Source organism: Salvia miltiorrhiza, chromosome 4, assembly GCF_028751815.1.
Source record: "Salvia miltiorrhiza cultivar Shanhuang (shh) chromosome 4, IMPLAD_Smil_shh, whole genome shotgun sequence".
In the NCBI taxonomy this organism is placed as follows: Eukaryota; Viridiplantae; Streptophyta; class Magnoliopsida; order Lamiales; family Lamiaceae; genus Salvia; species Salvia miltiorrhiza.
Window position 1 is genome coordinate 32,743,688 of NC_080390.1, and position 71,581 is coordinate 32,815,268.

The 71,581-nt window shown below is 37.4% G+C and overlaps 6 protein-coding genes across 10 annotated transcripts; 2 read left to right on the forward strand and 4 right to left on the reverse strand.

The window, feature by feature from the left end:
• Positions 1–737: 737 nt before the first annotated feature.
• LOC131021188 (uncharacterized) lies at positions 738–2,872 on the reverse strand. 3 transcript variants are annotated; one of them, XM_057950282.1, is made up of 4 exons: positions 2,427–2,872; positions 1,487–1,567; positions 1,158–1,297; positions 738–1,067 (listed from the first exon to the last, which is right to left on the reverse strand). In XM_057950282.1, the coding sequence occupies exons 1-4, from the start codon at positions 2,739–2,741 to the stop codon at positions 821–823; spliced, it is 783 nt and encodes a 260-aa protein (XP_057806265.1). In that variant the 5' UTR covers positions 2,742–2,872; the 3' UTR covers positions 738–820. The 3 variants fall into 3 exon arrangements, with proteins under 3 accessions (XP_057806265.1, XP_057806266.1, XP_057806267.1); XM_057950283.1 differs by having other exon boundaries at positions 1,147–1,297; XM_057950284.1 differs by having other exon boundaries at positions 1,177–1,297; positions 2,427–2,868.
• Positions 2,873–17,987: 15,115 nt separating this feature from the next.
• Positions 17,988–20,994, reverse strand: LOC131021189 (pyruvate decarboxylase 1-like). 2 transcript variants are annotated; one of them, XM_057950286.1, is made up of 5 exons: positions 20,489–20,994; positions 20,241–20,404; positions 19,056–19,706; positions 18,557–18,674; positions 17,988–18,481 (listed from the first exon to the last, which is right to left on the reverse strand). In XM_057950286.1, exons 1-5 carry the CDS (start codon positions 20,960–20,962, stop codon positions 18,122–18,124), a joined length of 1,767 nt encoding a protein of 588 aa, XP_057806269.1. In that variant the 5' UTR covers positions 20,963–20,994; the 3' UTR covers positions 17,988–18,121. The 2 variants fall into 2 exon arrangements, with proteins under 2 accessions (XP_057806269.1, XP_057806268.1); XM_057950285.1 differs by having other exon boundaries at positions 18,557–18,686.
• Positions 20,995–28,352: 7,358 nt separating this feature from the next.
• Positions 28,353–29,674, forward strand: LOC131021190 (protein NUCLEAR FUSION DEFECTIVE 2). The gene is made up of 3 exons (XM_057950288.1): positions 28,353–28,619; positions 28,798–28,892; positions 29,111–29,674. The coding sequence occupies exons 1-3, from the start codon at positions 28,554–28,556 to the stop codon at positions 29,511–29,513; spliced, it is 564 nt and encodes a 187-aa protein (XP_057806271.1). The 5' UTR covers positions 28,353–28,553; the 3' UTR covers positions 29,514–29,674.
• Positions 29,675–32,787: 3,113 nt separating this feature from the next.
• Positions 32,788–34,012, forward strand: LOC131021191 (uncharacterized). 2 transcript variants are annotated; one of them, XM_057950290.1, is made up of 2 exons: positions 32,788–33,703; positions 33,788–34,012. In XM_057950290.1, the coding sequence occupies exon 1, from the start codon at positions 33,167–33,169 to the stop codon at positions 33,641–33,643; it is 477 nt and encodes a 158-aa protein (XP_057806273.1). In that variant the 5' UTR covers positions 32,788–33,166; the 3' UTR covers positions 33,644–33,703; positions 33,788–34,012. The 2 variants fall into 2 exon arrangements, with proteins under 2 accessions (XP_057806273.1, XP_057806272.1); XM_057950289.1 differs by having other exon boundaries at positions 32,788–33,699.
• A 2,705-nt stretch (positions 34,013–36,717) lies between these two features.
• LOC131021192 (RNA-dependent RNA polymerase 2) lies at positions 36,718–42,328 on the reverse strand. The gene is made up of 4 exons (XM_057950291.1): positions 41,650–42,328; positions 38,139–40,039; positions 37,908–38,058; positions 36,718–37,822 (listed from the first exon to the last, which is right to left on the reverse strand). The coding sequence occupies exons 1-4, from the start codon at positions 42,214–42,216 to the stop codon at positions 36,983–36,985; spliced, it is 3,459 nt and encodes a 1,152-aa protein (XP_057806274.1). The 5' UTR covers positions 42,217–42,328; the 3' UTR covers positions 36,718–36,982.
• A 19,663-nt stretch (positions 42,329–61,991) lies between these two features.
• Positions 61,992–63,748, reverse strand: LOC131021193 (RING-H2 finger protein ATL47-like). The gene has a single exon (XM_057950292.1). The coding sequence runs from the start codon at positions 63,154–63,156 to the stop codon at positions 62,206–62,208; it is 951 nt and encodes a 316-aa protein (XP_057806275.1). The 5' UTR covers positions 63,157–63,748; the 3' UTR covers positions 61,992–62,205.
• Between the last annotated feature and the right edge of the window lie 7,833 nt (positions 63,749–71,581).

A 71,581-nucleotide genomic window follows, 5' to 3' on the forward strand; every position in this document is an offset into this window, starting at 1 on the left:
TTGGCAATTTTTGCTGCCACATTGGTAATTTAACTTCCACCTCAGATTTAATTTGGACAAAATTATAAATAATGGGATAATTACAAATAAAGTATAAATTCATGTATTTTTTGGCCAAAAAAAAAAGTGATGATATAAATCAGAAAATTTACAAACTTCATGTATTTTATGGCAATAACCCCTTCTATTTATTATCAATGTTTACTTCGATTAGTTGTTGCGATCTAATTATTGTAACAAACTATATTTAAAAAATTATTCAAACAAATTCAAGTAATTAACAAATATTGCTATACATGTTAGAGATTGGAACTAGTAATAAGATCACTTTTTAATTGTGTTTGAGACGGGTATATTTTAGATGAGTTTGAATAGTTGGATTGTACTACCCTTATCATTTTGATTCATCATCTTATCTGATCACTATACGAGTATGAAGTTATTTCTATAGCTTCTAAGTTCTAACTATAAATTACTACAAAGCAAAATGATCTTTCGTCGAAATTCGACGATCTAAAAAAGAAACTAGTTATATTTAATTTTTAAATTACATGTATTGTAATGTGGAGTAGCCTGAAATTGAGAGTAGAGATAATTTCATCCTTTCTCCTTATCTAAACAAAATTGAAGATGTCACGTCATTTGCTATTATAGTGTTTATGTCTATTGTGTTTACACTTAGTTCTGTTAATTATTGTTTCTTTTTCTAATCAATTTTTAATATTGGGGGCTTTAGATTGGTTGAAAATATTGGCTAATGTACATTTGTAATTTAAAGATGAAGTGTGCAACCAAGAAAAACAGAGCTTTCTGTAGAGTTTCAAAGAGGGAGTTCAACCATCTCCCTGGCGTTCATGGACAGTATGCATAGGCAGTGAGGGAAGAAGAAGAAGATGCCCAGGAACACGAGAACTCCCAAGTCGGCCTCCTCGCCAACAGCTGCACGACGAGGCCTCACCAAATAAATCTGAGTCGCGCACCACAAGCAGTATGCAACCGCGACCACCAAGGTCAACCTCAACGACTTGTGATATTGCCTTCTCACCGGTGACTTCAAGGGCTTCACTCTGCAACGACAGGGCGGAAACATGAGAATAGCTATTGCTACATCTACACAATGCTAAAGAATTTACTCACAAACAACACCTCCATGAAACCTGTAGATATATATAAAACCTCCAATCAAGGCTGCACACAGAAGGCCGATAACAACAACAGCATCAGGATTCACTGGTGCTCGGGTTTTCCACCACCCCGTGCTCAATATCCAAGTATACATGGAAGAATGCCCGTTCTCCTGTAAATACATGAAATTAAACTTCAAAGCACGGCTCATAGCAACGAGCACTTGCTCCAGAGTAAGAGAACCAAACCTCTAAAGCTTCACTAGCATAGCAATGTTCATAGATAGAGATAAACTAGTCATAATCAAACATCGAGCAGCCTTTAATTCTAACCTCAGTTTAGTAAAAGAACGCAGCATTACCTCAAACAGATGATCTAAGAAAAAATGTGACAAAGATCCCGCAAAGATCAACAAGAAGCACTGCCTCACGTTTAGGGGCGCCTGATCCAGAAAACTCAGTGAGCAGCCTCAAACTATAACAAAATTATCCTTAATAAAGAACTAAAGTTAGAGCTGGATAAAGAGATTCAAATACACATGCATCCTATATCTTTCACCACTGCAAACTGAGATAAGAATACATAAAACAGTTTGAATTTGAACTTCATAATCTTTTGCAATTCTCTAAAGACAGCCCAAGTGAAGAATGATCCAATACTATTTCCACTCGAGCATTCCTTAATTGATTGTTTTCATACAATTAGGCTAGTCTGGTTCCTATATTTCCTTTCTTATTACACAAATATAACCTTAAAATTAAGCCGGACCAAAATTCAAGATAGCTTGTAAACACATAACCGCATACAAGATATAGGTGTATCACCAACCAACCCCTGTTCATTGTAAATTATTTCCATTTGTTGGAGCAAAAGTATTAACAGAATTTTCATCAAACTCAAAATTTCAATTGCTTTTAGGGTTAGCTACCTAAAAGACCACAAATTTAGGATCAATTTTAATTTACAACGCATTAAAATTTTTTCAATGTCATTCACATTCCTTGTGATTCTTTCCCTTGGAAATTCGCTTGCACAGAATTCAAAGAGTATGATTGTGAGTTGTTGATAGCTAAAAAATTTCTAACATATTCCAACCCAATGGTTAAACATATCAAGTTAGTATTACTACTTATGCAAAAAAAAGTTAAATGTGTCAAATATTGCGTGACAACCACCAAAACACCCTTCTCCTCGAATTCCATGTAAGGAAATTCCTAATGAGAAATCTCCCAATATTTGAAAGAAAAGATAAAAACTTTGAGAAAAAAATCATCATAATTGAGTGTTGCTTTCATACTGACCCCAGAAAAAGAATCAAGAAGGCCCCTTTGCAGAAGAAAGCGGGAAAGGCAGGTGTAGAGAAGTGAAAGAGGGAATCCCAGAATCAAAGCGTAGTAGAAGGGGTCGTGGATCCATTGCTCGACGGAGGAGCCCAAGAGTCGGCCCGAACCCATAATTGAGCTCAACCACTCGCAGAAGGACCCTATATCCGGCCCGAAGAAGGCGTTGATGGCGTACGTAACGCAGTGGTGAGGGCCGAATCTCCCGTTCGAAACATGCATCAGCCCTTGGCCCGACCCGATGGCGTAAATCATGTGCGGGCCCGGGCCCGGCATGCTGCGGTGTGAAGCTTTTGGCAGAATTTGCTGTTGGCTGAATTTTGGTCTGTGGAAAACGTAAAGAAAAGTCTACCCGACTTTTATTTCTTGGAGTTGGAGACTAGTAAAGTAGTAATGAACTGAATTTAATTCCTGTATTAGTAGGTATGCCAATTATTTATATTTAGAAATTCATTTATTTGGCACTTGTGTGATTTTTTTTTTAGTAAATACTACTCCATTAATTCCTGTGTGACTTTTATTTGTGTGATAAAAAAAATACTATTTTCTAATCTTTTTTATCCATCTTTTACTAATAAATTTTTTGAAATCAAAGTAAACGCACCATTATTCTACCAACTACCAAGTAATGGCTCATTTTTTAATTCACAATAAAATTAATTGTATTAATTATAATTATTAACATTAACATTAACATTTGAGAATATATAAAAACACAATTTTAAAGACTACTTTTATCGTTAAATTTTTTATTAAAAAAATAAATTGCAAGGTTCAATCCTGCTCACATTCCATTTTCTTTCTTTTCTCTCAAACAATGCTTATTTTTCCTCCTAATCATGGTGTTTTTCTTTCAAAAAATCGTATAGTTTCACTAATAACAAAAGGTTCAATAGATATATTAAATTAAATAATTTCTTAGAATGATAAGAACTTTAATTTAATACTACTATAATATATTAAAAATATATTTAACATTAAAAAAAGTTAATTACCTTTAAATTCATAAACTTTGGTCAAGTTATATTTTTTTTCCGATAATCTTTGAACTTGCGATTTAAAATCATGAACTATCAATTGAGTCGCATTTCCGGCAAAAATAGATGCCGGAATTTTTAGATGTGGTATAAATAACTTAAAACATGGCATCAACGCGTATTTCAACACCAGTCGTCCCTACCTTTTCGGTGAAGAGCGCCGCCGCCAACACTCCTCACCTTTTCTCTACTTCTCTCCCTAAAACACAGAATACGCACACACCGGCAACTGCCACCGCTCGTAGTTCAAACGGCAGTGCTGCCTCCTTTGCCCCAAACCCTAGATCCCCAATTGGCCACCCTTCTGCTCTCTCTCTCTCTCTCTCTCTCTCTCTCTCTCTCGTGTCTGATCGACCATAATGAGGTCGTCATTAACCCTCTTCTCTCTAAACTCCGGTGACAAGCAAAGCCTTCAGGCGGGTGCCAACCTTCGTCTCCCTCTTGGCAGGACAGTAGAGCTAAGGTCGTCGCCTTCACGTTGCCGTTTGCCTGACTCGATGGTCTGAGGAGATGAACGCTAAAATTCGCCGTCTTCCCGTCGTCGTCCGCCTGACTCAAGGGTTTGGGGAAAATACGCACAAGAAACGGCGTTGTTTCTATTAATATACTACTACGTTGTTTTAGTTATTTCCGGCGAGTCCACGTCGGCAAAATTCGGTGCCACGTGTGTCCTATTTTTGCCAAAAAAACGACTAATGAGAAATTTCAGAAAAATTGATAGTTCATGGTTTTAAATCACAAGTTCAAAGATTGTAAAGAAAAACGAAATTTGACCAAAGTTTATGAATTTAGAGATAATTAACTCTAAAAAAAATGATAGGATTCAGAAGTCTCAATCAAACTTTTTTTCTTTGTCTCATGCTTTTCACTTATTACTTTTATCTTTGGTTGAAAATTTAAAATGTTCATATGAACTAAGTCTATATGAAAAATATTCAAATTAACTATTTATAAATATATGTAGTATTATATATCCAAATTAATTAAATTACCCCTAATATCTCAATCATTATTAATTATGCTTAGGTGACAACACCTTACATATTATTAAAAAGTGAACGGTTTGGTAGCACTAAGCAAAAATCTATTTGTCCGTGGCTAAATCATCATTTCCTACATATATCTGACACGACCGTACTTGTGTAAGACTTTTCACTAAAACAAAACAAATTCATCCACATCTATGGCCTTGGCAATAGAGTGATTGTATTTATAAAAATGAGCATTTTTTTATACACACTGAACAAAAATGAGATTTTTTTTTTTTGCTTATTAACATTTTATCTTTTGATTTTCTTTTATTTTGTTATTATATTTTCTATATTTATTTTTATATTTTAGTTTTATTTAATTTTCTTTTCTTTATAAAAATCTAACATCATTCTATATCTAATCTATATAATACTTCATCCGTAAACAAAAAATAGTTCATTTTTGTCATTTTGGGATGTCCGCAAAAATTAGTCCATTTCTATTTTTGAAAACTATCTATCACATGGTGGGCCATATTCTTCACCCACAATACAATTAATTATTATTATAGTAGGACCATTTCTCCACTCACAATACAATAACCACTTTTATTAAAACTCGTACCGTCCCTAACTAAGAATATTTTTTTGTGGACTGAAAGAGTATATAAAAATACAACTATTGTTACAATAATTTTTTAAAAATTTTAGTTTTTCATACTTTAGGATGCTTATTTTTCTTCCACAATTCACGGCCCATCCTACAATTTTTAATTCTTTTATCTATTTTTTTTTCTTCTCATTTTTTTTCTTTCTTTCTTTTCAAAGATAATGTAATTCAACTAATGGTTAAATATCCAATCTAAATATTAAATTAAAAATTATGACAAGAGGTTTAATTCAATATATATTATGTGAAAATTAAATTTAAAACTAAGAAGTTACAAGTTTTTTTTTAATTGTCTTTTCTCTCTCTTATTCTTTTCCCATTTTATCTTGGGTGAATATCAGTTTTTGGCCCATCGTTTGGGCGTTTTCTCAAATATATCCCACCTTAAACATAATTATAAAACAATACCCATCGTTTCATTTTTTTTCTTGTTTATGCCCGCAAAAATATTTCGATCATCGGTAAATAACGTGTTCCGACAAAGTGCCATGTTAGTGGTACACTTGGAATTAGAAAATAAAAAATATATAAATATAAGAAACAAGTCATTAATTAAATCCTAACTTCTTCCTTCAATCTTTCAACAATAGATCATGAAGAGAGACTTCACTTGGGTCCAATCCATCGACCTTCTCTTCTGTGATCACCGCTTTTTCATCGACGCACAAAAAACCGCCGCATCGTCGATCGCTTCTTCCTCTCCTTCGACGGCGAGTCCATCGACCTCTCCGCCGCCCAAGGCGCCACCTGGCAATCGGCGACAACCACCATCAAAAGAGCAGCGACACTAACAACATCATCGTCCAAGTCAAGGGGCTCTTCAAGATCTCAGCTAAGGTCGTTCCCATTACTCACCACGAATCCAGAATCCACAACTACGGAATCACAGAAGACAACTGTTTTTCTCATCGCGACCTGGGGTTCAAATTCTCTTTGTTGGACGCCAACTTGAACGGAGTGTTGGGGCAGACATGCAGAGAGAATTACGTGAGCAGAGTGAAGATGGGAGTGGCGATGCCGGTGCTCGGAGGGGAGAGACAGTTCTCGTCTCCAACATCTTCGCCACCGAGCAGATTATAGGGATGGAACTAGATTACCATATTTTACTGTAAATATACTACAGAGCAATGTTGTTGTCTCAAACCTAAGTTCTATGTCCTCTTATGCTCATATGCTTCTAGATTTTGTATCCAAAAAACAATTTAGAAGAAAAGTTGAGATTCTGCCATTTTAATGTTGTAATGTTGTCCTTCTCATTGACAATGGTGCTATTTTTGTCTTTTATGTTTGTTTGTGATACCTCTTAGAGCTCGGTAACCATGATCAACAGTAGAGTGGAGTGTAATGTTTTGCATTCAGATTTTCCATCTTAGTACTTCTTGTAGGTATCACCCCTGGACATAGTGAAATATGTTTAGGAAAGAATTTCATAGCGTGCTCTAGTTACTAAGTTCTACACAAAAACACATAACTCCAATTAATTTCGCACCAGATATACTCTGCTCAGCACATTCCTCAGCCAACAACTTTTGTCAATCCAGATTTCTACAAACTGACTAAAGAGACACATATAGAGACCTTTACACTTAGCATGCCAGCATTTTACCATCAGAAGTCCAAACATAAGTAAATAGATTTAGTATACAAGTTAGACGGAGGCACAAGAGCGGATTACTAATGCTTGACTAGTTTGAAAAAACTTTCAGAGATTATTAAATCAGAAGATGAATTCCAGGATTACTCACTTGTCTCTGCCGGCAGGGAGTGACAGCGAGGGATTTGTCGGCGGAGATATGGCAGGGAGAGACAGACCAAGTTTGGTCTTCAAGCTGAGAGTGACAAACGTGATTCTGGTGGCAGAGAGTAACAGACGTGATTCAAGCATGGCGAGAGATATTGCGGCAGACGGATTATTCAACGGAGGAGATGGCAAGGGATGAAGTGATCGACGGTGGAGGTATTGCGGAAGAGGAGGAGTCGACGGTGGATACCGTGTTGATCGGAGGTAGGGTTGAAGCTGGTGAAGAATTTCGCGCGATGGAAGGAAGACGTTCTTTTGAAAATTGAAGATGAACGGTTAATGCATATAGTGACTTGTTTCATATAAATTTTTTTTTATACCGTGGCAGTAAAGTATGTGACTCCGAATCAGTTCAGGTTTATTAGTGGGATATCTATGCATGACTGCATCATGCTTGGGTCCGAAGGGTTTAATTGCATGAGACGTACATCGTATGGTCAGAATATGGCCTGTAAGATTGACATTAAGAAGGCTTTTGACACACTTAAATGGGAGTTTCTCTTGGCGGTTTTGAAGGTCAGTGGCTTTGCTTCCCAATTTATTCTTTGGATTGACATCTTATTGCACTCGGCCAGGCTCTCGATAAGATACAACAGAGCTACTCATGGTTACTTTGCATGTTCTCGTGGGGTTCGTTAGGGTGACCCTCTTTCGCCTATCCTTTTTGGCATTACAGAGGATGTGCTTAGCACTCTTTTTACTAAATGTGTAGCATCATGGCATCTTTCTCTTATGAAGATAATTAGGGGCATGCACTTTTCCACTCACTTGTTATATGCCGATGACATTTTAGTGTTTTGTAGAGCTTCGATGGAGAATGATAATACCATTAAGAAGCATCTGGATTTTTATGGTGAAATCTCAGGGCAAATCTACAGCCCAGAGAAATCTAATATCTTCTTTACTGACAAAATGTCGGGTTCTCTACGCAGGGCTATTGAAAGTGTGAACTTTAGAAGGGGTTTGCTGGCTTTCTCTTATCTTGGTGTCCCATTTTTTGTTGGACGTGTTCGGGCCTCGTACTTCAGATCGATTCATGATAGAATCATTCAAAAGTTTTCCAGGTGGCGAGGGCGGCACCTCTCAACGGATGGTAGAGTCTGCCTGGTGACCTCCGTTATTCAAAGTTCTCTCACCCACTCTATGATGGTTTACAGGTGGCCGAAATCTCTTTTGAAATAGTTGGATTCAAAGTGTATGAATTTTATATGGACAGGGGACGCTGATAAAAAGACCTCTTGCAATGTAGCGTGGGCTAGGATGTGCGCAATTAAGGAGCAAGGTGGTCTGGGAATTCGTTCTTTCTCTACGATGAATCGTAGTTTACTTGTGAAAAGAGCTTGGGGTGTTATCAAGGGGCTGGACTTCGGCTTTGACATCATGCGGGAGAGATACCTTAAACGTTTTGGCTTGCCTAAAGTCGTGGTTGCTCCTTCCTCAGTTTGGTTAGGGCTTTGTGGTGAGATTGCACCTTTATTGAATGATTCTTAATACTGCTATATTGGTAAGGGTGATCTTGTCAATTTCTGGACGGATGATTGGTTGGGCTACAAAATTGCATATAAATGCGAAGTGCCGAATTATATTCAGGATTTCTTGACTAACTCTGTGGCTAATTATTATTTTGATGGGCTTTGGCACTTCACTTAGTCATTTTTTGAGAATTTTCCAAAGGTGGTTTGTGATATTCTTCTCATTCCCATTGGTGAAGGGGTTGATACTAGATTTTCGAAGCCTTCGCTGCAAGGAAATGTCACGGCTTCTTTGGCGTTCTCTCATCATTGTTATCGTTTTCCTCGTATGAGCTGGGGCAAATGGATATGAGAGAAGTATATCCTTATTCGTCGTTCTCTGATTTGTTGGAGAATTCTTCCTGATAGAATGCCGACATTTGATAGACTCATCAAACACGGCCTCATCATGCCTAATCATTGTATTTTCTGTCTGGCTGATAATGAGACTATGGACCATTTATTTTGGTCTTGCACAAAAATTCGACCTGTTTGGTAGAAATTCCTGGGTTGGTTCGAGCAGGCTGCAGATATGGAAGCTCCCGCGATATCCATAGCTTTTTGGTTTTCGCATGGACGCATAAGTTTAGTACTCAAGTGGCCTATTTTTGGAAAGCTGGTATCATCACTTTGCTTTGGACTATTTGGACGCAGCGTAATAGTTGCATTTTTTTAGGACGATTTGTTCAATCCCAAGCGTCTTCTCGCCTTCATCAAAGCTTCTTTCATGGAAATTGAGAGAAATTTTAAAAAGTTGGATACTATGGATAATACTATCCCGGACTTGTTGATTCTTCGTAATATTGGTACTAAAACTCGCGTGGCTTCTCCACCGGAGTTTGTGAATGTTTATTGGTGGCCTTCGGCTAATCATTGGATGAAAGTTAACACGGATGGGTTTGCTTTGGGCGCGCTGGGTCAAATTTCTTTGGGAGGAGTTTTCCGTGATAGCAGTAGTGTTGTCAGAGGTTGTTTTCATGTGAAGGGAGGGTTTGGCTTTGCATTTGAAGGAGAACTTCTTGTTGTGATTACAACCATTCAAATCTCTCATGCTAGAGGATTAAATTTCTTATGGATTGAGTCGGACTCAACTTACACGGTTAGTCTTCTGCATTTGCGTTGACATATCAAGGCGATTCTGTGGTGCTTCACGGCGTTATGGACTAGAGTCTTGGGGATTTTGAAACACTTCCACGTGCACGTCACTCATATTTATAGGGAGGGTAACACGGTGGCGAATATTTTGGCTAACAATGCGATGCAGGAAGGGTGGTGGCTATTTGAAGTTGATGCTATCAAAGACGCGGTACGCCTTGATATGTCAACGCATAGCTATCTTAGGAGGGTTTGAGATGGCTTGCTTTTCTGGTTGGGGCTTTAGGTCGGGCAATTGGCGTGCGAGTTTCTTGCAGCTGGTTTGCATGGTGTTTTGGGGCGCCTCTCCGATCCTTTTACATCATTTAGGTGCGCTCGGGGTTGGGAATGGAGAGTGTGGCCTTGTTTGGTGGCTTCGCGGCGAGTTTTGGTTGTTGATGTGCTGTGTCTCGCCCACTTATGGGCATTGGGCCTGCTATTTCTGCTGGTATTTTTTTCACAAACACTTGGTGGGGCGTCCTCTATGCAACTGTGCTGCATGGCTTTCAGTTGGATTTTTATCAAACATCTTGAGGGTGGACTTCAGGCTGCTTGGTTGCGAGAGGTGTGAGAGATGTGGGTTCGGTTCTTCGGCTACTTTTTAGTCCTTTTTCAGCCCTTGGGTGAGCTCGGGGTTGGGACTGGAGAAGATGGCCTCGTTTGGTGGCTCCGCAGTAGGGTCCCCCTATTGGCGTCGAGAGTTTGGGACCGACGAGTTGTGGTCGTTGATACGCCGGGTCTTGTCCGTTTATGGACATTGCGGTTGGGTCAGCTTCGGCATGTCTGTTGGCATTCGGCCGAATGAGAGCTTAGGCTTTAGTGGGATTTTACTTTCGAGAACTTTTGGGATGCATCGCTGGTTTTCGTTTTTAGCTTTCTGTTTAAGGTTGGCTTCCTCTCGGTTGAATGGGGATCATTTTGTTGTTGTTTCCTTCTTTCGGTCTTTTTTCTCCTCGTGTGATGGTGAGCTGGGGTTGCCTAGGGACGATGGTTAGGCTGGAGTTCCTCAGGCAGCCTCATTCCACTCTCTCACATCTTATATTTCATTTATAGACGAGTACTCTTTTTCCTCATTCTAAGGTTTTAACAAGGTTCGACCCTTAGTCTGCTTTTCTGTGCTTTCAAGGGTTTTAGATTTTTCTTTCTTTTAATAAAATTTTATTTTAATAATAATTTATTTTTTATTTTTCAATTCCAAGTGTACTGCTGACATGGCACTTGGCCGGAACACGTCATTTACCGATGGGCGGAATATTTTTGCGAGCCATAAACGAGAAAAAAATGAAACGAAGGGTATTGTTTTGTAATTATGCATAGGATGGGATATATTTGAGAAAACGCCCAAACGAGGGGTCAAAAAATGATATTTGCCCTTTTATCTTTAATCTTTTGATTTGATTTGTGATGAGGAGTAAAATATGCATCAACGATGTGCACTACATAACGAGAACTTTCTATTTATGCTTATGATTATTATTATTATTATTATTATTATTATTAAATAAAGCTAACTAGTGCAGGTTTAATTGAAGACTTGAGATGATAAAAGAAATAACAGAGCTTTCAGCGCAGTCAAGCCAACATAGGCGACTCAGACCAAGGTCAATGTATGAAAAGGGCTTAAGCCCAATTATCTTAAAACTAAGGCGTATTTCCATGCTTATAAATAGAAGCTTAGAAGTGAGTTAGGGGCTATCTTATTCATTCCTCACTTGCAAAATGTAACTCTCTCAAAGTATAGTAAAAACGACGAAGAACCTCCCGTGGATGTAGGTCTTAATGACCGAACCACGTAAATTCGTGCCTCGTTTATTGTTTTATTCTTGGGTGTTATTTCCTGCTTCATCAATTTGCTTTTTCATCATTTATTTGATATTTATATTTCAAACAAATGTGTATTATATATTACCACACTAATAATGACGACGAGTAATAAAAATATTTGAATTTATTGTGAATTTCTTATCGCAAAAGAGTACAGACGCATGCTCTCTCTCTCGTGAGTCAAAGTGGGTGGCCGCCCACCAGCTTTGATATTTCCGTTTCGCGCCGCTGACCGGCGCTGCACACCCGCGCGCAGTCGGATCCCGGCCACCAGACCTTGACGCCTCTCTTCACGGTCTGCCGCCACCGAAGGAAGATCCGGCGCGACTTGCAGATCGGCAGCAGCGGCGAACGGCAGAACGAGCAGCAGCGGCGACCGGCAGCGCGGCGACTTGCAGATCCAGCAGCAGCGGCGACCGGCGATCCAGCAGCAGCAGCGACTTGCAGAGCGGCGACCAGCAGTCCAGCCGCAGCGGCGACTTGCAGCGCGGCGACAGGCAGATCCAGCAGCAGCGGCGACTTGCAGAGCGGCGACCGGTGCAGAGCAGCAGCGCGGCGACCGGTGCTCCAGCAGCAGCAGCGCGGCGAAGGCCCGGCGTTGACTACGCCACCACCCCGACGCTGCTCGCCGCACGCCGGAACCGGTCTCTCCAAATCAGCTCCGCCTCCGGAAGGCCTTCTGCGTCGGAGATCAGCCATGGTTCTTTCGCCGACGCCGCTCTCCGGCGCCGCTAAGAGAACTGCTTCCTCTCTGTCGCCGACTGCTTCAGGAGCCCGTGGTTTTCCTGAGAAACCTGATAGCCTTCGCCTGCCACAAATCTCAAACAACTTTTATCAACAGCCGAGGGATTTGGAGCATGGGAATTTGAAACTTGTTGAGGTTTGTTTATCGGATAATCCATCAGGATCTGGAACTACCTCTACAATTCCGTCTAAAGGAACAGCTTCGGTGCCTAACTTCACAAAACAGCCGCCACCAGAGGGTAGGGTTGCACATAAATTCTCAGCTCTTAAGGCTGAGAAACTCGCCGATGGGTTCTCTCTCACCATTCCGAAACAGATGTATCAAAAACGTATTGCTGAATTCGAATTCTCTGTTATTGGAAGGGTATTACTACGGAAAGGAAGCAAGCCACAGGCGACACATCAGTTGAAGCTTGAACTCAACAATTTGTGGGGTATCCAATCAGAGTGGAAGCTTCTCACTCTGGGTAAGGGTTTTTCACCATGAAATTCTCTAATCTTGAAGATAAAAAACTTGCGAAAGCTAAAATTGTTTGGGATTTGGCTGCGGGTTCCATTCGCCTCCGCGATTGGGTTCCATGTTTCAATCCCTACAAGGAAGTCTCTTCTATTTGTCAAGTTTGGGTTCGGATTTATTACCTTCCGAATGAGTTTTGGGATCCTGAGGTAATAACAGCAATTGCTAGAATTATTGGTTTTCCAATAAAAATTGATGGTGTATCAGCTCATGGAGAGGTCGGCCATTTCATTCGTGTGCTAATTGAAGTGGATCTCGCTCAGCCATTGCAGGAATCGATGCTTATAGATTGTGAACATCCTTTCTATGTCGAGTTTAGCTATGAACAATTGCCTTTCTTTTGCTCGAATTGCCGCATCACTGGACATCAGGTGGAAAAGTGTACAAAGCTTAAGCGGAAGGACATCCAGGACAGTAAAGAAGCTTTGATCGAGTCTGCTACTGATTATGAAAACAAGAGCAAGAAGGTTAAGCCTAAAGCTCAACTAGCTGATAAACCTGCTGCGGCTTGGTCAAAGGTTACCGAACAGGCGGTAAAAAAACAGATTGTTGTTCAGGTTCTTGAGAAAGAGGCTGTTGAGACGCGGAACGCATTTCAGGCTCTTGACTTGGAGAATAATGCGGAGACTGTTTTGGATATGGGCGTTGATCCTATTTCTGGAACGTCTTTCGGGGTTCATTTATCTGGCCCGGATTTGTTGGATAAAATCCTGGTTCCGGTTCAGGGGGTTAAAGATGTGATTATTAAAGATAGTGACTTAGTCATTAACGAGGAGGACTCGGATGTGGAGGAAACTTTGGAGATGGAGGCTCCGAATGGCGCGGGTTTGAACAGCCCGATTATGGACGACACAGTTGTTGATCTCGAACGTGACCCAACTTTGGATAAAAGAGGGGTGTTTCGCATGAAGGTAACAAGGATTTGTCCGCTCTTGGCCCGGACAATATTGCTAGTCGCATTAGTCGGTTAGAAGAGCAGGTTAATCAGGGGATGCAAATGCTCTCGGACAAGACGACCAAGCGGGGACGTGGCCGCCCAAAGGGCACAGGAAAGGGCATGGGAAAGGAGCCGATGCAAGCGGTTCCGGAAGGTAGCATAAAAGGTGATCTCAGGAATGCGGGTGAAATGAGCTACAAGCCGAGGGACTTTGTAGTTGATTGTAGCAATAGTGATAGCATGAGGGCAATGAATAATATAGTAAATAGACGTTGGTCAGATGAGATGGACGACTATCCTGAGTTATGGGATTGCTAGTGTCTTCAGGATTCTCAGCTTAACGATCTCTTTTCGAGTTTCGTGCCCTTAGTCTGCGTTTTGTGCTCTCAAGGGTTTTTTTTCTTTTTCTTTTATAATAAACCTCAATTTAATAATTACCACACTAATAATATTGAATTAATGTAACAACAAATATTTCAAAATTTAATAAAATTATATACATGACGATTTCTATTATATATCTATGACAGGTAAATGTAATGAAACATACCTTAAATTTTAAATTTTTGCATTTTTGATTATTTTATTTTAGTATAAGAAAGAACTTCAAAATGATTCATAAATATTTTGTCTCAATATTTTTGCGTTCGTTAATGTACTAAATAAAGGTAAGATGACAAATTATGAAGAAACAAAAAAAGAAAAATAATTACGTTGTAACTTGGTCAGGTTGCCAGCTTTCTAATAGAATTAAAAAAGTATTAAATATACTTACAACATATTCATGCATCAATAAATAATTATTAATATATGCAATAAAGTAATACTCCTTCCGTCCATGATATCATTTTCACTTTGTGAACGACACGGATTTTAAGAAAGTGATGTAAAATAGTTGATAGTAGTGGGTATTGTTGTGAGTGAAGTTTGATCAATTTCACTATTCTTGTGAGAGTGGAGTTTGTGGACTCTATTGCTATACATGGATTTGAAAATAATATTGTGCATGAATCGAAATAACAAAAATGAAAACGATATTATGGATGGGGGTATATATTTTTTAGATACATTAGATGTATTGTCTTGCTTGATTAATTACTAATATTTGATGAAAGAAGACCTTGTTTATTTCATTATGAGATTTTAATTTATGATCCTTGACCTGCATTTAAATATTTCAGTGCATTATATTGCTTCTTGTGATAATATTTTATAATTTAAACTTAAATACAAAATAACTTTATTAAAAGAAAATGAATGAAAAAAGTTGATATTCATAGAGAGATTTTGAATATTAAATAAATAAATAGTTAGTGGTTCTACGAAATTCGTGAATTTAAAAAAATGAAAGTTACAAAGATCGAATTAAAAAAATAAAAAATCGATATTTTTCTATATGACACGTGCAACGCACACACCTTATATAAAATCCTTCGAATTGGGTTCTAACCTTCGATCCGTCTATCGAGCCATCGAGCTCAATAGCGGGGCAGAGCTTGGCCCCCCTCGATCGAGCCTTGTTGTAAAAACAGAAGAATTTAATTATATGAGTGGCTAGGTTTGTAAATTATTTGATATACGATCCTAAGTATCACCTGAAAGGAAATTAATCAGAAAACCAAGTTTTTTAGTCCGATAAAGATCACACTTCCTCCGTCTCTTAAAAACCTGCGGCGGAGTGAGCGATACAAGTTTTAATAAATGTTAGATGAGAGTATATTGTGGGTGAAAAATGAGTCTCATTTTATAAAGGGCAAATTGCAAAATACCTCACTTTATACCAAAATTTGGTTTTTTGACAATCTTTTCAATTGTAGCAAAAATTTGAACTACCTTTCAATTTGTTGCAATTGACTTCCGGAGTAATTTTCCGGCCAACTTAATGCTGATGTGGATTCCCGTAAAGTTGATGTGGCATGCCTCGCCGGACGACAAATTGCATGAAAATACCCCCACTTTATACCAAAATCTGGTTTTTTGACAATCTTTTTAATTGTAGCAAAAATTTGAACTACCTTTCAATTTGTTGCAATTGACTTCTAGAGTAATTTTCCGGCCAACTTAATGCTGATGTGGATTCCCGTAAAGTTGATGTGGCACGCCTCGCCGGCTAATCAAACGACAACGTCTCTAATTACCTTAAACGATGTCGTTTTCCACGATTTTAGGCAAATTACAATTTCTAGTTTTATATATTTGTCGATTAGGGCTTCAAATGTCCTCATTTCGTCTCCCAAATTTTCTCATCTCAGTTGAAATTATTTTTCCATAAATTCTCATTTGCAGCAAAAATCTTTGAATTGATGGATTCTTCTTCTCAAACGGGACGACTGAGCTCATACAATTTCCCCTTACCTCCAAAATTCTGCAGATGCGAAGAACTAGAGCCGTGCATCTTGCAGGCTTCAAATAGTGTGACTAATCCGGAGAGGCGTTACTTCTCATCATGTACAAAAATACCCACATCAAGTATCTTGTACTCTTTAAAATATACTTTTATTTAAGAGTAAAATTTTGAAGTAGCCAAAATGAAGCATAAAACACAATTTATGGCCACACATTGAAAAAACACAAAATAAGTGCCATAAGTGCCAACGGAAATCCAAAATAAAACCAAGTAAAATGGTCATTTTGGCACTTATGGCACTAATAGTGCCATAAGTGCCATACGTGCAGCACAAATACAGACACAACAACTTATGAAACAGGCGGAGAGGAGAATTGGCCGGATGAAAGTTCACGTCGCAGGAGAGATAGAGAGAGAGAGAGGATGAAAGCTGAATCATGTGTATGTGTTGCTGCATGGGTTAATCCCTAAATCTGGATCCGGGTCAAAGGAAGCTGTTGGATCTGTTGGATTAAAGGGTAGATTAGGTAGAGCACATAAAAGATGGCCAAATATTGATATTTCAAATTTTGTGGACAAAATTTAAGTTTCAATCACCAATAGGGCCATCCGACCCTATTGTTTCTTTATTTAATTCATATGTTTTTTTTTTCTTTAGAAAATTTATGGAACGAGAATTTCAACTGAGATGAGAAAATTTGGGAGAAGAAATGAGGACATTTGAAGCCCTAATCGACAAATATATAAAACTAGAAATTGTAATTTGCTTAAAATCGTGGAAAACGACATCGTTTAAGGTAATTAGAGACGTTGTCGTTTGATTAGCCGGCGAGGCATGCCACATCAACTTTACGGGAATCCACATCAGCATTAAGTTGGCCGAAAAATTACTCTGGAAGTCAATTGCAACAAATTGAAAGGTAGTTCAAATTTTTGCTACAATTGAAAAGATTGTCAAAAAACCAGATTTTGGTATAAAGTGGGGTATTTTCATGCAATTTGTCGTTTGATTAGCCGGCGAGGCGTGCCACATCAACTTTACGGGAATCCACATCAGCATTAAGTTGGCCGGAAAATTACTCCGGAAGTCAATTGCAACAAATTGAAAGGTAGTTCAAATTTTTGCTACAATTGAAAAGATTGTCAAAAAACCAGATTTTGGTATAAAGTGGGGTATTTTCATGCAATTTGCCCTTTTATAAATTAGATGAGAGTGTATTATGGCGGGCCATGATAATTTTTTTGTGAATAAGTCTGAAAAAAGGATTAAAATATGAAGGGATTGTGGTGTGATAGTGTGCAAAAATTAAAAAAAATACATATTTTCATGAGATAATTCAAAATGACAAAAGGTATATGTTTTTTAAGAGACGTAGGGAGTATTATTTATAAAGCATATACAATATGACAATATCTACTAGGGCTGGCAAATCGTGCGTGTCAGGTCGTTATCAGATCGACACAATAACGACACGACATGATAAGGTCAAACATAAACTCGATCTGTTAAGAAATTGCTCTACACGAACACAAACATGATCCGATCTACACAAACACGATTTGAATCGTGTTGACACGATAACGATATGAAAATGACACGATCTAGTAAAAACCTAATTAAAGACGACCCGATAAAAATAAGAATTAAAATAAATAAGGAATGACTTGAATTTTATGTTACTTGGCGGCATAACAAAGGATGGAATTGGAAAGAAAAAAAAATCAAAAAGTCAAAACTCTTAACTTTAAAATTAAAATTAAAATTTAATAAAACATAATAACATTATTTCTAATGGGTTACACGAATCCGACATGAAATTATCGTGTCATTATCAAGTCGACACGATAAGGATACGAACTTGATAAGGCTAGACACTAATCTTTTAATTTCCGTCCTTATTAGGTCGACACGAACCCAATAATACTTAGTACTAATCTTTTAATTTCGTGCAATTTCATATCGCACTTTCGTGTCGTGTTCAAATTTGTAAGTTCTAATATAAGTAATTGCGTCTCGAGAAATTCAGAGTTTCAAATAACTTGAGACCTTTATTTTCGATGGTTGAACTTAAAAAGTGTGGGTTATTCATAAATAATCTTCCTGAAAGAATGTTAGCATCGAAATGGAATAAGTAATTAAATTATTATTCTGTGACTAGGAAGCTATTGCGGGTTGGGAAGGCGGCTGTTGGCGGCGGAGACCCTGGATCCCCACTCCAGCAGCTCCTTGCTCGTATCATCCTTGTGGCAAATCACTTCAATAAAGCACAGGCAATCCTTCTTCTCCCCCATCGCCGTCTCAATCGCCGCAACCAGCTCCTCCTCACACTGCACCTTAGTAGTCCAGCAGTTGCCCTCGCCGTTCCAGATCGCATCAACCAATCCCGTGTAGTTCCAGTTCTTAATCACGTTGTACGGCCCGTCGTGGATCTCTACCTCGATTGTGTAACCGCCGTTGTTGATTAGGAAAATGATGCTCTTCTGCGCGCATCTTATCATCGTCGATACGTCCTGACACGTCACCTGCAAAAACATAAAAATCTCAGCCACAATCTGCAAAATTCTGGATTCGCTGGAAAATAAATTCTCTGAATTAACCTGAAAACTCCCGTCGCCGATGCAGGAGATCACGCGCTTCTTCGGCACCGACTGCGCGTACCCTAAGGTAGCCCCCACCGACCACCCGATTGATCCATACTGCATCTGGAATTCATACCTAGAATACCAACTTTTCCCCTTCCAATTATATATTGTAAATCATAAAAGTTTAATTGAATTTAAATTTACATAAAATTACATCAAATTCTAATCTTTAACAAAAATACATACAACAATTTTCTTGATCAGAAAAATGCATGATTTTTTTTTTTTTTTTTTAATTTAGTTCAAATCAGAATTTCGGCTACACGATTAATTTCTTCCAGCTTTCATATAGGTTAAAAGTCTGGCAGGAATTCTAAATTTCTTCATGTATTTTTTAACCAAAAAATATGTTAGTTAAAAATAGAAATTTGGGTATAAATTAGTGTATCTATAAATAGTGAACCAAAAAAGAAATTAAAATTATATTCACAATTTGAAAGATGATCGAAATTACCCGCATCCTTCCGGCAATTTGAGTTTCTGGCAGTTGAACCAGGAGTCGCCGGTCTCGGCGATGACGGCGGTATCCGCCGTGAGCATCTTCTGCACGTGCTGGAAGAGCACATTGACCCTCAAGGGCTCCTTGGGCTCGCTTTTCGGGGGGTGGCCCTCCGGCACGTAGATCCTCTTGTAGTTGTCGAAGGCGGTGGTGTTTTTGGTGACTTTCTTGGCCAGCTCCTGCAGGAAATCCTTCATCAGCACGCAGCCGAAGGCGGGGCCGCTGCCGATGACCACGCGGTCGGGCTGCACGATGATGGCCTTCTCCTTCTTCAGGAGGAGGGAGTATCCCACCGAGCTGTAGTCGTTGAAGATGGGGCCCGCGAAGAGGTAGGCGTCGGCGGACTCCACAATCTCGCCGCAGAAGGGCGTCCCCACCGCCCCCCAGTAGGTCCCGATGAAGCGGGGGTGGTGCTCCGGCACCAGCCCCTTGGCCGACGGCATCACCCCCACCGCATAGCCGCAGGCGTCCGCCAGCTCCACGAACGCCCGCCCGGCCTTGGCCAGCCGGAGCTTCGGCCCCCCGATCATCACCGGCTTCACCGCCTTGTTTAGGAACTCTGCCGCCGCGTTCACCGCAGCCTCTAGCCCGAGCTTGTTGCTTGATCTGTAATTTCGGGATGTATTTAGTAGTATTAAAATATTTCTTTTGTCTACTAAATGTGTGGTGTCTCCAATTTTTATACACTCCTTTATATTTTAAACTTCAAATATTTACCAAAATCAACCCTTAATTGTCCAATACAATGTCCGTAATGAGACTATCTCCACTCAAAATACATTTTTGAATCATTTATTAAAACTCGTATTCCTTAACTCACACTATAATTTTTGTGAAGGAAGAAAGTATTATTAATAAAGAATCACAAGTATTGTATTCTTCTCTATGAGAACAAGAGACCACCATATATAGGTGGAGCTACTAAGGGTTAAGCCCCCAAAAAAATAATTTTTATAGGATTAATTATCTATAAATATACAAAATATGCCCAATATTGAATATTCTTGCTTTCTAACCAAAATTACTATTTTCTTGATCGAAAAATACTTGAATTTTTTTAACTTTTTGAAATATGACGGAATTAGAATTTGGACGACACTTAGAATTAGATATATGATGAAGAAAAAAGAAGAGATTTACCTTGGTGAGAGAGCGAAAGGGATAGGGTCTCTAGCAAATGTAGGATGAGGCAAACCAGGCAAATTGCAGCTGATGCTAATGTAGACTGGTTTGCTCTCCATAAGAGCGATGGAGATGGCTCTATCAATTTGTTCGTGTGCATCATCCAAGTTATTCACAACAGCCTAAATAAGGAAAAAATGGAATCAAATTTAAATTTAATCAAGATCTAGACATGCATGCATGCAATAATTAGTTTAAAACATTACCTGATAGCACGTGACTGGTTTGAAACATTTAAGCTCCTGGCTGAAATCGGGCAAGCCGATGGTGTGATGGAGGATCCGATTAGTGCCGTAGTCGTTGGTGTTGGGGCCTCCGACGATGCAGATCACGGGGAGATTCTCGCTGTAGGCGCCGGCGATGGCGTTGATGACGCTGAGGCCGCCGACGGTGAAGGTGACGACGCAGGCGCCGACGCCGCGGGCACGGGCGTAGCCGTCGGCCGCGTAGCCGGCGTTGAGCTCGTTGCAACAGCCGACGTTGGTGAGGCCGGGCTCGGCGATGAGGTGGTCGAGGAGGGTGAGGTTGAAGTCGCCCGGGACGGTGAAGACGTCCTCCACGCCGATCTGGACGAGGCGGCGGGCCACGTGGCGGCCGAGGGTGGCGTCGGGGGCCGCAGGGGGGCCGTGGTGGGACCCCCCCGGTTTGCATGAGTCGATGGAGCTTAGGGTAGTGTCCATGGCGATAGGGAAGAATGTGGTTGTGGTTGTGGTTGTGGTTGTGGTTGTGGAGGAGAATGGGTAAAATGGAGGTGTTGTATTTAATATTTATAGTGGCTTGGATCTCGGGAAATTAGGACTTTCAAAACTTCTAATTGCTAGGAATTTGGTGTAATAATTTGGTTTTCTTGCGGAAGGAGATTATCTGTTTTGCCATTAATTAATATGTTTATTACTCGAAATTAATGTATATCATTATACCTTAAAAATATGAAAGGTGTTATTGCTCAAGAAAAATAAAATAAAAGGGGGTGATACGAATAGTTTCTTGGTGCCGAAGAATGGCGGACGAAATCTTGCAACAAAAGGATACGAAATTATCAAAATAAGAAGTTCAATTTTATTTCTAAAGAGCCAAATACTATTTTTTTTTTCAAACACAAAATGTTATAATATGAATATAATCAATTATGCAATTCGAACGGGATTGAACTCAAGACCTCGAGTCAGGGGATGTTTTAGGACATTAACTTAGATTGATTTGAAAATTAGGACAATAACTTTCGGACTTGTAAAAATAGGACACTAATTATTTTTTAGAGTAAAATAGGACACTAATTAATAAGCGTCGTAAAAATAGGACATTTCTCAGCCGATAATTGGCTAAAAAATGTCTTGCGGATGCAACACTTATTAATTAGTGTCCTGTTTTACTCTAAAAAAAAATTAGTGTCCTATTTTTACAAGTTCGAAAGTTATTGTCCTAATTTCCAAATCAATCTAAGTTACTGTCCTAAAAAACCCTCGAACTCCAAGACCTCTCACAAATGAGAGCTTTTAAGTGTCTCAACTTTGCCACAAAACGTCAAATAATAATTAATAAAAGGATAAGAGATATAGAGATAACAAAATGTGTTATACTAGGTTCAGTATATAGTACTCCCTCCGTCCGCCAAAAGTATTCCACTTTGACCGGGCACGGAGTTTAATAAAATGTGTGATGATGTTGATGTAGTGGAGAAAGGGCCCCACCACTTTATGAGATGTGTGGTTGAGATTGAATTTGTGGTGGATTTTTTGTAAATAAAGAGTGTTTGTAAGGATAAAATATAAAGGTGGAGGGTGGGACCATGGCTTAAAAAGGAAAATGGAATACTTTTTGCGGATGCCAAATATAGTAATTATGAAATACTTTTGGCGGACGGAGGGAGTATTTCTCATGTGGGCAGCATTATATATGGAATTTCCCAACTTCCACATTCATTTCAGAGAATGTACCCTCATTTTGTGGAGATGGGATGCTATAACACAATTTATTGTGTTCCGTTATTAATTTTAGTATTTTATTATTAAAATAAAAATATTATTATATCATGAAATAAAAAGTTATATAGATAACTTAACTTTTGATTAATTAATCCTAACATTTCACTATTAATTTAACAATTAAGAAATAAATATTAAAAAATAACTATAAGTCCTAATTAAATTAGTTAGTTTTAATTAATTATGTTAAACTTAATAAATTAAAATTAAAAATATACCATGTGATTATAAAAATATCTTAAAAATTGACAATAACACGGAGTAAGACAAAGGATCTCACGTGATTTACAACATCCATAATGGGGCTCCAGCTCCAAAGCACTGCCAACCCAGGCTCAATTGCCAACTCAAAGAAACGAGCCCGGCTCGTTGGCAAAAAAAGTGATCGTGTGCAAGAACGCGTGTATTTAATTTAAAAGAAATTAAAATAGGGCTAAAATAAATAAATAAATAAATTTGTTTGCAGAGAATAAAATGGTGGAAATTTGCAGTGAAGAAGAAGAAGAAGGGGATGTGGGACAGTGGGAGGGGCGGGTGAGGACCGTGGGTTGTTTTTTTTTCCAGATCATTATAAATACATTAAAAGTTTTATTTTTTTGTAAATATAATATGAAATGATACTTTACTAATAATAAATCCTATTTTTATCAACAATAAATAGGAATATAATAGTAAATGAGTAAAAAAAATATTACTTTTTTTTTATATAGAAATAAGCCTATATAAATGGGATATCCGAATATATGGGATGAAGGGAGTAGGGGTGAGCATTCGAATTTTGGATCGGATTTTTGCCTAATTTAATCTGATCTGAAAATTTGAAATTTTCTTAAAACTCAATCCAATCTGAATCATATTATCTGAGAATTCGAATCCGGAAATTCAAAAAATTCCGGATAAAATCCGAATCATATCGAACCGAAAAATCCAAAATGTTAAAAAGAATATTCAAAAACCAAAAAAAAATCAAAAAATCTGAAATACATATCAACCTAACCAAATACTCCCTCCGTCCACGAAAAAAACTCCTACTTGCCCTTAAATTTCTATCCACCAAATAAACTCCTATTCTGCTTTTTAGACATTTATACTCTCCCTTCTTTTTAAGTTTTACTACCCTTTACTATTAAATTTGTTAATCTAAAATAATTAACCTATTTAACACCTTAATTAAATAATCCTACCCAACCCACTAAATAACCTATATCAGCCCATTTGTAACCTAGGGTTTCTATCTCATTTCTTTTCCTTTTTGGGAAAACATATTGGTGGACGTCGTTTTCCACCAAATAATTCCTGCAGAATTATCAAGAACTAATTAGTATAATGACAAGCAGGGTCGATCCCACAGAGAGCAGGTAAAATCATTAAGTTCCCTAAAATCTATATTTTTGGTGATGCCACCACGCCTAAATTTTGAGAAAATTAATTATAACTAAGAAAGCAATAAATCAAATAAAATAACTCTAGAAAATAATTAATAAAAGGTAACTCGGCTCGAATAAATCCACACTAATTCAAAGCTCTGATCATCGACGCAAAGATTAATTAATCTCTATCAACCAACTAGTTATAGGATACCGTGATACGCACTGACATACCCCAATTCCTACTTACTGTGTCGATAGACGGCATCCGCCGCCTTCTATTCACCATCCATGCAATTTCTGCGCTAAAATACCAACAAACTTGGGTAATATCGAATATAATCCATGGAAAACAACACAAATACAAATAACTAAAACACACCCATGACATATCCTCTGCCGATCTTGTTCATCTCCGTCGATCTTCTTCTTCTCATCTTCTTCTTCTCCGTTCAACTATGTCTGAATCACAGATATCTGATAATTTTCTCTGGGCTTCACCATCGTTGGAGAACGATTTGGGATCCACCGACCTCCCGTCTATGGAATCGGTGGCAAAATCCTATGTCGTCTTCCTTGGGCTTGAGGTGCCGAAAACTGAGTCCATGGTGCTGGAAACCAATTTATTCGGCATGCCGTGGCGAGCTACTGAATCTAGCGTTCCGCCGTCTCGATCTAAGATCCATTTGCTCCTGGCGACTAGATCTACTATCGATCGAGTCCCGGCGACGCGAACTCTTGAAGCTAGGGTTCCGGAACCCGGATCTCTGGAAGAGGCAGAGTTCTACAACTTCGCCCAATATGAGGATGAAAAATGGACGAAATGGGTGGGCATCTCTGAGGCGGTGGATGAACCTTCGCCGCCGCTGCCCTCCGTGCGAAAAGAGTCGGATGCCTCTGTTCGTGCTTGGAGGTTGCAAACCCTAGAAATTTATTTTTCGGGTCACCTACATCTCCTCTAATCAGGTGAAATCATTCTTTGATGATTTGTGTATATTTTACTGCTTTTGGGGGCTGGTGATGCCTTGGTGATGTTGTTGAACTGATTTCTTTTTCTTATTTGTGTCGCTTTACTGCTTTTGGGGGCTGGTGATGCCTTGGTGATGTTCTTGAACTGATTTATGTTCCTACTACTATGTTTGTGGGTCGTTTATGCCATTTGTTGGTTATTGAACTGATTTTGAATGGATGATACTACATTGATCCATGCTTGATTCGATGATGAAACTTTTCTGAGGATTTGTGTATGTTTTACTGCTTTTGGGGGCCTGTGATGCCTCGGTGATGTTCTTGAACTATTCTTGCCTGTTGCTAATATGTGATGAATTTTTCTGAGAATTTTCCTTATTAAACTGATAATAGAACTTTGATACTTGCACCAAACATGAATAAAACCCCCTATGATGAACCTTTTCTGAGGGGTGCTGTTATACTCTAAATGAGCCACCACTAGGCTGTCATCCTAATATTGGGGGTACATAAAGAGGATAATTGCTAAGACTTTGAATAACTGTAAGAAAATAAACATGATTTACATTCCAAACAATTCAAAACAGAGCTTCACATTTGTTTGGGTTTGTAAACCTTTACAAAAAGTTAATACTCCTACACTCCTAACTGATTACCACCTGTTGGAGTCTGAGCTCTAACTGATCTATGCTGTGTTGTCCTTGCTCTTGAATTCCTTGCATGTTTATGAACTGAATTGTGTCATGGAACAGCTAGTACATCTGGTAGTATCTGCAACCTGCTCAATCTTTCCTTATTCATGTGGGGGATCTTATAGTTGTTGCCCCCTTGTCTTTGATGATTTCCTAGTAGCAACTTTGTAGTGTGAGGAATACATGATTAAGCTTCTCTAGAGGGTACTCTTCATAAGCATCTTGCACATTCTTGAGTTGTTCTTCCACATTTTTTGTTGGTTTCTGGTCTTTCAGTGTCTGAATTGCCCTAAAAAAACTGAGGTCATTCACGTTGGTGTCTGGGGAATCAGCAGGTTGGCAGACAAGTTGGATATTAAATTCATATTGTCTTGCAACTGCTACAAACTCCGGGTCATCTGGCTTTATGTGTGGCTTTACATTGTCTTGTTGGTTGAATATGTCCTTGCTTGCAAATTCAGGCCATTTGGCCTTAAAATGTGGAACCATCTGTCAATATGTGAAACATAAGCTATATGATGAGTTCGTAATTAGAAATCTGTTAGCAAAAGATAAACAAACGAACCTTTGCGATAACTCTTTCTTCATCTTATCTTTGTGTGCTAACCCTTCATCTTATTCAACTGAATAGGTAACCCGAGGGTGTATTGGGAGTTGGCAGATTTCCAGATCGTCCAAACGGTCCTCAAGTTGACGTGGAACTTCTCGGCAGCCTGCTTCTTTGCACCATAATGGAGCTTACCTTGTGTGCTGTGTTGGAGCAGCCATTGAGCCAAAGAATTTCTATCCTCATTAGTTAACCTACGCCTAGCTCTTAAATCTGCCTTTTTCTCTTTTGTAATGAATGCTAGGGAGAACAGATAGTAAATGCCCCTATTTATTGTTGTTTTGAAGTTTAGGTGATGTCTTCTAAAATTCCCTCCAAAAAAATTTCGGTCCATGTAATCTGTCCAATTTTTCAAGTGATTAATGAAGTTGGCGCCAGTTTTCAATGTTCATTAAAAGCAGATTTTTAATGCATTTTCCAGTCCTTGTAATCTGCCCAAGTTGATTCGGTCATTTAAACATCAAGCTTATTGGGCAATTCAAGCCGCAAATCTCGACCTAGCCTCCGTGGTGAAGCAAAGATCCTTGCATATGGAAGAATTGGATGAGTTTCACAACGAGGTGTAAGAAAACTCACAAATTTACAAGGACAAAGTTTAAATGTTACCTTATCAAGGCATTGTGCACAAGGAATAAGTGCATTTTTCAATGTTCATTAAATAAATAAATAAATAAATAAGGAGTCTGTGCATTTTTCAGTTTTCAATGTTCATTAAATAAGGAATAAATAAAGTTAATTTAATGAAGTTAATTTAAATTCCAATTTATTAAATGCAGAATCTGTAAAATAAATAAGGAATAAAAAGAATGAAAACAATTTAAGTAAATCAAAAAGAAAAAGAATGAAAAGGGTGCAAATACCTTTATGCTAATCAAAGATTAAGAAAACTAATCAAAAGTCATTAACACTACCCTTTTACCCCACTCACAACACCTTTATCAGCTTTCTTAGTCTCCGTGCTGAACCCCAACTGGGAGTTTTTTTGGTGGACGGAGGGAGTATATATTTATAATCAAATTAAAGTTTTAATTAACAAATCATTAATTATAATCAACCAAGATTAGAGTATAGAGTTAGAATTTAGAAATATTTAACTATTTAAGAACTAATCTATATATATTTATATATAATATTATTTATATTATAAATATAATTCGAATTTCAATTTTTTTGAATTGTAAAAGTACCAATCCGATCCGATCCGATCCGAAAATCCAAAATTTGCTTAAAATTCAATTCGATCCGAAAATCTCAAAAATCAGAACTAAATTTTAAATTTTGATTTGAATCGGATTAAATATGCAGTTTTTGGATATTTTGCTCACTCTTGAAAGGGAGTAATAATTTTAATATATGTAAATAATATTTATTAGTATAGTACGTAAATCGAGTCGGACAAATTTTTGATAGGATCTGTCCGCACCAAAAGAGTCCGTATGGTGCGGACGGAAGCACACAAATATTTTCTTGTATGTAAACTCCGCCTCAAATTGCATTTGAATGTTTCTCAAAAAAAAGGGTGATTTTAAACATAGCCCCCATTTTACTTACCATAGCCTCCTATTTAAAAAATAATAATAAAAATAATTATAAATTTATTATTTTATACTAAATTTCATAGCCATCTAAATTAAGAGAAATTATTTTCATAATTAAATTAAAATTTTCAAACTTTGCCATAGCCCCCAAACCCCACCCACGCAACTCAAATCCAATTAATCATCTTTCTTTTTCGCTGCATGATCTCTTTCAAAAAAGATGATATTTTGTGTATTAATTTGCTTATTTCCAAGTGGTTTCTGTTTGTAAGAAATTGAGTGCAAAATAATTCCTTCTCTTCAATTTTTCTTCCTAAGCTTCGCCTGCAACAAGATTTCATCTTTTTTTAAAAAAAAAATTCCTTCTCAAGTAATGTATAATGAATGATTTTACTAGTTTGTCCTGTACAAATTATTCGATTTTGCATCATTCATTATACATTACTTGAGAAGGGATTTTTTTTTTTTTTTTTTAATTTGAAAAGATGGAATCTTGTTGCAGGCGAAGGGGGTGGAAAGCTTGGGAAGAACAATTGAAAAGAAGGAATCATTTTGCATTGAATTTTTTATAAACAAAAACTCTGGCACTTGATCTGGAGACGAGTGAAGGAGAAATGAGATGAAGATGATTAATTGGATTTGAGTTGCGTGGGTGGTGTTTGGGGGCTATGGCAAAGTTTGAAAATTTTAATTTGATTATGAAAATAATTTCTCTTAATTTAGAGGGCTATGAAATTTTGGATAAAACAGTAAATTCATAATTATTTTTAATATTTTGTTAAATAGGGGGTTATGGTGAGTAAAATAGGGGCTATGAATAAAATTACCCAAAAAAAATTGCATTTGAATGATAAATGATGGTCCATTTACTTTGGGCCTGTAAATGTTAGCCCACTTCTTAACATGATCGGTGAAGCCCAACAATCACTAGTACTCCATCAGTTAGCACTGCCAACAGTGAAAAGGAAAAGTAGAATCTTCTAAACAAATTAAGAAGTTGAATTTGCAGAAGAGGTAAAGGTAAAGGTAAACATCGTCACTCCCACTATTACAGTTCACCTCTCAAAATCACTGAATTTCCCATCGTCGTAGCAACGACTACGGAGCCCGAACATGGGTTTTAGGGTTTCTATTGTGCTCCTCTCTCTCTTGGTTGCCCTCCTTTCCCCCTCTGCGCAGGTAATTTCTTTCCCTCTCCCCAAATAAATAAATAAAATGTGGTTCGTGAAGTTGCAGAAGCACGATCATTGGAAAACCATGCTGCTATTCAGTCATCTAACTGTTTATATGTATTCATTTGTGTGCGTGCTTGTGTTATCTTTCCCCCTTTTTTTTAAGTTTTCTTTTCTGGCGATAGGCATTTTCAGATGAAGAATCATCTTTGCCGGAGCTCTCGTTAAGAGTTTCAACGCCTTTCTCGAACGCACTCGCCAATCTGCAAAATCAGATCAAGTAATCTACGCACTTCTGCTATTATCTTAGTGTGTATTCACACACACACACACACGCACACGCACGCACACCATTTATGTGTATTTTATTCTTATGCAGTTTTGTGAGATTCCTCTGCATATAAGAGTTGAAATTTCGCGTGGTAACGCTACCAAGTTTATAAAATACTTAGGCAACGAGCTTTTGCTTTTCTTGAATCATCTCTCATTCTATGTTAGCTATACGTTTAAGCGAGTTGGATTGCTGCGGCGTGCAATGACACACTCCTCCTACTCAGAGGAGAATAACAAGGCTCTGAGTGTTTTGGGCGAAAGTGTAATTGAGACCTCTGTCGCGCTGCAATCACTAAGGAAAGATGTGGATATTTCTGCCAAGGATTTGAACCTTGCGATTACTGAGGCGTCTAAGGTGGAGGGTTCCTGTAATGCTGATGGGATCCGGCTTGGTTTGCAGAATGTTGTGAGAGTCGCCAGCAAGACCAATGCCACAGCTCCTGCTGTGGTCTGTGGGGCGTTTCGAGCACTTTTTGGGGCGATCGCAATTGATGCTGGGAGTTCAGATGAGGCTGGGGATGTCTATGGGAAAACCCGTAGTGGAGTTAGGAGTGCTGTGACAATGTAGGTAAAGGTTGTTAATATTAGTATGCGCGTTTGGAACTGTTTAATATCGTTGGTGTGTGCACTTGATGGTTCTGAGAATTATGATCTGTGTTTAAATGTCATGTATTTGAATTTGGTATGTTGAATGTTATGTGCATATTACTTGACTGCGTGTTTTGAGTATTTTCATGGTGAAATTGGTGGCTGTAGCTTTGTTTGGCGAGCTAATTTATTTGTATAAATGACTCTAAGTCGAGTTCTTGACCTTATGAAAGATAATAGGATATTGTAAGAGAAAGGTCTGGTTCAGTATTCACATATATTTATTTTACTAAGAGAAGTTCATTTGTAGGCAAACATCCATGACTCGTTTAGTTGTCTTCGACTTTTGTCTTCTGTTTTCTTTCTTTGGGCGGGGTTAGTTCTCTTTGAATTCTCCATTCCAAATTCTGTTAAATCTTAATATCTTGTTGCGTCTCATCTTACTGATGCAAGCCTAGGATAATTTATCAATAACAGCATGTACATTTAAGAAATATCTAAGTTTTAATACTTTTGGGGCGTTTACTTTGGAGGATTAGCCTTGATAGATAAAAATAATAAGCATAGTCCCTTGTTTACTTAGATGGATTGAAACTTTGTGATATCCCAAGGCCCTTGATAACTTCTATCATTTGACCTAGTTTTGCTTGATTCATATCCCAATGAAAGGATGGGATTGAAACAATCCTAGTATGAAGGATAAAAATACTCAATCATGCATCTTGTCAATCATGCAAAGTAAACGCCCCCTTAGAGTATATGTATGATGAGAAATAATGAAAGACTTACCAACTTTAAGAGCTGAAATGCACATCAGATTGTGATTTGTTCATGCAAATTTGATATCTCTTGTTGGGAACATACATAAATTCAGACAATAGGCTGACCTTGTGGAAGGTAGACCAAAAAAGAGTGGTATCCATTAGCAAAGATCATCTTCTAGCTAGAAAAACTGCATACATACATATATATATATATATATATATATATATATTAGGGATGAGTTATACTAAGAATACTATCTTTCGTGAGAAATGAGAATGATTGAATAAGCTAGTATATAGTGTTGCATAAGCTGCTTGTAATGATTGAATAACATTTTTACCTGGGTTCGAATCCTGGAGGGAGCGAAAATTATATCTAATTAATTAAATTTCGTTATTCAGTCATTATAAGCAGCTTATTCAACACTATATACTGGCTTATTCAATCATTCTCATTTCTCACGAAAGATAGCATTCTTAGTATAACTTTTTCCTATATATATATATATATATGAGGGATTTAGTTAGGATAGAAATTATATTGGAAAAGTTCTAAGGCATCATGCATTCTAAATGCAATGAATCTTTTATTATTTGATTTGTGACAATGTTTTTTGTTTGACTAGTTGTGACCTAACCTAGCTACTCAAGTCAGAATGAATAATCTACTCTCTAATATGCTTTGATTATACCGCCTAAATGTCCCTGCAACCTTTCTATTGGTTGGGATATATCACATCTACTTGTTTCTAGTCAGCTCTTTAATGTGTATCTTCGTGTTGGTTTTCTGTGAGAATGACTCATCTATAATCGTATAAACTTGTTGGATACGATAGGTTTCTCACTCGGATATTCTATTTGATCTGTCGATTGTCATGAATGTGATACTACATGAACATGGTGAAGAGGTTAGTTAATGAAAACAAAAGTGTGTCTCAACAAATATTTGATGGTATATTAGGTGCATATCCTTATCATATGTATTGGCCCCCTTTAGTAGAAATTGGCAATTTCTGCAGATTTTTGTGTTTGGGAGATTAATATGATGTAACATGTTGATATGCACATTCTCTGTTATTGACTCCCAGTCTACATTTCCATTTTATGTTCCTATTTATTGTAAGTTTTTGTCTTTCAGATTTTTTTCTTCTTTGGGTGAATATTCTACTATCTAATGTCCATCCCACAGACACCCACACCCACACATATGGTTTATATGTGTATGTTTGTCTTCAAAAAAAGTTGTGTGCGTGTGTGTATATATGTATTGCAAATTGAGAACATAATAAACTTATGAACAAACATCTGGTACAGCTACTGTAGAGGCTGAGGCTCAAGTTAGTTTAGTTTTTGTCATCAAGCTTCTTAAAATATTCTGAATTTGGTTAAATAATCCTATTTTAGCATATCTTGGGCTTTAGTTAAAGGCGACTGTTGTCTTTTACAAATATTATTTTCTGGCAAGGTTGGTGGCTGTCTTCCAACAGTCATCTGTTTATTTATTTTTAGAGGGCTCCAACTATAATGATATATAGCCAGTTAAATCATTTTCGGTTACATGCTAAATCCGACTCTGATTTGGAGTATTTCTGTGAAACTCTTTTTGCAGTCTAGTTGTTGGTCTAATGTCTATTCTAGTTAAACATAGTTTAAATCAGGGTTAGGCCTTGGTTTTTCCTAATCTTAACTACTAATTATTTTTATTAAAAAACTAGTATCAAACTGTTGCACGATGAGATGGATGAAGATTTGAATTTAAATCTACTCAATTACTATATTTTAGGGGTAATTATACAAAAATACATAATTTTTCATCAAAATTTTTGCACATCAATTGTTCTCATTTTCAAACAGCGGTTATTATTATTATTATTATTATTATTATTATTATTATTATTATTATTATTATTATTATTATTATTGTTATTATTATTTTTTTTTTTTACTTTTTTTGTAATTAATATCATGGTGACTAGCTTAATTTGACAAGTTAATGTTATCACAATTAGTTTAAATGGAGTAGATAGTCAACTATGTTGTTTAGTATATTGATTGTTTAAGCTATGTCGATATTTTAGACATATGTTTAGTATATTGATTGTTTATTTATTGAAATGCAATTACCTCTCAAGTCAAAAGGGCAATTACCCCTATCTTTCATCCAAACTAATGTTACAAAACAACTTACACAAATTTTGTTTGCGAAGAAAACTAGGTATGACGAATAAGTTTTTAATCTTAATAGTAAAATTTATAGACAAATCAAATACTTTTTCTATCTCTCTCAAACGGGTATTCATATCCTTTTAAACGAGTATTCATTTTTCCTTTTTAATAAATGAGATCCTTATTCTACTATATATTTAATTAATTTCTTAAAATTCATGTTATTTTTAAATGAGTATTAGAAGAGGAAAATGATATAATTAAGTATGTTTAAATGTTTTAGTCTATTGATAAAATGGTTAATACTTAAATGTTAAAAAAATTCAATTTGAATCTACCGCTAATGATGTTTTAAATTTATTCAGAGAAAAAATGTGATTAAAAACCATAAATTTGAATTATAATAATAATTGGTGCGAAGAAGTGTGTAGTGAACTCTCAACCTTATCTCTTGACACGTAACTAGATAGTCCGAGCCCGGTTCGACCCAAATCCGGTCCCACTTTGTTCGGTCCAATTACCTTTTTACCCACCAAACTCCCCCCTTACGATACCAATAATTATCCAGCCGTTATTTGCAGCAAAACCAGAGCTCACAAACACATACATATCGAGATTAGGGAGAGAGAGAGAGTGGAGTGAGAGAATCATAACACTCTCCACCTCACATATATTAGATACAAGTATATATGATACGGAATACATGGAGTCTCGTGAATCTCCGATCCAAACCACGGAAGCAGTCGACGAATCCTCCGAAACGCTCTTCCGCGGGCGGCGCCGCGGCTGCTTCAGCCTGCCGTGCTTCGAGCGGCAGCAGAGCACCTCCACCGGGCTGACATGGTGGCAGAGGATACGCCCCGCCGAGACCTCCTCCCTCTGGTCGCGGGGCGTGGGCGCGGTGATGAAGATCCGCGAGTGGTCGGAGCTGGTCGCCGGCCCCCGCTGGAAGACGTTCATCCGCCGCTTCAATCGGAACCGGAGCGTCGGCAAGCACGCCAATTTCCAATACGACCCCTTGAGCTACGCCATGAATTTCGACGAGGGGCCGGGGCACTCTGGGGATTTCACACCGGAAGGGGATGACGTGGACGGCTACTACTACGCATCGCGCAATTTCTCGTCCAGATACGCCAAGGGCTCGATGGACCTCGGCAACGACGGGCCCACCTTCGTCTAGCTCTACACGCCTCACTTGCTCTTAATTTTATCTGTGCCACAATTTTCAATTATTTTGTAAGTATTTTATACATTTGTGACTGTTTGTGAATTACATACTGTATTTTAATTTTTATCTAAAATGCAAATGATTTTGTGGGTGAAGGAAGGATGGATGTTGCTGGGTAGGCGCGCACTACGCTATTATGATTAACTTACAGCTCATCGATGTAGGACTCATTTTCTTTTTGGCTTTAAAGTATTTGTGTATATACATATATATGTATGCGTGCAAGCTTTAGGGATTTAATGTTTTGTTTTATGTGATTCCTGGATTTAATTATTGTTGTTTCGTGTTGGCGGTATAAAGTTTTGATGTGGATTAGTCAAATTGGAAATGATGCTTTCTTTTTTGTCAATAATTTTTAGCATTATCTCATTTAGTGAGGTATATTCGAAGATGATGGGTGCTGCTTCTTTATTATTCTTCATGACCTAAAATGACCTATTTTCTTAATGCTCAAAATTTGAAGCCAATAACTATAGAGAATAATAAATCAAAAATTTGATATTTTTTTAACTAAAGATGATTAATAATGATTTTTCATTTTTTCACGATGATACAAATTTTCTACCTATTGATTAAAGGGTAAATGTCTTACCAATTGAAATGCACTTCGTTGGTAAATTAAAAATCAATGTTCTTGTGTGCGTGTGTTGGTCAAGCGGTAAGGGGTTAATGCCTAAGGCCAAAGGTCTTGGGTTCGAGTCCCAAAAAAATCAATACATTGTCCCAAAAAAATCAATACATTCCGTCTGCGTGCCATGTAGTTTTTTTTTTCCACTTTTGTGTGGGTAGTGGTCCTTTCCACCTTTATAGTGATCTAGTGTGCGAGTTGCTTATTTAATTATATTTAAATGTCTTTTTTAATTCTAATTGAAAAAAAAAATCATTTTATAATTATATCATCTTGTCCATTTAAAACAAAAAATCGGTAATTTTTAGGTCAAATATCTTATGCTCAGATCTTATTAACGTGCTTGAGCCCGTCACAATTAATTTTTCAATTTTAGTTCACATATCTTGTATAGTTTGCACTACGCACCAAAAGTAGTGACCGTCCGTGGCATGTGCAGTGGCAGAGCCATGAATTAATTTGGGAGGGGGCTGAACTTACACGGGGTTCGGGGACGGTAGCCCCCGAGAATTTTTTTTTGGACATTCCGTATATTTAAGACATTATTTTATTAAAAGACAAGCATAATAGTAAATAATAAAGAACAACATTTTCGTAGATTATATAATTTAAATATATAACAAATTAGTTTCAATACATTATAATTTTTTTTGGGACATTCTGTATTTGTAAGCATTTTTTATTAAAAGACGAGCATAATAGTAATTATAAAGAACAACATTTTCATATACTATATAGTTTCAATATATTACAAATTAATTTCAATACATTACAAACTTTTTTTTTGTCATTTCGTACATTTTAGGCATTTTTTATTAATAGACAAGCATAATAGCAATAATAATGAACAATATTTTCAATAAATTACAAACTAGAATCAATAATAATAAAAGACAAGCATAATAGTGATAATAATGTATAATATTTTTATAGATTATATAGTTTTAAATAACACAATTATCCTTAAATTAATTATAAATGGAAGAATATAACAAGCTAGTCAACTTTTCTAAAACAAATTTCTTTTATAATATAAACATATATATATATATATATATATATATATATATAGGAAGAGGTTCTAATAAAAACCTCTGTTAAAATGAGAACTAGGAACCTAATCTTGACCTTTTAAATATTAGATCTAATGGTTAGGATTTAGTCAACAAAAGAAACTGTGCATCTATTATATTTTACTGTGCAATTAAAAAATATGCAATTTATGCAATTGAAACCAACAATGCAAAATACTCAAGCAAATCGAAATTGTGCATCTATGCAATTGAAACTGTGCATCTATGCAATCGAAATTGTGCATCTGTAGTTTAATCTCAGCCCTCTATTTTATTTAAATCAATGGTTTTAAATTGGTTCCTAGTTTTCATCTTAAGAGGGGTTTTTATATTAACCCTACCCTATATATATATATGTATATATATAGGGAGAGGTTCAAATAAGAACCACTAATAAAATAAGAACGGAGAACCATTTTAAGCCATTCGATCATCAAGATCTACGGTGGATGCATCATCTTGGTGGATGGATGCAGGTGTTGGGTTCGAATCCTGAAGGGAGCAAAAAAATTATTTTTTTCGGATGCATTAAATTTAATAACGGATGCATTAATTTGTATAGCAGATGCATTAATTTTATTGGTTCTTATGTTCTCACGATAATTGTGGTTCTCACTATAACCGCACATATATATATATATATATATATATATATATATATATATATATTATAAAAAAAAACTCAAAATTTGGGAGGGGACTTCAGCCCCCCAGGCTACGCCGCCGCATGTGGATTCCATAAACTCAAAATTAATTAAATAAAAATATTTACTACGGGTGCGGTTATAGTGAGAACCACACTTATCGTGAGAACATAAGAACCATTAAAATCAATGCATCTACTATATAAATTAATGCATTCGCTATTAAATTTAATGCATCCGAAAATAATAAATTTTTTGCTCCCTTCAGGATTCGAACCCATGATCTACATTCATCCACCAAGATGATGCATCTACCGTAGATCTTGATGATCGAATGGTTTAAAATGGTTCTCTGTTCTAATTTTATTTAGTGGTTCTTATTTGAACCTCTCCCTATGTACTCCATATCATCTTCATTAGTTGTCGTGAAGCAATGATAGTGAGTACAAAAAATCGATTTACGAAGGTCGTGGAAATAAGGATGGTATATTTCCACAATAATCCATCCGTATAATTGAACTCAAGTTTCCTATCAATGATGTTATTGTTTCTGATTTCAACATTACATAAGTGTATAGTGTTTATCACTAACATAGAATTCAATAATTCAAGAACTTGTAACATTTAAATTATTTTGTAATCATAGAATGGTTGTGTGATTGGTTCAATTATAACACCATATTTAATTATTGTGAAACCACATGCCCATTTTATTCCCCGGCTAGATTGGAGATTAAAGACAGTGCTTGAGCAATATTGTTGTGAGATTAAGGCAATTATTTACACATGTTGTAATTGCAGAATAGCTAAAAGTCTTGATTTTTAAGGCAAGATCCAACGAGCACCTGCTCGCTGCCAATCCCATACACTCGTAAGTAGATGCTACACCGAATGAAATATATACACATACATAAACAGCATCATCCCAAAGCGTTTCCCGCCCATGTCATGCAACAGGGTACTCAATCAGCATCTTATTTTTAGCTTCCTTTATGTCCATCAAAACATCACCCACACTCCATGGAAACCCTAGGCAGTTCCGGCTGCCACGCAAGTAGTTCCGGTGGTACGTCACGTAATACCATGCCGATGCCAGCTTCTGCTGTTTGTCGCCGTCGCCCTCGCCCTCGCCGTCGCCGTCTCCCTCGCCGTCGCCCTCACCGTCGCCCTCGCCCTCGCAGCTACTCCTGAACCACCCCTTCACCTCCTTCATCAAGCTCTTCACCGACACCAAGATCCGCTCCTTCACCTCCCCGTACCTCCGGTTGTCATACTGCAAGTACGCCGACTTCCGGTGCAGATTCCCCGTCAGTATCTCCACTTCGCTCTCCGCTCCATAATAGCTGAAAAGCGCATTCATCCTGTCCAGATACTGTTCCTTGTGGCATTCCGCAGCTGCAACGAAGGACTCGTAGCCATCAACAACAAGATCGGGATCAAATGCATTCGGTGGGATCTCGTCCGGGAGGTCAGGGTTTGTCTTCATTTTCTGGATGAACTGAACGGTGGCTCGATAGAGCTTGCCTAATGCGCCATGTGAGACGTACGTGGGCTTCTCCCACCTCTCCATGAAATCCGGAAACTCTCTCGGCTTTAGGTATCTCGGCATCTCAGCCGGAGCGCCCGTTTTCGCAAAGTCAACTGCCATCGAATGAAGGTTTGCTAACTCAAGGCATTTGGGGCTCAGAGCTTTTTCGGGTTCACGGTCCGCGTGGACCAAATGCGCGTTAGAGATCGCGCCCAGAGTGTCGCTGATCATGTAATCGGCGAAGAACGTTTGGATTTCCTGAAAAAGTTTGCAGAGAAATAGGTATGGAAACTGCTACACTGTAAAGTAAAAACAAGAAAGAAGCAAGGAAGTTGCATACTACCTCTAAGGTCACTTCATGGTTCATGATGCGTGGTCGTCGTCCAGTGTAGTCCATCGGGGTCACAGTTCGAGGTGGGACAAGATCTACGTCCCAGCTTATGAAATAGAGATCACCATCAAGATCTCCACCGGAGCATTCATTCGGATGAGGCCTGCAAAAACATTGCTTCAGTTCCTAACTGAAACTCGTATAGCTAAGAAGTAAGAACCAAAGAAAGAAAGAAAAATGTACCTTTCTCCTTTCTGGGGGAAAACAAGGCAATCGACCATATTATCCTCCTGTAGTTTAATGTCGTATACTGCTTCGAGAACTCTGACATCGCCTGGATGGAGGCATGGGTTTTTGGTGACAACAACTTTGCCTCTCAGGATGGAAGTAGTCTCATCCACCCTTTGGAAAAACGGCTGATCTCCACCCTCCAACTCGGCTGTATTCATAGTTAGTCGAACAAAAACCTGGCCGTACTCCAAAGTCCCAGACTCGTCTAGGCACCCAACTAAAACACGGCCTTTTGGGACAAAGATGCGGCACCTGCTTCTTATATCGGAGATCTGGTTCTCGAGATATGACTGTAGCATTGTCAGAAGATACGGCTCGTTTCTCGGGTCATAGCCTTGGAGCAACATTCTTGCCATGGAGCTTTTCATATCACCCCCACCAGTGCTCTCCAACACGTTCAGCGCTGCCTTGGCGTCCGTCAGCATTGTTCCCAGCAGTTGTAGTTGCTCGTCTTGCATTGCCAAAAACACGCTATCCTTGACTCCCAAAGTCGATAACAATGTAATAATTTCCCTGTTCAAGTAGCACGGCTGGGACTCGCTCCACTTTGTAATGTTGAGCATACAATTGGTGGACTCAAACTTAAGCATGCTGCTTCGTAGTGAAAGCTTCCGGAAGGAATGCCGGTTGACAGCTATCACCCCTTTATAGCCACCGTAGCGGATCTGAAATGCCGATGGGATATGAGACAAGCCCAGCTTCCTGACAACTTCTCTAGCGAATGGAATGGAAATTTTTCCAATTCCATCAGAGAAACAATGCTTCACTCCATCAGAAACTACTTCGATCTCAGGAATAAGCTCAACATCCCGCGGGATCACCTTCAGAGTTTGCATCGACGAGCTAAACAACTGACCCATCCTCGCTGCACATTTTGAGATGCTCCGGATCTTGTTGAAACATCCCATCCACTCTCTGATATCTTCTGCTTTGACACGATCGTTCGAAGCAAACATCCAAACTGAGTTCGAACGCAGCTGACTGGCGGAAAAGGCCAAGAATTCAAACTTTTTGTCTCCAATAACGAGCCCATCCTGGAGAACAGAGAGTATTCTACGATAAATATCTGTTTTATAAGGCTTTGCAAAGATGCCCTTCATTATGCTTGTGGAAACTGCACCTGGGGAAAGCCTGCCCCAATCTTCATCAACAAACGTAACTCTCATGAAGTCTGAAGCATATTTAGCAAAGTTCTTCACAATGTAGTTTGAGGATTCAAGTTCGGGACCCAAGCAGAATATCTTAGTTGGAGTCACGAGAACTCTATGACAGCTCATTATGTTATGCTCAATCAGTCTCTTAAAAGCCGCTGAAGGAAGATTCTTGCGATTGTGAGTGGTAATGGAAGGTTGGTTTTCGAAAAATGACTTGGGTTCATAACAAGTAGAGTGCAACTTGTGCATTTCCTTAAGAATTAATAGAGCAGTATCCATGTCTAATCTGCTAAGGATCTGAAAAAGATCGGTGTTAACCGCAGCAAGGCTCAACTTTTGACAATGCACCAGTGAATTAAGCTGAAAAAGAACCTCGTAAGCTACTTGAAAAACTGAGTCGTTTTTCACAATTGGAACTAAATCCGAGGCATGGTTAAATTGTACTTCCTCAAACGCTAGTTCAGTCACCTCTTTTGTGTAATATGGCAAAGAAGTGTATAGGTCTAAATTTGAGAATCCTTCTTCAATCTCCCAACAGAGTGAGGACAAATATCCAATTGACTTCATACTCGAAAAATCAGTTGTTCGAACCCATATAAAGTCATAATCTTCTTTGCAGATGTGATACCGGTCAGTAGTGAATCTTGATGCAATCTTTGGCCCAGAAACCTTTTTGAATATCTTTGGTGCATGTCTAAGCTGGGGGAACAGAAAGGGAAGAATAAAGCTAGACTGCAACTAGAATTTACTTATACAAATTCTAATAAAACAAACAATTCCAAACAGAAAAGTATCAACACGTGAACTATAGTCCTAGAACAAAGAAGACTTCAACTTGGACATCAGTAGTCAATAAATGAAACAGGTACAAAATGAAAACAAAGAAATGGCACAGCTATGAGCATAAATAACAACACAAAAAGCTAAGTACAGCCTTCATAGAATATACATGCAATCAAATCACTATCTTTCTGCAATTGCTTGTTTGTTAAAGCACAAGTAATTTTAAACATTTGTCACAATAACCAACTAGCTCTCTTCGAATTGAGAATGAAAAAGATTCAAAAGCAATAAACCTAATGTGCCAACAAGTCGAAACAAAGCACTTTTCTTCATTTGATTTTCAACTCAAATAAACCATTACAAATCTTCAACTTTAGTTACTGCTTCTCCACATCTTATTATCAGATACAAGCAATCCAAACGTGTCTCATATGTCCATACATCTATTAAGGACAAGTGCAGCTAACCTTACACAGATCTCCTTGGGGAACAAGCTTCTACATTAGCTGAGTGGTACAACCATATATATCAATCATAACTAACTCAACAGCAACCAAACTTCAAGAAATTAGTGTACTAGCCTATTAGAGCATTGGCAACGCAGCTCCTCGAGCATTACTCGAGTAAGGCAATTTCTTCGTGTATGGCGTTGCAATGGCTGTTTCCTCGAGCATTACTCGAGTGCTCGGGTAGCACTCGAGCCTCAAATAAATAAAAAATTTATTTTAATTTCCAATGGCTGTTTTTTTTTTTTGTTTTTTTTTATTTTTTTATTTTATTAAAGTTTTATGTAATATTTAGGATTTTATAATTAATGCAATTTAAATTTGAAATAAATTGTGTTATTTAAATTTGAGCAATTAAATTTAAATGAAAAACATAAAATCAAAACTAATGTTATCAAGTAGACTATCAAGTAACCCCAATGCAGTACTACCTACTCAATAACACAACCACTATCAAGTAGGCTATCAAGTAACCCCATTGCGGATGCTCTTAGCCAATTAGGCACCAACTGGGTTCATGTCTCCATTAATTCATCATTCAGATCAAACTTGCATTCAATAAACACAAAACACCAACCGCCATGAAAACCAGAACCCTACTCCGGGAATCAAATCAAGAACAACAGAACTTGATCACCACACAAATTAAACATTAACTATACTATTAGGGGACATTTACTTTTCACGAGACCCTCATCACAAGGATTTCTCTAATCCTACCCTTTCAATGGGATATGAATCAAGCAAAATTAGCTCAAATGATAGAAATTATCAAGGGTCTTGAGATATCCCACTGTATCTAAGTAAACAATGGATTATAGCATATACTACTTTTATCTTTCTACGCCAACCCTCAAAAGTAAACACCCCTTACTGCATCAACAAAGTAGAATCATCACCACATTGTAAAGGAGAATTAGCGCACAAACACCCAGAAATTGAGTGAAACAAAACACTACAGAAAATCGCAAAACCTCAAAAACAGAAATCCAAATCACTCAAAAATGCAACAAATCGTACCTTCAAGAGAATGGCGTCAACTTTCATATCACCCCCACCCAAACAACACCCTCTACTCTCCAACACATCCCCAAATTGCACCTCTAATTTGTAACTTTCACCCCCATGGTCCACGAAAAAATGGATCTTTTTCCTCTCAGGCATAAACCAAAGCTTCATCCCATTCCAAGATTCCAAAGTCCCCATGCAATCAGCCCTAATCATAATGCCGGCGAATAGGACCAAACCGCCGCCGTCTCCGACCCGGTATATGGGGTCCACGGGTCGAATGATGATTTCCTCCAATGAGTGAGTGACTGAGAGATAAAACCCTTTGAAAATGAGCTTCCTGTGGTGGGAGAGTGATAAAGCTTCGATTTTGGCTTCTGGGCTCTCGAATTGGACGCGGCCATGGCCTCTCGACTTCCAGTTCTCACGCTCCGTGAAGATTTCGACAGCGAATACCGTGCCTTTTCCGAGTACGGACTCCAGGAATGCTTGGAGGTCTTTGGCTATGGCTATCGGTGGAATGTTGGTTACCTTTACTGTGAGGGTGGGTATTGCCTCTGTGAGAAGGGGGATGATCATGGTGAGAGAGAGAGAAAGAGAGGATTACTAGACTAGTGTGATTTGTGATGTACGAGTGTGAATTTATTGGACTTTGGTAAACGGGGATTTTCTGCTATCTGTGCCCCTCCTCGAACAATGCTATCGAGTTTTTGTTTTTTTTTTTTTGTTTTTTTTTTTTTTTTTTTATTCTGTAGAGTTTTATGACTTTAATTTTCATGTCATTTTCTTTTTACGTGACCAACATGGAATAATATAAGTATCATTGAAAAGATAATACCATTAAGAACTTTTGAATTGTATCTTCGAATTGTCCATCAAAATTCAGACAATCAAATTATTAGCTAGCGAACTTTCAGCTCAGGTTAAATTCCAAAAATATAAAAATTTAGTATGTTATAAACAAAAAATAGGTTTGGTCAGAAATCAAAATTTGAGTATAGTTCGTATACTTATAGAAAATTAACTCTTATTATTATTATTATTGCGGTTATTGTCGCCATTGTTGTTATTGACTTCAATAATTTTAAAGATCGTATGGTGGTAAATTTGAATATGAGATCTTTGATTTTGGGTCTCGATCATTAAATTTCTATGGACATGGTGTATCAAGTTTCTTTTAAATTAAAAATTGCAACAGTGTGTGTTGGTCTAGCGATAGGTGGTCAATGTCCAAAATCAGAGGTTATGGGTTCAAATTTATCGTGATGCGATCTTTAAATCTCTTTATTTACTTGTTAATTTATGAAAATAAAATAAAATAATAAAATACACTTTTGTGTGTGGCCGACCAGCTATGTAGATTATAATAAGAGTTTAAAAGAAATTGATTCTTGCTGCCTACTATCGATGGACCACGATATTTGCATCAATGGAGAGGAAAACTATTAATCTCTCTAATTTTTGGATAAAAAGTAAAACTTTTTATATCACTCCCTCCGTCCAATAATAACATTTCAAAATAAAAGTAAAAAATGGGGCATTGAAATTAAGAAAATGTAGATAAAGTAAGAGATAATTAAAAAGGGTTGAAATTTAAACTACCCACTTTCATAATCTATCTATCAAAAATTCAAAACTACCACCCTTATAATAAATATACTCAATCTACCCAAAACTAAAGTGATGTTAATAGGTTTGCATTATCCTTTGTAAAAGTTTTTTACACTTTCTTACACAAGTACAATTATGTAAGAAAAGTGTAAGATTATTAGTTAAAAATTGTACAAAATATGCATTTATTGCTAACTCACATCACTTTGTAACCCTAATATATTGTAGGTTTGAAAAAATTAGGGCACATTTGTGTTATAAAAACATTAATACGAAGACGAAAAAATACAAACTTATGTATATTATGAAATAAAAAAAATTCAAAGCTGATGGCTTAACCCATAGCCCCCGGGAAATTATCCCCGCAGCTAGTGACAGCGACTAAGAGTTATCGGCGGCTAGTGATATATTTACATCTAGACATAATTTACATTTAAATATATCACTAGCCGCCGATAATCCTTAGCCGTCGTCACTAGCCGTAGGAAAATTATCCTCGCAGTTAGTGACGACGGCTAAGAGTTATCGGCGGCTAGTTAAGCCATTAGCTTCGGAATTTTTTTATTTCATAATATAATTAATTTTGTATTTTTTTCGACTTCGTATTAATGTTTTTATAACACAAATGTGCCCTAATTTTTTTTTAATTTTCAAACCTACGGTCTATTACGGTTACAAAGTGACGCGAGTTAGCAATAAACGCCTCTTTTCAGATTTTGTACAATTTTCAACTAACAATCTTATATTTTTCTTACACAAGTACAATTGTATAAGAACTTTTACAAAAAACAATGCAAGCTCATCAACATCACTTTACTTTTGGGTAGATTGAGTATATTTATTATATGGATGGATAGTTTTAATAGATAAGTTATGAATGTGAGTAGTTTCACCCATTAAGACTTAAAATAAATGAGGAAAGAGGTAGAGAGAGTGGTGAAAAAGTAAATGATGAGAGAGATAGAGAAAGTAAATAAAGTAAATTATATATTTTTTTTAATTGAGATATTATAAATGAGACGCCCAATAAGAAAATTTGAGAAGTTATTATTGGGACGGAGTAAGTATTAGCGGTGTATATTTAATTTAAATATTAAGATAAAATCTTAATATTTTTTACATGTTTAATTAAAAAATATCAAAATTCATATTTTTCCCTTTGTAAATAAACACCACATTTGTTATATCACTCATTAAAAATGCCCACCCTACAAACACAAATATTGCTAGCGGTTCAAAATGTTGGAATGATCAAGAAGACACACTTATGTATAATTGGTGTAACGTCCGTTCAAATCCAATTGTTAGCATTAATCAAAATAATGCCACTTTATGAAAACACATTTCGGTAATATATAAAGAAGTTCGAGCTAGCAACTCACGGTTAATGGGTAATGAAAGATCCGTGGAGTCACTGAGAAATCGTACAAGAGGTTGAATGCCAATGGAGCATAGCATGTTGTTTATTTGATCGTTTTACATTAGGTTGTTTGACTGTTAGTTTTCTATGTCGTATCAACCATCTAGGTACAGTTAGTATTTTAATCTTAGACAACTAATTTGTAAGGGTTGATCACCAAGAGATCTCATACTGTACTTTGTAATGTTGATTAACATAATAAACTTCGCCATGAGGCACTCACGAGGGGTAAAATTGGAATGTAATTTTCGAAATTAAAAAAAAAATAGATTTTCTCAAAATAGGTATATTTTAGATGCATAAAGTTTCATACGAGAATGCATGAACTTTCATATAAAAATGCATAAAGTTTCATATAAAAATGCATAAGATTTCACCCCACCCCAACCCCACCCCCCACACCCCTGAACCCCACCCCACCCCTGAACCCCCCCACCCACCCACCCATCCCCCCCCAAAAAAAAAAATTATTTTTTTAAAAACTGATTTTCTGACCACTAACCACCCACCCCTACCCCCACCCCCCACCCCCACCAATTTTTTTTTTCTCAAAAACTGATTTTCTGACCACTGACCCCCCACTCCCCAAATTTTTTTTTTTTTTGAAAAACTGATTTTTACATGCATAAAAAATTACATGTTTTACATGCATATACTTTCGCACAGAAATGCATATACTTTCACACAAAAATGCATTACATTTTTTGAAAAAATATAATTATTTTTTGGGCTGGAGGGTGGGTGGGGGGTTAGCGGTCAGAAAATCATTTTTTTTAAAAAAAAAAATTTGGGGGGGGGGGTGGGTGGGAGGTGCCGGGGGGGTGGGTGGGTCAGCGACTCAACAATCAGAAAATTAGTTTTGAAAAAAAAAATTGGGGGGGGGGGTCAGTGGTCAGAAAATCAGTTTAAAAACAAATTGGGTGGGGGGGCGGGTGGGGGTGGGGGTGGGGCAGGGGTGGGGTGGCGAAAATACCAGATTTATTAAAATGAAATGCATTTTTTGATTAATTTAATGCATTTTTATGTAAAATCTTTATGCACTTTTGTTTGATTTTATATGCATGTGAAACATGACTATTTTGGGGGGTGGTAATGAGGAGGGTTGGGGGTGGTGTGGGGTGGGTTGGGGGGTGGTGCGGGGTGGGGTGGTGAAAATACCAAAACTGTAAAAATCAAATGCATTTTTCTGTTCAAAGTCATGCATTTCATGTGAAAACTTTATGCATCTTTGTGTGAAACTATATGCATCTAAAATATATCTATTTTGAGAAAATCTAAAAAAAAAATATTTTTTTTAATTATTAAATCTGAAAATTACATTCCAATTTTACCTCTCTCCAGATTTTGCCTTGAAATGCCTTTATGCATCTTGATGCGCCACATGTTATAAATGTGTGGTCTAGATTTGGATCTACGGATCTATTATAAGCATTGGGATCTATATGATCCATTCCTATATATATATATATATATATATATATATATATATATATATATATATATATTACCCGTTAAAAAAATATCTTATATGTTATTTAAATTATGCGCCATGTTATCTTGAATGTTTTTAGCATTATGTTTATCAACATTCATATTAACATTACTTTTACAATAAAAAAAATAGAGCAAAACTTCATGATAGAGAAGCTCGCAATGCTTAAAAAATTACTTAATTTTTTTTATTAAAATAAAGCTTATATAAAAGAAGAAAAAAAGAAAACCTATATTTGGCAAAAGTTTGAGCATGAAAATTAAATGTGTAATTTTTCTTTATTTGTTTGAAGCACAATATTATTTTTTTTGTAATTATTGTAACTTATGTTAGGATTAGTTTAGTTTGCGATTTCTTGGTATTGATGTATTTTCTATTTTGTTGCTCAATTTTACTTTTTGTATATTTAATATTTTTTGTTATAATTATAATTTTTATTTTATTTTTATTATATGTAATTCTTATGCTTAAAAGGTAATACATAATAATTATATAAAATATTGCATGTAGTTGGAGTGGCTGTGAATAAATATTTTAAAATATGTATGATTGGAGTGAAATGAATATTGGCGACAAAAGATAGATAAATTAATTAAATATTGAAAATGTTTGATTATTGGGGGTTGGAGTGGTTGTTGATAACAAAAAGAGCAAACAATTTCAATCTTTTTTAATACCTCATAAATAATTATACCTTATGTGAACACATTATGTATCGCTTATGTTTAGCACACAATAGTGTTATCTTTTTGTTTTATAATTTTATTTTGATTATAATAACTTATAAATCGTTATTGATTTCATAAATTATATAAAAAAATTAAAGTTCAATTTGTTCATTTTCCATTCAACTTTAAATAACTAATGAAAAGAACAAATCGAGTTTCAATTTTTTTTTTGTTTTTTTATGTACTTTATAAACTTAATAATCTCAATAATATTTTATACGGTATTAGAATCAAAATAAATATATAAAACAAAAGTGATAACATTAACATGGACTAAACGTGAGCAGAGCTTACGTAAAATGCTCACATAAGATATATAACATAATATATACCTTGTAAAATTAGTATGTGTTTATATTCGAGTTTGTATTTTTATTTAATCTCATTTTAATAAGATTCAAGTTTGTATTTAACCATAGATAAGATTATTTTTTTTTCATATTTTCATCATTTGTTTAATCTTGGACTTTTTTCACATATTTAATAGGTGGATAATTTCAATTGGCATGATGGAAATATTTTTTGGGCAGCTAAAATTTGATAAAATTTACTCGTTTTTTTTTTAAATAAAAAAATTTGCAATCAAAGAGAACTTATTCTTATTGAGGGTTTGAATTGAATTTAGGGTTAATGATCAATTCACCCCTAACGTGGAGACCCTTATTACGTTTAGCACCTTATGGGACCCTTATTACGTATAGCACCTTATGGGCAGGGGTATGTCAACTAAACACCTAAAGTACATAATTATCTTCAATTTCGCCCCTCACCCTAACGGACACTTAACTCCGTCCGTTTTTTTTTATTATTGGTGGGCCCCATCATTAACTAACTGAAGTAACCCCTTTTAATTTGGGTTTATCTGAAATAGGAAGAACCCTAAATCACAACGAGGGCTTCAAGATTTGGTTGAAGTTTGCGTTTTTTGGTGAAATTAGTTGAGGGTTTCACTGTCTTCTAACATTTCGAGGAGAGCAATGAGTTTCAATTCCGTCTCTAGAGGGTCTTCGTCGAACTCGTGGCGCGGCCGACGTCAGTTTGGGGGCTCCGATAATACAAGGTATTGTGAGTGCGAATTTGAAGGCCAGAAGTTAAGGGCTTCGATAATGACATCAGCTCGAGATCGGAGATCTTCTCGAGAAGGCCTCACGGCCCCAATTCCGGCCTTTCTCTAACCCCGCGCCCCTCGAATCTCACCAATGCAGAGATTTATTCGCTGCAATCGTCCAGGAATCCGACGCCACGAGGCTCGAGTTTTAATCACACTGATTTTTACTCCATGGTGAATGGGAAGAATGTGAGCCCAAGGCATTCAAATTTTGGGAATTTAGGGTTTGATAAAGAGAGTGGTTACGGAAATCAAGTTAATCAGCCCTGTGGATTAGGTTTCCGGCAAGTTTGGTGAAGAAGAAGGTGTGGGTCCCACCACCAACAAAATAAAAAAAATAAAAAAAATAAAAGTAGTTAACGACGTTAACTCTCTGTTAAGTCAGAGGGCTTAATTGGAGGAAAATAGGTACTTCAGGGGTTTAGTTGACACACCTCTGCTCATAGGGTGCTAAATGTAATAAGGGTCTCCACGTTAGGGGTTAAATTGATACTTAACCCTTGAATTTAAGCAAAACTCTTCAATTATTGTAATTTGTATCATACGATCCTATACATACATGACAAAGCCTAATTTATTTTAACATATTACGCATGTATATTACTAATTAGATAGATTTGCCCATCGTGCACGGTAATAGTTATAGCTAAAATTATATATATATATATATATATATATATATATAATTAGAAAAAATACTAAATATAATACATAATTAATTTTGAAATCTTTAATCTTATACAACATTTATAGTTGTACTACAAAAAATAGAGTAGTACATTAACAAAATAAAAACTTTAATATTTCATAACATTAATTTTTAAAAATGAACATATACGAATTGCCAGAATGATCACAATTAATATTTTTAAAAGGTCATAATTTTTTTATATATTAGATATAGATAATCTTTAAATCAATAATACATGAATAATCTATTAGTTTAGGCGAAGACTACATATGATATTTGCCAAAATTATAGATGCATTACTCATTCAATGGAATCAACCAATTATAAGATCATATATAAATATATAATACTCCATTCGTCCTATTATAAGTGGCTCAAAACTTTTCGACACGAAAATTAAGAAGAATGTGTAAATTTGTTAAAAGTGGTGGGACCTACATTTTTTTAAGGGTTAAATTTTTTCATTTATGGAAACAGACCACTTAGGGTGCCTCCAATGGTTACAAATTTGAGGTGCAAAAAATAGAAACTACCGTTGGAAAATTTGGAAACCAGTTTCTTTGCGAAAATCGAGAAACCAGGTGCAACTTTGCACCCAGTTCCCAAACTACTTTATGTGGGCTCCACATATTACTTTAATATTTTTTGTTTTTCTTTCTTCTTTCTTTTTCGAAAATCTGATGCAATGCTTTTTCTTTAATATTTTTTTGTGTAATATGGTGGAACCTTTTAATAGTTAGAAGCTAGTTTATTGTTGGAGTGATTGTTAGATAAAAAAAGTATGTAAATTTCTAAAGGTGATGTGGCATTTTAGAAACTAGAATTCTAGTTCTTTGTTGGAGTCACCCTTATAATAGGACGACCCAAAATGGAATACATTTCACTTTTAGTGGGACGGAGGGAGCATAATATTGAACTAACTGTAATTAATACTGATGAAATTGAGGTTTAATATAAAAGAAAAAGAAAAAAAGAACATCTCTTGAAAGCGTAAAGCGCAGACTAAGAGCACGAAACTCAAAAAGAGATCGTAAAATAAAAAAAAGGCTAACAAAAACCTCAAATTAATACCTAAACTCAAGATAATCATACATTTTCGACCAACGACTAGGGACAATATTATCCATTGCATGCAAACTAGGCCTATTGCTAAGATCAATCATAAATTCCCTCGGCTGACAACCCATTTTGCTCGCATTCCTGAGGCGACTTTTTATGCTACCTTCCAGAACAGCCTGCATCGGCTCCCTTCCCATGCCCTTTCCCGAACCCTTTGGACGACCACGTCCTCGCTTCGGTTCCGAGAGCATCTGCATCCCCTGACTTACTTGCTCCTCTAGTCGACTAATACGACTAGCAATATCCAAATTAGCCTGCTCCTTCTCCAAATCAAGACCTTTATCTTGACTCTCTTTTTCCACCGAAGTTTCCTTCTTCCCTGGAGCAGGTTCCATCTCCAGCTCTTCAGCAATCTCCTCCTCATCCGAAGTATACTCCCTCAAAAGGCTGATCATAGATCAAGTTTTGCACTGGCCGCATAGCAGATTCCAACAAATCTGGGCCCCGAAGATCGGTGAGCCCATCCTGCGCCTGCCCCCCACGCCCAATGCGTTCCACACCACTGCACTGGATATCAGCTAAAGAAACAGGACCAGAATGAGTCACCTCACCCTTCTAATCAACCAAGGCACTGAAGGTGTTCTGCATCATCACCGTTTGTTCAACCTACGTCAGTCGTTGCTCCTGAGAAGAACTCGAGGCCCTTCCAGAATTTTGGTGCGGCCAGCTGGAAGAAATCTGGAGCTGTTGTTCTGTACCAGAATTTTGGTGTTGGTGATCAGTGATTCTACCGGAAGTATAGTCACTACCTCTATATCCTTGAGAAGTCGAAGTCCACTGCTGCTCCATTCCGGTATGACGAGCCCATTTTTTGTGCTCTTTTTGCGTCTGTTTTTAGGTTTAGATCGAGTCTTTTTGCATGTTTTTGTGTGTGCTTGTGCCTGGGAGGGCATGTTTTGGGCACAGGAAGTGTGCATGAGGCACAAGGAGAGAACATGCTCCATTCCGCGAAAGAGACAAGTACTCGACTTCAAACAAGAGCACAACCCAAGCTGTGCCCACATCGAGTACCGCGCGGGATCGGGTCATGTTCGGGCAGGAGTCCCAGATGAAAGCCACATGGGCAGAAGACATGGGATTGAAGGCAAAGGAAAAGAGGCCAAGAGAGAAGTTGAAGTTGGGCACAGCTGGAGTGAATAGGCACAGGCGGGTGAATCTACCCCTTGAGTCCAGAAAAGGAAGGAAATCCACTTACCTTCCACAGTCGAGATTCGTTGCCATACCGGAGGCTCCGCAGATCCTAGGGCACGCCATGGAAGGAAAGAACCAACCATGCAAACCCTAGCCCAGCCGCCGTCTGTTCTGGGCCAAGCCCTAGCCCATGCCTTCTCTATAAATATGGATGCACCTGCCCAATAGAAGGAGTTCAGAGAGTCTTCGACAGCCCTGAGAGTTGAAGTCCGGCGAGTGCACTGATTCAGTTCCAACCCCCTATGCGGCCACTTTCCTTTAATAGCTTTCCTTAGTTTATGTTTATGTGTTGAGTGACTGTGAGGCAGATACATGGCCACAAACCACTTTACTTTTTGGTTTTGTGTTTTGTTTGTCTATGCCCGGAGTTGGTGCCGGCAAGTACTTTGTTTGATTTTCGCCTAGACAATTTTCAATTTAAGTATGTTTTCTTTTACCTTCTTTGCCTTTATTTTTAGGTTTATGAGTAGCTAAGTTCCTTTGCCCGGTATGGGCAAGTTAAGGTTGATATGAGATAATAATAATTCGTGAGGTCAAAATAGGCACAAGATTTGTGCAGTCACATTCCCGAAGTATTTGGCCTGATACCAACACAACTTGGGCAAACCTAGCGCTTTATTCCGGTCAGTACTATTCTGGGCACGACCAAGTTACAAGCAACAAGTGGGAACAAGTTAGGAGAAATCCGGTTCCACATAGTGCAACAAATGTGGGTGAGTGGTAGTATGTCTTCGGACATGCCTGTTGACCATTTGGATCCGGCAAACTTCCCGTGGGCGACCATATCAAGAGCGCGGATGAGGACGGGGTAGGATGCGCACGTGACACCTGAAAGGGGCCCATCCTATTAACGACTATCCATAACCAAATATGTGACCGTACAATGAAAATCCTTGAACCCGTGACCGAAAGAATTATCCCATATCACACCAAGACTATGCCCAGACCGGGTTTTTTTATTACTGATTTTTTTCTTGTGTCTTATTTTTCAGTATTTACATATTGCCCATAGATAGATTTCAATTTTGTTTTGGCCACAGACTGGAGAGTGACACATTTGCCCAAAGACGGGCAACCATTATAAAGCTTGTGACACGAGTACTGTGATACATCGATTCCCTATGGGTTCGACCTTATTACTTGCCATTAAACTAACCTTAATTGCAGGGCATAGGAAAATATAAATATCATTTGCCCGGAGTCTCAACGACGGGCTTCGGCAAATTAGCGCTGTTGCCAGGAAATCGGCGAGCTAGTATTTTAGTACTCTTTTATATTTTGATTTTGCCCTTGTATGTTCGTACCTAACGTTGCAGGAGAAAATAGTGATTTGTGGTTTGATCCTGAGCCAGAGGCGAACGCAAGGCGCAAGCTTAGAGAGTTGTGTGGTCGAGGCAGAGGCAGAGGACGAAGAGGAGCAGCCTGTGCCCTGTTTGGATCGAGGCAAGTCAAGCTGGAAGAACGCAACGGAGGTACGGATCCACCTCCGGAGCAGACTTTGAGGGAAATGATGTTCCCAAACAACAGGTGTTTGAAACCGTTGGGCATAACTTTGCCCACAATCACTGATAATTGGGAGTTGCGACACTCGTTCATACAGATTCTGCTCAAGTTCAACGATATGCTCGGAGAGGACCCTCAGAGGCATTTGTAGGACTTTGAGATGGTGTGTGGCACAGCCAAAGCAGCTGGAAACAAGGCAGAGTATATCCGCCTCATCTCGTTCCCATTCTCCCTATAGGATGGTGCGAGAGAGTGGTTATACACTCTGCCCACAGGGAGCGTCACTTCATGGCAGAGCATGCAGCAGAAATTCCTTAAGAGATACTTTTCAACATCCCGAATCCAAAATACAAGGAAGAATATAAGCACTATCCAGATGAGCATAGGAGAGTCATTCTATGACTATTGGGTAGGGATGTGCATCGGTTCAAAACCGAACCGAACTGACCCAATATACCCAAACCGAAACTGAACCGATGGGTACAGAATTCAAACCGAACCGATCGACCAACACTGGACCGGTGAAAACCAATCGGTTTCGATCGATAATCGAACCGAACCGCCATATTTATCTTTCTTTTTTTAATACAGATTCAGAAACAATTTCTTGGGTGTTCTTGAACAATTTTAGCAGGAAGATTGACTAATTATCTGTATTTGAAATCGGAGGACTACAATTAGCATAATACATCAAGTTCTCAACTCATCCGAAGACTACAAAACTAAGCAATCACCAATAGACTGAAAAAAGAAAATAACAATTACATTGGACGGAGGGAGGACTCGCCGAGACGGGGCTGCTACTGCTAGCCATCTGCTTGCGGCGGAGTGGAGTCTGGGAAGGTGGCGTCGCGGTGGGCTGTAGCAGTAGAATTGGGAAGGAGGACGGCGTCGACGGGAGCTGTTGTGCTGCTGCTAGTCATCGCCAGTCTGCTGGCGCCAGAAAAAGATGAAGGGGGTGGCGCCAGTTTGCTAGTCGTCGCTGGTCTGAGGGGATTGGGAAGAAGAGTGAAGAAGAGTGAAGTGAAGTGGCGGGGTGGGTGTCTGATTCAGATTCTGAATTCTTAGGGTTTTGAAATTTCACTAAACTAAATATATTATATATATATATATATATTAAATATATTATTTAATATATATATATCGGTTCGGTTCGAGAATCAAACCGAACCATGGCTTAGAAACTAAAACCGAACCAATAGCTGATTGGTTTTTGCTTTTACGAACCGAATAAAAAAACGACCCAAAATTAAAATACCGAACCGAACCAAAAATGATCGGTTCGATCAATTTTTTTGATTCGGTTCGGTTTATGCTCAGCCCTACTATTGGGGCAAATTCAAACATATGTTGGTCAAATGCCCTCAACACCAAATCTCTGATCAATATCTCATTTAATACTTTGTGAATGGGCTGAGGTCAACGGAACGACTATTGGTGAATGCTGCGTATGGAGGATCTATACTCAACAAGTTGCCCAGCGAGGCATTCAAACTCTTCGCGGATATGGCCGAGGAATTTAGAGAAGAATGATCTGATGTGCCCAGAGTAACAACCAATGTGCCTGCCAATGATCCAAGATTTGATGAGATAAACAACACCCTGAAATAATTGGTGGAGATGATAAGGCCAACAATACAGAAGGCGGTGAAGGCGTGCCAATTGTGTTCGGATACCACCCATGTGACAGATCAATGCCCACCCCTATTCATAAAGGAGCAAGTTAATGCCTTTGGGCATAACAACAATGCAGAGAACTTTGGGCAGAACCAATGTTATGACCAGAATGGACCAGGATACCAACATCCATGGAGGAACCATGAGAACCTGAGGTGTGGGGAAGACCAACTACTTAACCCCCAACCAACCACAAAATCAGCAACAAATTCCCCAACAACTGCAGGGCAAAGGAGTGACGCTGGACTCTTTGGCCGAGATGACACAGTCCATGAGAAGGGACAATGCAAGGATGCTTCGGGACAATGAAAAATTCAAGATGGAAACAATGGGAGTCATTCGTAATCTCAACACTCAAATAGCCCACGTCCAGCAAGCCTTTGCCCAGATGAACGCGAACAGGAACAATGGAGAGTGCCTGCCCAGGTCGTGATACCAAACAACAAGGCACAGGTGAATGTAGTCACCATAAGGAGGGGCAAAACTTTGCTCAAAGTAGTACCTGTGCCCGAAGATGTGTCTGTGCCCACAGAAGAGGAAGAAAAAATAGATGAAGAGATCGAGATTGAGAAACCTCCTGAGCCTACCCCATATCAGAATGAAAAGATCGTTGTGCCCAAACGGACGGAAAAGCCAAAGATAGAGATCAAACAACCATTCCCAAGAAGGCTTGCTAAGAATAAGGAGGCAGAGGAGATAAGCAATTTGCTAAAAGTGTTCCAGCGGGTAGAGGTCAACACTCATTTGTTGACAGCTTTACGCACTATGCCCAGTTGTGCGAAATTTCTCAAGGAGATTTGCACCAAGAAGGTGATGTACACCGACGATGCCAAGTTCCAAGTCGAAAAGCAAGTCTCAGCTGTGCTCAAGAGAGATATGCCCACAAATTGTGAAGACCCTGAGATGTTCTACGTCCCTTGCATCATTGGGGATACAAAGATTGAGCAACCCATGCTGGACTTGGGGGCGGCCATTAACGTCATGCCTTTGACCATATACCAGGAGCTACGGATATGACCACTAAAACTAACAAGGGTGGAGATTCAATTAGCGGACAGGTCAAGTGTGTACCCTGTAGTGGAGGACATGTTGGTCAAAGTCCAAGATCTAATCTTCCCAGCCGACTTCTATGTGCTCAATATGGGAGATTCCAGGGCAAAGCCAGCAGTTATACTTCTGGGCAGACCCTTCCTGAAGACGGCTTGAACTCAAATTGACTGTGCAACCGGGAAGCTGACATTCCAATTCGATGGAAAGATTGTGACCTTTGACCTATTCAAGGCAGCTAAGCACCCACCGGATGTGAAGAGTGTGGAGTTCATGGACATCATGGATAGGTGTGTGAGCAATTCTATGCCCACAATCCACATGGACGAAGACTATGAGTATGAGAGGGTGATGGAAATTATGGAAGCAGCCACAGACGATAGTGTGGGGTATATACAGGCACAACCACATGAAATGCAGATTCACCTTCCATTGGATATTCCTACCCTGGATGAGGAAGGCCGCTGGGTGAGCTCCGTACATGTGGTACCAAAGAAGTTCATAATCCAGGTCATAGAGAACGAAAGCAAGGAGTTGGTCACAACCAGGCTGCAAACTAGATGGCAGTTGTGCATTGACTATCGCAAGCTAAACAAGGAATTTGACATCGAAATCAAGGACAAGGGTGGTACTCAGAAGCAGGTAGAAGATCATCTATCCCGCATACTCCAGGAAGGGAGATGGTGTGCCCATAAACGATGTGTTCCCAGATGAGGAGTTGTACCAAGTAGGAAGAGTCGTGGTACGCTGACATAGTCAATTATATGGTCACTGGAGCATTGTTTGTGGGTGTAACACCACATAAGAGGAACATGATCAAAACAAGCAGCATGACCTTCATATGGGATGACCCATACCTATGGAAGATGTGTTCAGATAAGGTCATCCGAAGGTGTGTGCCTGAGTTCGAGCAAGAGAATATCATGCAACATTGCCATGCCAATGAGTGTGACGACCACTTTGGGCACAAGTGAACAGTAATAAAGATCCTAGGTCCTGACCAGAAGGACCTCGATGGAGACCCGAATTGAGAAGCACTACGTCGTGCCCACGATGTTAACCAAGGCGCTGATCGGGAGGCAACCCGGTATATGGTTTAGTTATTATTATTATTATTATTTTCTTTTATTTCTGTTTTTAGTTTATGTTTTTTTTTGTTCGGTTTGACCGCCTCTCCAAGGTGTTTCCTTGCTTGGGGGGTGTGTTTCTTGTTTTGATGGTGTGCAGGTTTTGAGATGCCTCATTGGGCAGAGGAGATTAATGGTCACATAACATTTAAGCGGGGCACCGGAGGGAAGGATGCGAATGCAAAACCCACCGGAGCAAAGGTCACCTGTGCTACCAGTCCAGAAAGAGCAATCCTACCACCCGGAGGAAGTACCCACAGAAGTGCAACCCCAGAGCCTCGCAAGCCAAAGAATGCGAGGGTTCTGGGGCAAATGTTGGAGATGAGAGACATCCTACAAGCCCAGGCAGAGAGCACCAGGTTCCCTGGCTCGATCGAAACTGTGACCTCCCTTTTGTTTTTCTTTTATGTGCCTGTTTTTGTTTTTGTTGTGTGTTTGCATGTGTGTTGTCTGTTTTCCCTTCCCTGTTTTGGCTTGCCACTTTACCCCAGGCAAAGTGTGTGAGTGGGAAGGGGGTTGTTATTGTTGCCTTTCTGTTTCTTTTATTTCTGTTGTCGTGTCTGTGCCTTCCCTTTCACACCCTTTGCCCAAAGCAAAGTGTGTAAGTGGGAAGACACCCTTCTAGGATATGGGATGTCCTCGGTTTGGGACCCACATACTCAGGTACTTTGCTTTGGGCAAAGTGTGTGAGTGTGGGGGCCTCTACCCTGTCCCATATTTTTTGTTTTTTTTTAGTTCGTTCGTTTTGAGTCTGACCAAGCATGATTTGTACTTGTGAGTTCTAGGCATGATGATTATGTGCTATGAACTTAGTTATATTTGAGTAGGACGGGGTAGGATGCGCACGTGACACCTGAAAGGGGCCCATCCTATTGACGACTGTCCATAACCAAAGATGTGACCGTACAATGAAAATCCTTGAACCTGTGACCGAAAGAATTATCCCATATCACATCAAGACTATACCCAGACTGGGTTCTTTTTATTACTGATTTTTTTCTTGTGTCTTATTTTTCAGTATTTACATATTGCCCATAGATAGATTTCAATTGTGTTTTGGCCACAGACTGGAGAGTGACACCTTTGCCCAAAGACGGGCAACCATTATAAAGCTTGTGACACGAGTACTGTGATACACCGATTCCCTGTGGGTTCGACCCTATTACTTGCCATTAAACTAACCTTAATTGCAGGGCATAGAAAAATATAAATATCATTTGCCCCAGAGTCTCAACGACGGGCTCCGGCACGATAGAAGCCTCGGCCACATTCTGAAAGCGCAACGGCGAAGACCGCTGCACCTCTACTTTCTGTTCATAACAAGCCCTTGGACTTTTACTGTTGGATCATACGAAGGCTGGTGGGATGAAGACGGGTCAACCACCTCAACCCCCTGCTCAATACCCTTCCTAGCAGTAGTAACCTGATTTCCATCTCCCGTGACTTGCCATGCTTTTCTAGGAATCACAGCTTTAACCGGCTTAGCCTTAGTTTTTTGCTTACGACGACATTTATCTTGCGAATCCACCCGTAATACTACACAATATTATAAACTTTTTATAAGAAACATATATATATTTTAATTTTAAATGGTAAGTGTTAATTTTTTTTTTATATAAGTTTACTTACTTCTATACTCATAATAAAAATTCATACAAATTATTATTATTAATGATAATTAATTTGTATTATAAGTGGATAAAGAGACTAATTTTTGTGGACGTCCCAAAATGACAAAAATTGACTATTTTTTTGCGGACGGATGAAGTTTTATTTATTTTTGAAACAAAAATATTAAACAAAAATTTCAATCTCCCTTTCTTACAACCTTACAGTTTTATTTTGAGATCCATTGTTTTTTCTATATTTCCATTTCTCCTTTTCTTTTCTTTTTCGAATTCATCACTTGAGATCTTACTAATATTTTAAAATGTTAATTTTATATATATATATATATATATATATATATATAAATATGCTATATATCATCGCAGCGGTAATCATTAATTTACATTTTACTAATATTTTTAAAATGTTAATCTTTTTATATATAAATATACTATATATTATCGCAGCACATAATAGATAATCATTAATTTTACATTTATTTATGGATAATAAAAGTGACATGTTATTAAATTCACCAAAAATAACATATAATAAAATAATATTATTAGAAGATAATTAAAGAATATGAGGTCTGCTAAAGTCGTGGGTTAACGACAATAGATGTTTTAAATATTGTTGGTATTTTTTAAATACTAATTTTACCCTTTTTAATTGAATTTATTTACAGAATTGTCAATCAAATCAATTTGAAATTAGAAGTTGTCTTTTTAAAATAGTACTAGCATTTGCATCCCATACAACGCATGGAAAACATTTTTATATTTATATATTAATTAATATAAAATCGATATCAATTCAATTATCATATGTATAAATATAATAAAAATAATAATTTAACAGAATATATTTAAGCTGAATATTGAAAAAAATACTCCATCTGTCCCCGAAAAGCTTGCCCTAATTCCCTTTTTGGGGTGTCCCCCCAAAATTTGCCCAATCTTCTTACTTTTTATTTTTGTACATAACTTCACCAGTTACTTTACAATTACAACCCTTTAAATACTATTTTTGCACACGGTCTCACCATCAAATAACTATTTACCAGCTTTTATTAAAATATGTGATGCTTCTCTTAGGACAAACTTTTAAGGGACGAAGGGAGTAAAAATTTAAGAAAAAATCGCAACATTAAAAATAGATACTTATTATGAAAAGACAAAAATAATAATTTGAAAAGATAAAAAGACAAAAAAAAATAGATTTATTTAAAAAAAGATGAGAGATGAAAGAGAAGATAGAATTTTTAAAAATTTTAATCTTTAAATAAATATAACTTTTACATTTTAAATAAAATATTTAAATAAAATATATAAAATTAATGTTATTATCGTGATCTTTAATTTGATATGCATATTAAAATTTGGGTTAAGTATCAAATTCCCTCTCGTCGTTGGCGTTCCTATCAGGGTCAGAGCTATTTACTATCGCAACGTGGCAAAATCGCACCAAATGCCCCCCCTCCCACCACTTAACGGAGCTTAACACCGTTAGAAAAAATATTTTTTTTTTTGTTTTTAATTAAGGTGGTCCCCAGCTCTTTCTCTCTCCTTGACTAAATTCACTGCCTCAGTTCGGTTTCCCGGCGAGACCGCCGCCATCTTCGATGAGGCAGTGCCTCGCCCCCGATTCTCCTCTCACTCTCTAGATCGTCAATCCTCTGAAAGCAACAGAAGCCATATCCCTTTTTTCTCAAGGCTGCTGCCTCAAAATTCGGCGAGAAAAAGTCGTCGTCGACCACTGGTTTCACATCGGAGCCACCACATTTGTCTCTAATTCTATGTCTCTCACTGACTCATCCTCTCACAAACACAGATCAACCGCTGTTGCCTTCACGGTCCCGTCGCCTTTCTCCCAAAATTCTGCGAGACAGAGGCCGCTGCTCCATCGTCTCTCAATTTCTCTAGCAACCTCAAGTTGCACCCAGATTAGAGCCATAATTCTCCCCTATCCTCGACTCTCAACGGAAACACACAATTGAGGGAGAAAAATCGAGTCGTAGCTTCCCCATCTAAAATCGCGGATCACCGCCCTAGTTCGACAGCAAAGAGAGAGAGAGAGGGAGGTTGAGCGAGAGATAGAGAGAAATAGACGGGAGATAGAGGATGAGGAATTACCTGAGGCAAAGAGGACAACGGCGAGATGATCGGGCGGCAGCAGTAACGGCGGCGGCGACAAATACTATCGGAGAATAGAAAATCGAAATTTAAAAACAAGAAATCCTAGATCTATTTTGATTTGGGGCAAGGGAAGAAGAGAAGAAGTAAGCTGAAGAAGAGAAGCAGACCTCGTCGGGTAGAGGCGGCGAGAACCGACAACGTCCGCTGGAATCTGTGTGTGCCTGTTTGATGCGGTGTGTGTGTGTGTGAAGAACAGAGACGAAATGGTGAAGAACAAAAAAAAAATATTTCTTTAACGATGTTAAGCTCCGTTAAGTGGTAGGGGGATATTTGGTGCGATTTTGCCATGTTGAGATAATAAACAGCTCTAACCCTGACTATAGGGTCCTATAGGCAATATGGACGGGGGAATTTGGTACTTAACTCTAAATATTTTATAATTAGTTGAATTTTAAAATTTAGAAAGAAAAAAAATTAAAAAATAAGAAAATAAAGAAAAAGAAAAAATATAGTTTACAAATAAAACTTCAAATTTATTGTAACTATAAAATTACCCCGCAATTTTAAAATTGATTTCAAATTGGGAGTTGCCCTTTTAATATAGTTAAGATAGATAAATGTATCTATCTTGATTTTTAATAATTTATAGTAATTATATTGTCTCGTGATTATAATAAATAATGCTCGATTAAACGATATTTTATATTTATTTATTGAAAAGGAAAATAATACAAATACCGCCAATAGTAGAATGAGTCATTGAGATGAAGTTCAATCAACTGAAAAGTGAAAATTACTCCACAAACAATTGAATCACATTCCCTACGAGAAAATATGTATCTTTCCGTTAAAAATACGAGATAGGATAAAGATTTTGTAAATGAGAATCCAATTCCAGTTACATCTTTTAGCACTATGAATATGAAGCAATAAAGCTTTCGACGTGCCTTATTTTCTAGTCTTCCCTTTTTCCCTCTAAGGGGCTGTTTGATATGGGTTTATAGGTAGGATAAATTAAATTAATACAGATTAGTGTGATGTTTGATATCATGTTATATTAATATGGTCAACTCCTACTTAATCCCACTTCTCCATGCTATTTTGTGGGAATAACCCATACTAATAATCCGACCTCCCCCCTCGGATAACTTTAATACTGCCAAGTTGGATAAAAATTTTGCTACCCTTCCTCACGCATATCGATGCAAATGCCAAGTTATGGGCTTTGATTGAGGACACACATTGTATTTTTAAAATTATATGAGGATAGTTTTGGTATTAGATAATATAATCCAACATAATCCTATGGATATCAAACACAATATAGGATTAAGTAGCCATGATATCAAACACCCATGAAATAATATAAATCCACACTAATCCATACTAATTTCTCAAGATAATTTTAATCCTAATCAATCCTAAACAGCAAATCAAACGGCCCCTAAAGGTGCAAAAGGAAAATCTTTTTCTTTAATTGTACCTTTTTTTCCTCCAAGTAAAATACCTAGTTTAATTTCATAACGAACGAAAATATTTCAAATTCGATAATATCTAAACATTTTTTATTAGTTTGTATCCTTATAATTAGAAACTGTTATGATTCCTAATCCCCATATTGCCGCCGGCCAACCTATGAAGTATTGACCAAGAATTTAGTTCAAAAGGGGCTTAAAAGTTAAACCCATAATAATGGTGTTTCACAATAAACATAAAATCAATCAATTTGCACCTAAAAAGAGAGTCTAAACCTAAGCAGATCCTCACACATGAAGCACACTAAAGAGTAAAGCCCACCAAAATTTTCTTCTGAAAAGAGAATATCATAAACAATTTAACATACACCACCCAATACCTACAAAATCTTAGTTGCACTTGTACTGCAAAATTAATGTAGTAATTCAACATACTGCCTCAATACATTGGGACTATGAAATATGTATTGTACAAACTTGCAATATGGCATTGTAAAAAAACTACTCCAGTTTATAGTAAAAAATTAGTCATCTTTGCTGCTAAGGTAAAAGACTAATGCTTTTTTCTCTATTGAAAACAAGCAGTATACTATAGTTTCTCCTCATCTAACTCCATATCAAAACAATCCCTTTTCATACTAAATCACTCGTTGTAGGCATAGATGGAACTATATCTTCATTTGCTTGTGATGAACTACTAATGAACTTGCCTTTCTTGGACCAGAGCCAAATCTTGGATACAGAGAAGCTATCACCTCTACTCCTAACCCCAATCTTTTCCCCATCTTCTTCCACATTGTCAAATCGCGCTTTAGCCCTCGTTGCAACGCCATTGCCACGAGGCAACGCCACTTGAAGGTTGCCGTCGCCTACAACATATTGGAAAGCACCCATAGAATAACACCTCCTAGCATCAATGCTGCTGGTACTAGTAACCTCATTTTGCATCTTGATTTCACTATCTACTCCCTCGTTCGTGCTCCTAAACTTCCCAAGGCGAATGGAGAACGTCCTGGCCGGGCCAGCATTGTTCATCTCCAGCCCATTGTGGGCCGGAGACGAGCAATTAGGCCCTCCATTAGGGCAAGGCAAGATCCACTGATGATCCATATCATAAGTATTAAACAAGGGGTTCTCCACAGAGTTCCCCAATCCAATTAGGCTTCGACATAGAGGGCACGTGGAGTTCGACAGCAGCCACGCCTCAATGCAGTGGATGTGAAAGGCATGGCTGCAAACAGGCAGGACCTTGAGCTTGTCAAGAAATGAGAATTCAGAGAGACAAACAGCACAGTCAAATGGCTCCTTCAATCCTATGATGTCCTTGTAGTAAAAAAGGGGCAGAGCATCGATCAATGATTGATCGAGGCCGGAGTCGTGCAGCCGGAAAAGCTGCTGCAGCTGCCTCTGGAATGTGTGGGAAGCAGCTGCAGCAACATCAGGGAGCCTGCTGGATTGTGAGATTGAGGAAAATGATGGCCTCTTCATCACACACCTAATCACAAGCTGTAGTAATCCAAGTAGGAAGAAGCCAATTGCAAGAATCACTATCACTAGCAGAATTATTGGGCTGATTCTGCCCATTGATGAAAACAGCTGAAATTGAGGGCTATTCAAGAAATCAAGATTCTGTCTTTGGCCTAAAACTTATATAATCAGAATTCAAGAATGTAGGTCACAACAAGGGCTTTCAAATTCATACAGGAAGAAGTTCAAAAAAGGCTCAAATGCAAACTGATAAAAGAATGCAAGAAATGTAACAGTGAGAGAGAGAGAGAGAGAGAGGATCAGAGAATAAAAATCTGAACTTGCAGGCAACCTACCTCTTTCTGAGAAACTGAATTAAGCTGACAGAAAAGATGAACAATCTACACAGAGGTTTATTGGGTTGGTAAAGAATGGAACTACTTTTTGAGAATATCAAGACTGTGCCAGAGAAAATATGTCAAAGCAAGATTGGCAAAGAATAATAATAATGATAAAAAAAAAACTACTCACATATTGTGCTACTGTGTGCTGTGTGTGAGAGGTGGAGTAAGGAAAGATGGAGTTTTGAGAGTGTGAACTGAAATTTGCAACAAAATTCAGAGGGAGACAAAGTTGGATGTAAAGGCAAATTTGAAACTATGGTTTCTGTCTTTTAGTTCACCTGATATCAGCAAAAGGGTGCCCTCATTTGTCACTTTCACCAACCTTACGGTGTGTATTTAGTGTCTTTATCTAATTTCGTGGACACATTTATTTGATTTTAATTTGTTTATATAAAATTTGGGCAATCTTTTGTTTTCAAATATTTTCAGTCTTGTCCTTCTCTGAATATTCCTCATGCTGACTTCACTTTCCAATTTTGGTTATGAGATGCCCATATTTATTGCATTTCGTATGATTTAATTAATATACGTGAGATGATCGATAGTTTATAAAGAATGCATACTTCTTTAGTTCTTTTGAAAGGTATATACAATTTCTAAGCCATTTAACATGAAAAAACCCAAGAAATCAACAATTGAAATCCCAATAATGAATCATCTTATAATAGGAGAATATAAAGGGGGGGAAATGAGAGGGTATGGAGAAGGCCGTGACTAATGCAGATTAAAGCATTAAAATTAGTAACATAAAGAATGAATTAAATAAATTTTGATGCGATGATATAAAGCCGACACGAATTTGGACAACTTTATGGAGGGTCCATTTCAATGAAGAAAAAAACACTGCTAATTTTGCCTTGCACGCATGCCAACTAATTCCCTATTGAAGCGGGTGATCATGACTAATCATACTTTGCAGTTATTGTCATGTTTTTTTCTTTTTCTTTTTTTTTTTCATCCAACTGCTAACTGAGTTACTGAGAAGCCACCCCTTTTGTAAAAGATTGTTCTTTTTGTGTTTTATAGGTAAAGTATAGAATTTTGTTTATTCACATCTCATTGTTGTATACGTGTAACATATGTTGTTGGAATCAATGGTGAAGTTTAGACAAAGTTTGGCATTAAAATTTGATATTTTTCTTGAAATTTATGCAAACAGAGAAAGAAATTGTCAAGATAGGAGTATCATGTTTGTTCTTATTGGGTAAAAACTGTGTGTGTGTGTGTGAGAGAGAGAGAGAGGGGGAGAGGATTGTGTAGTAGAAGGTTGAGTGAAGATCTTCATGACCTATCATGCTTGATCAAAACAATATAGCACTGTCTTAATCAGTCGATCTAAGAGGGTTCATCAACTTTTATACTCCATGTATTAAAAAATAGTCCTATCAATAGATATCGAACTTTAATAGAAGTGATTAAGAATGTATTTGGTACATTATACTTAAAAAAAAGTCTTGCTTACATTTATTTTTACCATAAAAAAGAGTTTCATTTGACTATTTGAATCATCACATCGTATCTTTTCTCCTATAATTAATTATAAATTGTACTTTTATTCCACTTCCATCTACTTTAAAAACTTTTTTTAAAAATGAGACTTTTTTTTCGTGAACGGAGGTAGTATAAACTAATATTATTAAATAATTTTGACTTATATGGTCGTTTAGTGACATCCAAAGCTAATCGAAATCGGCTGAATCGGCTTGTGGTCAACGGTCCGAGCTGAGAACCGTTGACCATGAGCCTGAACCGCCAAAAGCACGGTCTGATTACAGGCTCGAATTTTCGAAATTGAAAATCGACGGTTAACCGCCGGAATTGTCGGGTGGCAGGGGTAGGGGGCAGGCTAGGGTGGAGGCAGCATGGCTAGTCACGGCAGTCGAAGCCGCCGATTAACCGCCCAAATCGGTGGTTTCCCGATTTTAACAATTTTTTTTACTTCAAATTTAAATTTAAACCCCACATTTTCCTTCCTTAATTTTACTATAAATACTCCCCTCCCCATGTTTAAACTCATCTCATTGTATTAACAATTCTACATTCTCGTCTTCCTCTACTTCTACTTTTCCTTCATTCTTTATGTGCTCTTGCTAATTAAATTACTCTCTTGCTCTTGCTACTTGTTAAATTACTTATTTATCTCTTGTTCTTGTTAAATTACTCTCTTTCTCTTGCTAAATTAATCTCTACTTGTCCTACTACTATATTTCTTATATTTATCATCATGTCTTCATCTCGTGATAACAGTGGCTAGTATATCAACCTCGACTCCGATTGCGAAGATGTTGTTGGTAGCACTCCAACCTATCATTTTCCTCATTCATCATCATCAAGGATAAGGGCTCCATCATCACGTTGTGAGGCTGCCGACATGATCGGTGAACAATATGCTCGACAATTGCAAAAAGAGAAGGATGCACGATTTGCATGTAGTTTGCAAAGGGAGGAGGTCGATCAAGCACGGCATGATGTGGAGGAGGAAACCACTGTTAGAAGTAAGGGTAAGGGTACTAAAGAATCACTTACATCTAATATATTTGTTCAACATTTCAAGAAAGTGAGTAGACCAAGAGATCCAAAAGATGGTCTCAATGCCCCGAAAAATTTCATAGCGTACTGTAACTATTGTTCAAACAAATGGACAACGGGAGAAGGTTATGGCACACTATCAAGACATATGGAGATATATCATCCAAACGAGTTTGGAATCCATACAACCCTAACTCAACTATATCCCAAAACATGTAATCAATCAGGAACGACTTCTAACGTTCTATGGAAATATGATCATGCAAATGCTCAAGATATATGGCTTGTTTTGTTTCTATGGAACATTTACCTTTTCAATTTGCTGATAAAATGACTTTTGAACATGCTATGAAATATGTTTATAATATACCACCAAAAAATTAGTAGAAATAATATGCTTTGGAGAATTAGAAGACAATTCGAAGAGAAAAAACGTGTGATGAGGAGTAAATCATGTATCAGCGCTGGCGGTTTATTTGATTATTTATTTATTCAGAGAGTAAATAGTTAAAAAAAATATGAAAAATAAAATATTGAACATCAGAGCTGAGGGGACACTTGAAATTAATAGACACGTGGTATAATAGTCAGAGCTGACAAGTGTTGAGGAACTACAGAACAAGTCAATGATGATGACGACAAGATTTAAAGACAATAAGTCAGAGCTGAAACTACAATTACACTTGAGAAATAAGCGGAAGTTTGAGGGAGTGTTCATAGGAATAATGGAAGTCAGAGGTGAAGAATCAAAATATTTTATGCATTTAAGTTTAAATGTGTCTATCTGTTCTGATATTTGGACCGATTCTTTTCAAAATTTTATGGGTGTTACTTGTCATTGGATTGATAATGGTTGTTGTGCAAAATCGTTTAATTGCTTTAAGAGAGTTTAATGAATCTCACAATGTTCTTAATATTGTTCAATTGATAATATTACTATTTTAAATGAATATCATTTTATAAATAAAATATTTTCTGTTGGTTTTGATAATGTGACTGCCAACACCGCCTCTATTCTCGAATTGATTGAAGTATGTCACATTTATTTAGTGGAAAATATTTTCATGCTAGATGTATATGTCATGTTTTAAATTGATGTATATAAGCTGCTTACTTGATATTAATGAATCTGTTGAACTCATTAGATAAGCTGTTAAAATTTTACATAGTAGGATGAATATAGTAAAAAAAAAATGACAAAGATATTGCTGATATAAAAGTATTCGTTACTCAACTTTTAGTAATGATGTTTCAACTTGTTGTAATTCAAGATATCAAATGCTTGCTTCAACCATAGATCATAAATACTCCTTCCGTCCATGAAAGAACTTTCTAGGAGGGAGTGGCACAGGTTTTAAGAAAAAATATTGTTGAGTGTATTGAGAGTGGATAAAAGGTAGTTGAGTGTATTGGGAGTGATGAAAAAATGTTATAATTAATATTGGAGTTGTGAAAAGTGAAAAGTAAGAGGATTATAAGTGGTGGAGTATAGTCCAAAAATAGGTAGGAAGTTCTTTTGTGGACGTCCCAAAAAGGAAAGATAGGAAGTTCTTTTGTGGACGGAGGGAGTATCATTTATGTGACTTTTTTTTACTAATTTAACTTTGTTGCCCATTTATTGGGATAAGTGTGCAGATTTATTTCAACTAATAAAGGTTGTTCAAGATGCAACAACTGAGTTATCGGGTGTTTATTATTGTACTAGTGTTCGTATTTTAGAACATTGCATGTATATTATTATTGTTTTAAATGCTTGTAGTAAAAGATCAAATTTATATGACGTATCATATAAAATTATGTGCTAATATATCAAAGTACCCACTTTCTTATAACAAAAATAAATTTTACCCACTCAAATTAAAACTTAAAATTTTACCCACTTTTTTTTGTTGAAATGACTAAATTACCCTTCTATATAAATGGGCAAACCCTAATTTCCTCTCATTCTCTCATTTCTCTCTCTCTCTCTCTACCCGCTCTCTCCTCTTTCTCTCTATACACGCCCTCTCTCTTCTCTCTCAGCCCTAGAGGCGCCGCCCGTGGGCGAAATCGTGCCCCGGGAAGTGGCTGTCGCCGTTGTTACTCCGACGTTTTCAAGGCGGCGGTCGTGGTTCGATCCACGACGAGGCGACGTCGACATCTTCTACTAGAGTGAGTCGCGTTGGTTGGTGGTCAAGGAAGAGGTCGCGGAAGTCGAGGATCCGCAGGGAGAGGATGATGGCTACCAATTTCGCGTCTCGCGCGGCGGCGGTTCGTCCGGCGCTAGAGCATCTGATTCTGCTGAGGATGAGTCAATCGGTGCCGCTATACGACCGGATTGCTCAACTGGAGGGAAGAGATGCGAAATCGACTTTGCTGAAAGGCGATTTGTTTCCCCGTCGCAGACGCCGCGTTCGAGTGATAAGGCGGTGAGAGATCTGCGATCCGGTGAGGGGAGTTTCAATGGGAGGCAAGATAAGGAGAAATGTGTTAATGTGCTGGTCATTGTTCGATGTAGGTTCGTGAATTTGCTTAGCTCTTCGATTTTCTTAGCATTTTGAATTATTTTTTCAATATTGTAGTGATTGATTTGCGTTTTTGTGTGTGTTTTGCTTGTTGCAAACTGCTGATTGAGAAAAAGAGACCTCCGTGCTGCTGGTATGCTCGAATGGCTTGTACATGTACGCTCAATGTATATTGATGTCAACGTCGAAGACCCAAGCAAAAGTAAAATGATTGCTTGGTATAGAAATAACATTGTTTTTCAGTGTCTTGTGCTACTATGGAACAATTTCTAGCACATTTCAGTATCAAGTGGTCCTTCTTTTTCACAGGAGACGGTTGGATCAATATCATCTGTTGGTGCAATTGGCTTTCTTTTAGGTGTTCTGCTCTATCAATAAAGGAAATGTAATAAATTTTCTGTATAAGCTTTGCTTTGATTGAATACTAAGTATATTGGATCACAGATTGAAGAAATTGATGAAAATCGCTCAATTTTGTGCAAAAATGTTCTTGAATTCACAACCAAGTTTATGAATTCACAACTGAATTATCGGCGTTGGTTGTGAATTCACAATTGAAATAGTGTTAATTAGTGTTGATTGTGAATTCAATTTAATTGGTTGTGAATTCACAACTTGAAAAAATGTTGGTTGTGAATTCAAGTTTTATCGGTTGTGAATTCACAACTTGAAATAGTGTGGGTTGTGAATTCACGCGAATTCACAACTAACACTATTTATAGTTGTGAATTCAAACTTTAAAACTTGAATTCACAACCAATACTTGTTATTCAGTTGTGAATTCGAGTTTTAAAGCTTGAATTCACAACCAAAATTTATTTTGGTTGTGAATTCGTGGGTATTTGTAAAAATTTTATATGCAAGGGTAAAATGGTAAATGTTGGTATTTTTTTAAGTTTTTATATTAGTGGGTAAAATTTATTTTTTCTATATAAAAGTGGCTATTTTCAAAATCCACTTTAAAATTATAGATAAATGGCTTGAGTATTTTATTGAAATTCTCGATACTTTTTTAGTTGCTCGTGTTAACCGAATGTTAGAACTTTATTTCAAAGTTTTGAAAACATGTAATTTTATGAAAAATTCTTACAAACAGGTCAAGAAGTAGGTTGGATACTTCCCAACGTAGAAGATATCAAATATAGAGTAGAAAGAACAATAAGGGACTTATTTAATGAATATAAACAAAAAACAAAAATTAAACTCATCTTCAAGAAATGTAGGTGCTAGTAGTAGTAGCCAAATTTTGAACAACTCCTTAGCTATTTGGGATACAAATCTCTTAACTCAAGTCGTATCATCATTGTTTCAATTGTAATACACTAGAAGTCGATTTACTAATGAATTAGATATGTATTTATCTAGTACTTTTATTTTTGAAGCCATGAGCGGTCAAATCGACTTATTGCATTGGTGGTCGATTCACGGGAAGGACTTTCCCATTCTTGGCACTATGGCTAATGAGCTATTTGTCGTTTCAGCCTCCACAGTCTCGATCGAGCAAGCATTTAGCATTAGTTGGCTTGTATTGAACGAAAAAAGAAGCAACATGGGTCCTCGAAACGTGGAGGCCACCATGTAACTTGATGATTGGTCCAAAGCCGACATAAGAGCTCAAGAAAACCAATGAGATCAAGCCGACGAGAGCCCAAATGATGAAATCACCGACTTTGAGCAATCTGACGCTGATTAGGTAACGTGAGCTTTGATTATTTATTATTCAATAAAGATATGTAGGCCACTCAATTTTAATATAATCGAGCTCAAACCCTTTATTCAATTTTTTTTCTTGTCATTTTATTAGTGTAGTAAGTTTATTTTAGAAGTAGTTGTTAGTATTAATAGTTTAAAAATGTTAGTGTAGTAAATTTAGTTTGCTTATTCAATATTGTAATTTAAATTTTCAAGATTGTAATTTATTTTTACATGTAACATTGTAATTTATAGTTTTTTTCTAACTTTGAATTCAATAAAAATACGAATTTTCTTGTAATTTATTTGTACATGTGTTAGATTACTTATTATTTCGTTTATACCGTAGTTTATTTATTCGATTGTAATTCATATTCACTTTATTCAATAATAAATAATTTCATTACGTGTAATGTATTTCATAATTTCATAGAAAAAATAGTGTACAAACTCACACAATATAAAAGAAAATAAAATAAAATAATTGAAAACTTCTGGTTCGGACCTTGAATCCTTGAATCGTTGATTTCCGGCACAGCCCGGAACCGCATGTTCAAGGCCCAAAACCAGCCCATCTGGTGCATTTTACAGGCCGGTTATGGTTCATCTTTCCGGGAAACCATGAACCGCTGGTCTTATTCTACTATTCCACCTTGATAATTAAGAGCATTCACAATGGTTGAGTAAGTTCCTTACTCAATAGAGTGAGGGACCACTTATGAGTAAGGAGCCAACATTGGGATAACTCATTTTCTTACTCATTCTTTTTAGTTTTGATTTTTGTATTTTTCATTTAACTTTAATAGCACAAATTTAAATAACACAATTTACTTCAAACTAAAATTGCATTAATTTTAAAAACCTACAAATTACATAAAAAAATTACATAAAACTCGAGCCGAAGACGACGAAGTATCATCGAACCATTCGGCCATTTTTTGGAGGAGGATAATGAATTGAAGTAGAGAAAGAGAGAAAGAGAGAATGGATGAAGGTGTGAATGTATTTGGAGAAATGAGAGGTATTTATAGGAAGAAAAATGGGGGGAAAAAAAAAAAGAAACAGAGAAACGCTTATATGACCGTTTGAAAAAAAGAATTAAAAAAATGGCAGAAATAGCTATTGAATTCAAAAATTCGATCTTTTTTTAATACAAGCGTGCATTGCACGCGCTCAAGAAATTAGAGAATGAGTCATACTCGTTTAATTGAGTAAGACTCGAGCCGCCCACCACCCACAATGGTTTACTCAATGGGCAGTCGGCAGCTTACTCGAGTAAGGCCCATCGAGTAAACTACTGTGGATGCTCTAATACCTCCTCCACCCCATATTATTTATCCTAGGCTAAATAGATAACAAATATCATCTTTTCTATATTACTTATCTTGGTTTTATTATCATACAATTTCTAAG

Bases quoted from the DNA above. Each gene is read 5' to 3' on its own strand.
- LOC131021189 (XM_057950285.1), bottom strand. From the start codon at position 20,962: ATGGACACTACCCTAAGCTCCATCGACTCATGCAAACCGGGGGGGTCC. The intron at 20,405-20,488 runs GTAATGTTTTAA...TTCCTTATTTAG, and splicing joins AACCAGTCACGTGCTATCAG to GCTGTTGTGAATAACTTGGA. The intron at 18,482-18,556 runs GTTAATTCAGAG...ATGTTTTTGCAG, and splicing joins TCGGCGACGGGAGTTTTCAG to GTGACGTGTCAGGACGTATC.
- LOC131021193 (XM_057950292.1), bottom strand. From the start codon at position 63,156: ATGGGCAGAATCAGCCCAATAATTCTGCTAGTGATAGTGATTCTTGCA.
- LOC131021190 (XM_057950288.1), top strand. From the start codon at position 28,554: ATGGGTTTTAGGGTTTCTATTGTGCTCCTCTCTCTCTTGGTTGCCCTC. The intron at 28,620-28,797 runs GTAATTTCTTTC...TTCTGGCGATAG, and splicing joins TCCTTTCCCCCTCTGCGCAG to GCATTTTCAGATGAAGAATC. The intron at 28,893-29,110 runs GTAATCTACGCA...ATTCTATGTTAG, and splicing joins AATCTGCAAAATCAGATCAA to CTATACGTTTAAGCGAGTTG.
- LOC131021191 (XM_057950290.1), top strand. From the start codon at position 33,167: ATGGAGTCTCGTGAATCTCCGATCCAAACCACGGAAGCAGTCGACGAA.
- LOC131021188 (XM_057950282.1), bottom strand. From the start codon at position 2,741: ATGCCGGGCCCGGGCCCGCACATGATTTACGCCATCGGGTCGGGCCAA. The intron at 1,298-1,486 runs GTAATGCTGCGT...ATGTATTTACAG, and splicing joins TCTTAGATCATCTGTTTGAG to GAGAACGGGCATTCTTCCAT. The intron at 1,068-1,157 runs GTTTCATGGAGG...CTGTCGTTGCAG, and splicing joins GGTTTTATATATATCTACAG to AGTGAAGCCCTTGAAGTCAC.
- LOC131021192 (XM_057950291.1), bottom strand. From the start codon at position 42,216: ATGATCATCCCCCTTCTCACAGAGGCAATACCCACCCTCACAGTAAAG. The intron at 40,040-41,649 runs GTACGATTTGTT...CTGTTCCCCCAG, and splicing joins TTGACGCCATTCTCTTGAAG to CTTAGACATGCACCAAAGAT. The intron at 38,059-38,138 runs GTACATTTTTCT...ATGTTTTTGCAG, and splicing joins TTCCCCCAGAAAGGAGAAAG to GCCTCATCCGAATGAATGCT.